Source organism: Ammospiza caudacuta, chromosome 18, assembly GCF_027887145.1.
Source record: "Ammospiza caudacuta isolate bAmmCau1 chromosome 18, bAmmCau1.pri, whole genome shotgun sequence".
In the NCBI taxonomy this organism is placed as follows: domain Eukaryota; kingdom Metazoa; phylum Chordata; class Aves; order Passeriformes; family Passerellidae; genus Ammospiza; species Ammospiza caudacuta.
The window spans coordinates 12,827,392-12,881,150 of record NC_080610.1 but is presented as its reverse complement, the minus strand read 5'-3'; the positions used below and the strand labels follow the sequence as shown (position 1 = coordinate 12,881,150).

Genomic DNA, 53,759 nt, shown 5'->3' with positions numbered 1-53,759 from the left:
CCAGCTCTAAATCATGTCAAGATGGGGAGGAAGAAGGACTGAGTATAGCAAAGGAGCTGGTGGCATTTACAGCTTGTGTCAAGCTTTGTATAATGTAAATTGTGTATAAATATGGGGTTTTTTTGTCAAATAAATAGATGCAATTAGAAGCATTAAGAAACTGAAGACAAAAAATTGCCAAGTCAAGGCTTCTTCTTTCCCCCCTCCCTCAGTCTGAAACCTTATGTGCAAAATCTATTTATTTCAAGCGAGGAAATGTGTACAGTCTAATAGACACCCTAAAATGTATTTAAGCAAATTAGCAACTGGATTTTTTCAGTTTAATATTTGTTTTGTTTTTATGAGTTTCCTCAGTTGCCACTGTAGGATTTGTCCAAGTGCAAACACATCAAGAAGGACACTCTAAAACAATGGGGCAGTTTTGAAGCAAAGTGGAACACCCAGCTCCCAATTCTTGCAGTTTTCTGGTTTTAATTCCCAGCGTGGAAATCAAGGGCCTCCTTTAAAAGTAGGCAGGTCAAATTGTTTGCAATAAATTTAATTTTTTTTTCTTAAGTTCCTTTAAAAAAACAACTCTGCTTTGAAGATTTAGAATTTCTGCTTTTTCTTTGGTTAAGCAAATTTATAAATTTAGGGATGTTTTGTGCATATAGAATCTGTCACCAGTATGTATCTTGTTTTGAAGAAAGTGTTTTTGTTGTGGATGTGTCATGCTGTATATATTTGTTCATATTTTTGTGAATTGAATACTATGTACCATTGTATTATAGTAACTTTTATAAAGCAAACCATAAATATACTGACTTTTCTTACAGAAAAATTATGTTGTGCTTAATATGTTACCTGGGAGCTATGAGAGCTCAAGGAGGCAGATGCAGAACAAGAACAGTGTGAAGAACTGATTTTCAGCAAAGTTTACTGAAAATATTAATTCTGGTGAGCAGGAAATGAATTTAAGCAGCATTGTATTACATGAAAGAAATATGTGAGTGATTCTAGTCTGTACATTTTGTCTCAGTATTAACAATGTTGAGAGCCTTGGAGAGCTGAAGCAGAACTCTCCTGACAGTGAACCAGGAGTCCCAGACCTGTCCAACTCTGCAGGTGAGGGATCCCTGCTCCTCCTTCTCCCCTGGATTGCTCTGATTTCATATCCTTTATTTATTTATTTATTTTTAACTTTATGGAGGCAAAAGCCCTTAACCACCAAGTGAGGGGTCAGTGGTGTGTGAGGTTGTTGTGGCCAGAGGCTCTTTGCTTTCTTTCTTTTAAAATCAGTTTATTCAAATTGCCAGGAGTTGGACTTGGGTGATTCATGTGGGTCCCTTGCAGGATATTCTGTGATTGTTTGAAATCTGGATTAGCTCTGCTCCCTGGGACCCAGGGAAGGGGCAGCTGGGGAGTTTGGCACATGTACCCCCAACAGTGGGGGGCTGCTGCTGGGGGGTCAGGATGGCCTCTCTGAGCTTTTATTCACAAATAAACACCTGGAGCAGGGCCAAGGGGAATGGCTGATGGAGGAGGAGGTGGAAGAGAAAGGACAGAGGCTGGAGGAGACCTCAGCTCAGCTCCTGCATTGCTCAGGTGAGCACAGGGCAGGGCTGCAGCACAGCCACTCCTGGGGGGCTCAGCCTGGGCTGAGGGCTGGGGCTGCTTGGGGTCTGAGAGCTCCCCTGCTGGGAAAAAGGGAACAGGGGGCTGTGGAGGGGCTGTGCAGCACCCCAGGGTGTCCTGCAGCCCCTGGGAACACAGGCACTGCCCAGGCACTCAGGCCAGGTCAGAAAAGGGATTTATTGCTTTGGGGAGGAATTCCCCGTGCAAAGGACAACTCCAGAGCAACACCCAGAGGGGACTTTGCACATGCAGTCAGGATCTGAGCCAAGGAACTGCTGCCAGTGCCAGCAATTACTGCTGGAAACATGGGAGAAACCCCAACCCATCATCAATGCAGGAATTTACAGGTATTAGAGCAAGACTCTGTTGCCTTGGGAAGGCTGAAATATGTAAATACAATTAATTCTCATTCCAGAGTGTTGGAGCTACCCTAAAACCATGTTTATTCTCAGCAATTTCAAATTGAAGATTGAGTCTAAAAGCAATTAAACCAAAATCTTACAAAAGGAGATGTGCAGAGAGGAAAACGCCTCCGTGCTGTCGCAGCTTCCCGTGTAGCTAAAATTAAAACTTTGGGTAGACTGAATTTGAGCACTCCCAGTTGTTTCTTCTGTCTTCCTCTGTAGCTGCATGTCTTTGGCACATGCCTTAAAGCTGCCCTTTTGTTAAGAATTCCATGGTTTGGATCAGATTAAGCTGCTTTTTGAGAGTGTGTTTGCTATTTCCCACACCCCATCTCCCAGGAGGTCACAGAAGGGCAGTGCCAGGGCTGGGCTGGGAGAGCTGTTGGGTCCTTTTGCATTGTCCAGCTTGGCAGTGGCTTCCCTGGCTTTGTGGCACTCCAGTCTGGGCTATTTACCAAAACGCGGGGTGTTTCCCAGTTCATTTGGGATGCAGCTCCTTGGGGATGAGGGTGGCACTTGCTGCCATCCCCTACATCCTCCTGCTCTCCCCATTGGGCTCCAGCACAGTCAGGTTTCCTCTGGCATCCTGATCCATTTCAATGGCCTCAAACAGAGACTTGAAGTTGCCAGCACCGAAGCCCTGCAGGGGTGGCACCATTAGGGACCAGGGCTGGGTGGCCCTGAGGGCTCCTGGCCAGGACCAGAGGGACAAACTCAAACCAACCTGGTGGTTGTGCCTCTGGATCACCTCCAGAAACACCGTGGGTCTGTCTTGGACTGGTTTGGTGAAGATCTGCAGCAAGTAGCCTTTTTCATCAAAATCCACCAGGATTTTCAGCTCCTGGAGAAAAGAAATGAGGGGACAGCTCAAAGACCCACAGAGGAGCGGGTGGGGCTCTCTGTGTCACTCACATCCCTGCAGGGACTGTGGGGAGCTGCTCCAGCCCTGGGCAGGCCTTTCCCCCCTGACTCACCGCCAGCTTGTCAATGTTCTCCTTCACTTTGATTTTGGCAGTTTTGAGCCTCTCCCGCAGCACCTGGTAGTAGCTGGAGGGCACATCCATGAACTGCATGCCCCTCTGCTTCAGGTTGGTGATCTGCAAGGCAGGGGAGACCCAGCAGGGCTCAGCTTGGGAGAGGTTTGTGCCAGGAGCATTTCCTGGCATGGGCAGTGTCAGGAGATGCTTTCCCATGGCATTGGCCAACCTCAGGCAGGAGAACCTGTCTCATCATTTCACTCTGGCACCACGAATGGGCAGGCCCAAGGTGTCCTCCCCAGGCACTGAGAGAGCTGTGCAAGATCATTTGTCCTGCTCTGGCCTGATGCCTTGGTCTGGAGAGGAGCCCAAGCCTGGGTGCTCAACCCAGACCTGCCCCAGCTGAAGGTGGGTGATGGGCTGTGGGGCTCAGCCTGGGCTGGCTGTGTCCCACCAGGCACCCTGCAAGGACAAAGGTGCCACCAAGGACCCTACAGACCCCAACTGCTTTAAGCTGGAGGGACAGGCAGCTCACAGGTGCAGCAGGTCCCTTTGACCCCTGGGCAGTTAAGGCTGGTTGTAAAACAACCACAGCACAAAGGCCATGAGCTCTGTGTCCTTGTGCCCTGACAGGGTCATGGTGCACCCTGTGATGAGCAGCACCATGCCCAGAGCCAGGGCAGGGAGGTCCCAGGGCAGGGGTGGGTCCCAGGGCAGGGGGGTCCCAGGGCAGGGGGTTTGAGGGCAGGGAGGTCCCAGGGCAGGGATCCCAGGGCAGGCAGGTCCCAAGGCTGCACTCACCGCTGAGATGATGTCGGGGGTGTTCAGTGCGATGTGCTGAACTCCAGCCCCTCCGTAGTAATCAATGTATTCCTACAGGGAAAAGATGTCACCATGGCAGTGACAGCACAGCTACAGCTGTGAAGGGATGGTGTGGGCTTAAAAATGTGCAGGCAAGATCAGCCCAGGGGCACCACACGATGACAGACACTGTTGATGAGATGGGGTAAACGGGCTCTGCCCAGCAGCTCCCCTGGGGTTTGTCAGGCCCAAGCAGAGCCAGGATTCCTTTCTAGCAGGCACTTCAGCACAGCAGCTCTGCTCTGGCTCCACATCACTGACCCTTGGTCCCTGTTCCTTGACCAAGATTCCCCTGGGAGTGGAGGCAGCCACACGGATCAACCACCAGCATCCACCCACCTGAATCTGGGATTTCTTCTTGCCAGGGGCTGGCTCATTGATGGGCATCTTGATGGTCTCCTCGTAGTTGGTGACCACGATGGAGCGCAGGGCGCTGAACTCGGTGTGCAGCTGCTTGTCATCCACTGACCAGAAGCGGTGGAAGAGCAGGTTCTTCTGGTACCTGCCCAGGTCACCAGGGCACAGTCAAGGCCTTGCTCCATCCCCACAGAAATGGAGCTGTGCTCTGGCTTCATCAGCCCTGGCAGGAGTGGTGAGACCAGCAGAGCTGTGCTGCTGCTCCATCCCACCCCCACCAGCTCTGCCCACCCTTACCAGTCTGCCACTGGGACCATCTGGAGGTCAGGCTGGTTCCCCACAACGTGATCAACAAAGCTGAGCTTGCCACTTGGTCTGTGGGGGGAGACAAGGGGGGTCTCAGCCAGGCTCAGGGGTACCCCACAGCTCAGGGGGCTCCAGGGCAAGGCAGTGGGGACCTGTCCAGCTCCTCGGTGGGATATCCCACCAGAACACAAAGGCAGAGCCAGGCAGGAGCCTCTGGAAAGTACTCACAGCTTGGGCAGCAGGGGGTCCTTGAAGAGGGGTGGGTGGTACCCAGGGAGGAACAGGCCCTTGTAGTTGAGCTTTTCTATCAAGGTGTGGGTGGTGTCACCGTACTGTGAGGGGGCAAAGTGGTTGTGTTGTGGCTTTGTTTCTGCAGGGGCCTCCCAGGTGCAGGCAGCTCCATGGCCCTGCCCTGCCACTCACCGTCTGGATCACTGCGAATTTCACCTTCCCAAATTTGTCCTGCTCCACCCACGGCTCCTTCACCACCACAGCACCACGCTCCTTGGCTTTCTGGGCAGAAGGAGAGAGATCCTGTCCTGCCACAGCTCCCCCAGGCCAGGGGGAGACATCCCCAGGCCCTCCTGCCTCCCCTCACCGTTTTGGGGGGCTGTGTGGGAGGGGACAGAGGGCCTGCCCACCTGCACGATGAAGTCACAGTCCTCCACTTCAAAGGCCACGTCCTTCACGCCGTCCCCGTGCTTCACCAGGTGCTCCCCCATCTCTGCCCGGAGCAGGAACAGGCACAGGCATGAGCAGAGCTGCTTTGTTCATTTCCCACTGCATCCCCCCCAGTGACACCTACCCTCATTCCCTGGGTTCAGAGCGGAGGAGAAAACAAACACGATCTGCCGAGGAAGAGGAGCAGAGGTGAGGATGGAGCCACAGGTGATGGTGTTCATGGTGGGTCTGACACCACCTCACCTTTCCCTGCCCTGGCAGTGGCACCTCTGTCAGGGGCTCCCTTACCTTGTCCTGCTTGATGACATGTGACACCACCTCCCTGCTGCCGGTCTCCAGCCCGCGGTAGGCCAGCTCCTCGAAGCCCAGCTTGTTGCAGTAGTAGGATGCAGCCTGTGGGCAGGGAAGAGTCCCTCTGGGTGAAGCTGTGGTGCTGGTGGCCCACAGGCCATGGAGAACAGCCACCAAGGCAGGTGCAAGTCACACTTGTGTGTGTGAGAACAGGCAGCAGCTTCTCTGCCTCCTCCAGCAGCCCGGGGGGAACAGGCAGAGGCAAGAAAGGGCCAGGATTGAGGAAAAAGCCCAAACTCAGTGGGAAGTGCTGCCTCCAAAACTTTCTGTGAGGGCTGCCATGGAGCAGGAGACATTTCTGGGTGTCCCTGTTCTGTGAGGTTGCGTGAAAAGCAGCTCAGGTGTGAAGCACAGGGGTGGGGGATGGAGACCAGGGCAAGGTTTGGAGATCAGCTGCCACGAGCCCACGCAGCTCTGCAGGCTGGTGGCCACAGCTGGCCCTGGCTATGTGCCCTGGTCCATGTCCCATGTCCCATGTCCCAGCCCCAGGAGCCGCCCCTCACCTTGCGCAAGGGCCATCAAGGCCACCAAGGCCACGGGTGCCAGGCCAGGGCTGGGCTTTGGGACACGGCACATCCCCGGCCCAGGGGCTGCCGGGAGGAACCAACACCCCCCGGGCAGCCAATGCCGGCAGAGCCCGGCCTGTCCCGGCCTGGGAGGTGTCCCCTGGCTCAGCTGTCCCCTGGCACTGCTGTCCCCTGGCACTGCTGTCCCCTTACACGTGTGCCTGGCAGCTGCAGCCTCTCACCTGCTTGGCATTGCCGACCCAGAAGGTGATGGAGTGGAAGTGGATGAAGCGACCTCGTTGGGGCTGAAAGGAAAGGAAAATGGAGCTGAAAGCTGCTGCTGCTGCATTTCCTGCAGCACTGCTCGGCTCTGGAGCAGGGGGAAGCAGCAGCTGGGACCTTGAAAATGCATCTGCTGCAAAAGCATCTGAATTAACTGGTGGAACAGCCCCCAGATGGTGATTTTCCAAAGTGCTTTACAGTCAAGTCCCGCTGCAGGATCCTGCACTGCAGGCTGGAAGGTATAAAGCACTGATTCACTTTTGCCCACAGCCACAGTCCCAGTTCTCCCAGTGCTCCCCACAAGTGGCCATCCCAGCGAGCTGCCCACCTGCAAACCTCACTGTGTTGAAGATTAATTATTCCACAAAAGCTCTTACACAACCACCAGCACCAGGACAGATCCCCTTTGCTCCGTTCCCCACCACTGCCTAAGCTGGCACAGGACACCCTGCACTGGAAACACTTTAACAGTGAAAAAGGAGGCAAAAAATGCAGCATTTGGAAATAAATGTTGCATGGAATGAGGATTCAGCTTAAGGCTTGACTTGACTGGTAAATATCCATCTCTTTGTCACTCTCCTCCCAAACCAGAAATTTCAATGATTAATACTAATTTACAACGAGGATCTTGTGTGGCCCAGAGCAGTTTTACTTCTAATTTCAACAGGTAATCTAGGAATTGACACAATCTGCAGGAACACGACCGATGTTTCACACCAGGCAGAAGGGCAGGACAGGGACACAACTCTTACCTTTTCTCCCTTGTCTGTGTAGGACGTCTGAAAGAGAATGAGAAAAGAGGGACATTAGTGGGACAGGCAGGTACAGCAACCCCCAGGGAGCTGAATCCAAAAGTCAGGCTGTGAGAGCAGCTCTGCTGTGCCACGTCCAGCACAGTCACTGGAAAATCCGAACTCAAGCAGAGCTTAAATCTCCAAAAGTGTCCCGTGCATGGAGCCCCCGACGTCTGAATTAATTCCCATCTGCTGCCCTCACCATTTTTGTGACCTGGCGATGCGATGGAAGCAAAGAGAGCTTCAGAACGGGGCGCTTTCAATATAACGGGACGGGGAGGCTCCTCCTCGGCCCCACCTTCTCCCAGCACCAACCCAGGGAAGCTTTGGGCCGGGAGCTGCCCAGAGCGGGGCGGTGGGTGGCTGTCACCGGGGCCGTGTCACGGCTCCTGCAGCCCTGCGGGGGCACCGAGTGCAGCACGTGAGGCTCTGCGGAGGGTGGGGACCCTGCTGACCCCGCAGCCAAACCCCTGCCCCGCGTGTGTCACCGGGCACCGGGGGTGACGCAATTCGGGCAGCACATCCCCCGGCCCGCCCGCTGCCCCTGGGGACATTCACCCTCCCTGGGGACATGTCATGGGCAGCGCTGAGCCGGGACAGCCTGCAGAGCCCGGCTGGTGTCCGGGCACGGGGCCACCTTCGGCCCCGGCGAGCCCAGCGCTGCAGGGACCCCAAAATGTGGGACAGCAGGAGGAGGGGACAAGAGATGGCCCTGCCGGGGAGGCATCAGTGCACAAACTCCACCTGGCTGGGAGTGGTGGGAAGTCGCAGCCACCAGCAAGGCCGGAGGGGATGAGCACGGGGGGATTGGGTGGTGCCAGCGGCACGGAGGACAGGGGTGGGGGTCTCACTGTGACAGGGCTGTCCCCTGTCACACTGCCCGGGACATGGATGCCACACTCGGCAAATGCTCTGGGCCACAGACTGGAGAGGGGCCAGCAGCAGGGACAGGGACATAACATCGTGCACCTGGCTGTGTCACCATGTCACCATCAAAGCTGCTTAACTCACTGGTGGTGACACTGCTGTGCCACCACGTGTCACCATCAGAGCCGCCCCAGAGCAGCGTGACCCAGTGACGGTGACACCGCTGTGCCCCCCCATGCCAGCGGCACAGCGGTGTGCCGCAGAGGCAGTGACGCGGCTGTGCCACCCCGTTATTGCTATCACTGTGTTCCCGCCGTGTCCCCGCTGTGTCACCCCCGTGTCACCGCTCTGTCCCCGCCTGTCATCGCCTCACGGGCCCCGCTGGCCCCGCCCCCGGCCCCGCCCCGCGCCCGTCCCGGCTCCCGTCCGGCCGCGGCCATGGCGGATCCCGGCGGGGGCCGCCCGGTCACCGTCAGCGATGTGCAGCAGCTGGTGCGGCGCAAGGACGAGATTGAAGCCCAGATCAAGGCGTGCTACGAGCTCCTGGAGGGGGTCAGTGCCCGGGCAGGGCCGGGCCGGGCCGGGGGGCGCCGTGCGGGCCCGCGGGCTCGGCCCCCTCCCAACCGCCGCCTCTCCCCTCACAGCAAAAGGGCGTCGGGATGCACGAGCCGCTGGTGGACGCCGAGGGCTTCCCCCGCTCGGACATCGACCTGTACCAAGTGCGCACCGCCCGGCACAACATCATCTGTGAGCGGGGAACGGGGAACGGGGAACGGAACCGGGCGGGGGGGCCCTTCCCGGGACCGGGCCGCGCCCCATCCCGCGGGATGAGCCAGCGAAACCGGGATGTGCGGGGCAAACGCGGCCTCTGCCCGGGAACGGGCACCGCGGAACCGCGGAGCTCTCTGGAACCCCCATGGCGCTCGTAGTAATTCCTCAGAACCCAGGCCCGGGGCTGTTCTGAGCCTGTTCCCCAGGTTCTGCTCAGCGCTCGGAGCTGCCGCCTGGGCTGAGTCAGTAAAATGCTTTTGAACACGTGTTGCTGCAGCAGCACTGAAATTCTGCCACTGCTGCAGAGCCATTTGGGATCTGTGAAACACAACAAAGCTTTTCTGAGCTGTTTGTAGAATAAAATTTGGATAGGAAGCAGCTTCATATTTATTTCATCGCAGACGTTCCCAGTGCCCAACCTCAGGGCAGGTGACTTAATGGAAAGAAGACTTAAGCTGCTTACTGAGTGCTAAGGGATCACGGGCCTCGCAGCCCTTCGGCCTTTGCATGTTTACCAAAATTTGTAGGGTGGTTTTCTCTGTGTCTTTTACTGATAAACATCTGCTGGGCTGGCACCAGGCCCCAGCAGATAGAGCAGAGGCTCTTGCTGAGATCAGAGACAGCCAGGGCACTGCTCTGTGTGACTGCAGGGGGAACAGCTGAGAGCCCTTTGGGGGAAGCCTCTCCCACTCCCTGTGTGCTCATGGTGTCACCCACAGGTTTGCAGAATGATCACAAGGCCGTGATGAAGCAGGTGGAGGAAGCTCTGCACAAGCTGCACGCCCGGGAGAAGGAGAAACACGCCAGGGATGAGGCAGAGGCCTTGGCTGAGGCCATGAGCCAGAGCCAGAGCCTGCCCCAGGCCTTTGCCAAAGTGAACTCCGTGAGCCCCGGCTCTCCCGCCAGTGTCTCGGTACGTGGGGCACAGCTCATGGGGAAGGGTTTGACTGGAGCCAGACAGCTCATGGCTCCCTCTGCCTCTTGTTAATCAGTGGGAATAAGCTGGGGCCTTGATTAGGGTGTCAGCCCCTTCTTTTTATCATGTTGGGATGTCCTGTGAAGGGGCTGGTCACTGTACAGGGATGAGATGGATGTTCATTCTCTGAGCTGTGTCCTGGCACCACAGCTCTTTCCACACCTCACTGACCATTCCAGCCTCAGTATTTTTCCTCCCATGAAACAGAACAGAGGCATGAACACTCACCTCTCCCTGTGGCTGTAGTGATGTTCACTTGCCTGAGTATGAGGGGTGTTGTAGCACATATCTCTCCCTGTGGCTCGGTGAAGGGTGATGCTCCTGTGATATTACTGTCTTTGGAGAATGCAGATGCTCATCTCTCTTCTATTTCTGTCCAGGGACTTCAAGTTGATGATGAGATTGTGGAGTTTGGATCTGTCAATGCAAACAACTTCCAGAACCTGCAGAACATTGCCACGGTGGTACAGCACAGTGAGGGGGTGAGCTCATTCATGCTGTGGCCGCATTCTCTTGCCTGTCTCTGTTAGCCACAGCTCTTTCTATGGAACTTGGATCTCTGGAATCATAATTTCCCTGTCAAAAACAGTGTCAGATTCAGTCTGTGCAGTTGTAGCCTTGCTCTCTCACAGCACTGAGCTATTTGCTCATCAATGGAAGAGCTGAGAGGTGAGAGTATTGTTTGTTCTCCCTGGGGACTCTCTGCAGCAGCATTGCTGTGCCACCCTCGTGGCCTGGCCAGAGAAGCTGCCACAGCCATTAAGTGCTTGGTGGTGGAAGTGAGGGATCTCCTGGAGATGACTTCACACAAAACACTCCCTTCTTTCAGTTATGGCCACAGGAGGGGGAGTGGGCACTGCTGCAGAACAGTTCCTTGGGCTTAATGTTCTTTGTGTGCTTCAGGAAAAGAAGGGAGTTGACTTTGTGATAGAAAAGTGAAACATTTTGGTTATTTTTCTATTTTTTCCTCTCTTTCAGAGACCCCTGAGTGTGACAGTGATCCGTGGGGGCAGAAGGGTGCACGTGGGGCTGACTCCAAAGCGCTGGGCTGGGAAGGGCCTCCTGGGGTGAGCTACTGTTTCACTTGGGAGAGAAGAAAGGATTTCACCAGCTCAGGGCACATTTCCTGAGCAGGGCCAGCCCTGGCTGTGTCACTGCCCACTGTGACAGACCTCACAGGTGGGCACCAGGGAGCTGGAGGCTGCTGGTGCTGCACGGGGATACAGGGAGTGGAGTTCCGTCAAACATGAGCACAGGCAGGAAGGTCTCAGTGGCTGGTTTGTCTGGGAAGCCAGTGGAGGAGGGTTGTGGTGGGTCTGAGCCATCCCATGCCAGGTCTTCTGTGCCTGTCTGAGAAATGAAAATTTAATATTTCCTCCTACCCTCTTCTTTTTCAGCTGCAATATCATTCCTTTACAAAGATGACCATGGCTGGGAGAACAATAAAGCTGAAGCTTGTTCCTGCTTTCTGGACTCTGATCTGGTTTGAAAATGTGGTGTTGCTGTGACCTCTGGTGCATGGAGGGTTCTGGCAGACTTCTGCAGTTCAGAATTGCACTGGTTGTCAGGAGGAACCTGCAGAGCTGCAAGATGTGGCTTCTCATCTCCTCCACCTTGTCTCAATTTAGAATAAGGCTCTAGAGAGACCCAAATCGCACTTGATACATGCTCCAAAGAGCTTGAAATGCTCTTTTTTGGTGATAACAGAGCATTCCTTTTTTCTCCCCTTTTAAACTCCTCACTGAATATCATGTAATATATGCTAAAAAGTCCTAGAGCACTTTTTGATGCCTGTCACAGTAGATGACAGACAAGAGATATGCAAGTTTGATACTTCATCTTCCCATGTTGCCACAACTTTTAAAGACAGTGAACATACTGAAAGGATTTTTGGAATGCCCAGTTATTTAACACAATGAGGTGAAGAATAGGGGTTATAATTCTACTTTTGGAACTTCTAGTACTTTATGTAGTCATGATAAGAACACTCCTAGCTTTTCTCTCTATTTTCTTTTAATTTTTAAAAAATTTGTTTATTTGCAGGAGTTGATTTTGGGGTGTTTTCCTGGTTCCAGCCAGGACAGGGTTTACTTTTTTGTGCCTCCCATTCTCCTCTCCATCCTGCTGCAGGAGCAGTGGGTGGCACAGGGTCTGGGGTGTTTTCAGTGGGAACAGTAAATTGGGGAACACCATTCCTAAACTACCACAGGTGCATAAAAACTGTTGGAAGGGATTCTGGGAATGACTGGATTGTTTAAAGCGTATTTCCAGCTGAACTTTCAAAATAGTCTCCCAAAACAATAAAACTGAGTATTGCCTCTCTCTGTTCTCATAGAAGTCATTATTTGGGGCAGCCTCTCCGGGTCAGGGAGATAATGGGAGCTGATAACAAATCTCCTTTCCGCTCCCAGCAGGGTGTGAGGCTCTTTCTGGGCAGAAGGAAAAACAAATTAACTTTTGAAATTGTTATTATTTGAGCTTAACAGCAAGGCTGAGGTAAACAGCTGGGAGCGTTTGGAGCTGATTATCTGCAGGGATGAAGTGAGAGCCTGGAGTGAGCCCTGGGAGTGGCTGCCCTGTGCGAGTGCCTGGGGACTGTGAGGGACTGGCAGGGCTTGGGGGATGATTTTTCTCACTTTGACTCTGCTTGTCCTGCTCAGGGAAGCCACTGAAGCAGAGCTGCCTGCAACTCCTTGTGGGGGGCATCGGGTAAAGATCCCCCATCCCATTCCTCAGGCAGGGTGAGGGTCCGGTCCTGAATGGCTCCGGCGATGCCAAGAGGGGCTTTGTGACAGCCACGAGCGGGATTTGGGCTTGGGCAGGGTGAAGGGCTGAATGTTCCCTCCAGCGCTGCCTCTTCCTGGCAGCCGGTGAGGATGAGGAGGGTTACCCCCTCTCTCCCCCCATTTCCCGATGCAGCCGGTGAGGATGAGGAGGGTTTCCCCCCCGTTTCCCGGTGCAGCCGGTGAGGATGAGGTGGTTCCCCCTCGTTTCCAGGTGCAGCCGGTGAGGATGAGGAGGTTCCCCCCCGTTTCCCGGTGCAGCCGGTGAGGATGAGGAGGTTCCCCCCCGTTTCCCGGTGCAGCCGGTGAGGATGAGGAGGTTCCCCCCCGTTTCCCGGTGCAGCCGGTGAGGATGAGGAGGTTCCCCCCCGTTTCCCGGTGCAGCCGGTGGCGCAGCCGGTGCTGCCGGTGCAGCCGTTGCCTGGGAACGGCGGTCGCAGAGGCGGAGACGCGGGGATCGCGGTGTCGGTGAGCGGGGGGTCCTCGGGAGGGTCTCCGGAGGGTCCCTCGGGACATCGGGAGGTACCGAAGCCTGGAGGGGTCTCGGGAACGGCTCCGTGCGAGCGCGGTGAGAGCCGGCGGCCGCTCCCGAGCTCCCGTCCCGCCTGCCGAGGCCCGGGGAGGTTTTCCCAGGGCCTCTTTCCCCTCCCGTAAAAGTTTTCTGTGCACAAGGGTTCGGTGTTAGCTCAAATCCAGAGCCGTGAAGCCGGAGATGAAGCAGCTGCCGCCCAGGAGCAGCTCTGTGCTCACAGGACTGTGATAAAACCCATACGAAAGGGAAATTTCCGTGCCCGGGCAGCCGAGGGAGGGAGCCTGAGCTCAGCTGCAATAATCGCTGGACTGGGCTGGTTCGTGCCCGGTGTGGGAGCTGAGAAGGGGCTCTGGGACCCATTCCCAGTTTCCCCTTTTCTCCTGCTGTGCCCAATTCCAGGTTGTTGTGGAGCCAAATCTGGGAGAGTGTGTGTGTGGAAGTATTTCAGAGCATCTCCACACCCCAGCTCCCTGGGAGGAGGGTGAAGCTGTGGATGGATGGTCCGTGTGGAGTTACACTGGAGTAACCCACTGAGGGAGGAGCAGCAGTGAGCCCAGAGAGATGTCCCGGGATGTGCAGCCTGATGAGGTGAGGGCAGCACCATGGAAAGTCCTGTTTGAGACAGGGTCTGGGGTAGATCCCACGGGAAACAGAGCCCTTGGGATCTGAGACATGCTGGGGTTCATTCCCGGTAGCCACAGGGCAGTCACCATACAGCACTCACCAAAACCTGTCCTCCTTTTCAAGGCTGCCCTTGCTGCTGCCAGGGAGAAGAAAAAAGCATCAGAGGGAAATGAAGAGTCACCATTCTGTCCCCGGTCATCTCCTTTAGGTATGGGGATCTCAGACACCCTGCCCAGCACCCGGGCTGGGAGCCAGGGCACCCTGGGGAAGGCACTGCTGGGACATCATGCCTGGAGGGTGCTGGAGTCCCTGACCCACCCCAGCACTGTCTGAGTGCCAGGCAGCCATGTGCAGCCCTCTCTCAGGCTACAGGGAGAAGCACACCCGGCACAAAGGCTCTGCCAGCATGGTGTGGGCAGCCACGCCGGGGATGCTGTTCCGGAAGAACAGGGACAGCAGCTTCTACCCCCTTGTGAGTACAACGGGCACAGTGCCACCAGGGTGCTCCCCATGGCACCCAGCACTCCTGCCCTGCTCTCCTCCATCACCCCACAGACCCCGTGTGCCTTTTTTGTCCTGGCTGCTGAGAGCAAGGAGCTGTCTCTTCCCTGCAGGACCTGTCCTGGGTGTTTGGCTACAACAGCAGCCTGGCTGTGCACAGCCTGATGGACGGGGAGCACCGGGTGCTCCTGTATGTCTCCTCCCACACAGTGGTCATCCACGACATCCTGCAGAACAGGCAGTCCCACCTGCAGGTCTGGCACAGCCGAGCATCTCCCTCCTCCTCCCTCCATCTCTCTGGTGCCCTGTGCTCAAGGGTCACCTATAGCCAAACCCAGGAGCAGCCCATACAAAAGGTAGGAACAGAACAGCCCCAGGTTTGCAGCCTCCAAGGCATTTTGCTGCTTTCCTCCCCCAGGGCCACACGAATGTCATCTCCTGCCTGTGTGTGAGTGAAGACAAACGCTGGGTTGCGACTGCAGACCAAGGGCCAGATGCAATGATCATCGTGTGGGACTCCTACTCTGGGTAAGCTCCCAGGAACCTCCTCTTTTGGAAACCCCCTGTGCCCAGTAAATCACTCAGGACTGACTCCAGTCTCAGCTGAGAGTAAAATGGGAGAACAGAGGGACAGACTAAAAAGCAGCAAAGGAACCAAAACCAAACCAAGTCCTTCATTGTCCTTGTATCACCCACACCCATGGGACACTGAGATGGGGCTGAGCTCCCCCAGACCGAGTACATCACATCTCCATGCTGTAGGATCTTCAAAGATCCCTGGTGAGTTGTTCCCCAGTGCTTGGGAGGAAGGGATGGAGGGGACACTGAGCCCCAGCCCGTGGCAGCACCAGTGTTTGCAGCCTCCCTCCATCTCACACAGAGCAGGGTGGGTGGGCTGTGCCACAGGCTTTGCCAAGGGACTGCCTGGCACCCCCAGTGCTGCCAGGAGCACCCAGGGGATCTCTGCTCCACAGGGTTCCTGTGCGCACCATCTTCCAGAGCCACGCGGAGGACGGGCTCTGTGCCATCGCCATTTCCCAGGATGCCAAGTATTTGGTGACCATTAGTGCTGCTGCTGTGCAGGTAAGACAATATCTCCTCTTTCACAGCTTTGCAGGATAGAGAGCTGGGAGTTGTTTGCAGTGCAGCACAGGGGAGGTGGGGATTCACATGGGGAGAATGGGTTTGCAGTGATGCTTTGTTTTTGCTGAGCCATTAGAAGACAGACCTGGATTTCATTAAAGTGAATGCTGCAGAGTTGAGAAAATGGATCTTAATTTGGGATAAAAGCTTCTGACTTCATCACTTTCATCTAAGCCATTTCTAGCATTATTTCCTGAAATTAAGCTTTCTGCTGCCAGGCTGGGCTGGGTTTTAGCCTGCTCCAGTCTTTTAGGCCACACCATCCCCTGCAGTGGGGAATGGGATTCACCTGGCTCCCCAAACCTCCACAGAGCCATGGGAGCATTCCTTGGATTCTTCTCCCCTTCTCTTTCAGAAAGTTTCTGTTTGGAGATGGACTTGGCTCACAGGGGAACCCACGTGCAGCACAGAACTGGACCCTGAGTTTGGCTATCAGGTGAGTGACCATACCAAGGGGGGCAGAGCTGGGCTGGGCAGCCCCATCCTCACCTGGTACCCCTGGTACCCCCATGGGAGGCCGGATCACACCTCTGGGGCACCTTGATCCAGCAGAGCATCCCAAGGGCTCACCCCTGTTCCTCTAATGCCTGACAGGCAAGGGGTGTCTTTTGATTTCAGTTCAGTGCAGCTGGTGAGGTGGTTATGGATAAAAGCAGTTTTGGATGGAAGAATAAGCAGAAAGCATTGCTCAGCTTGGTGCTAATGCAATTCTTTGAATTTCAGGATTATGTCATTTTTAACCCTCAAAATCCCCATGAGTTTGTCAGCAACAGCAAAAGCCAGGTGATATTTTACCTGTGGGTAAGTAGGGACATGGGAAGTCATGTTTCTGGTGCTACAAAGGAGGTGGCAGGGGGGCTCAGGGGCTGTCTGTCTGTCCACAACTGGGTTCACTCTGCAGATCTGTCCCTTCCCAGCTCCCTGCCCTTGCCAGATCCCAAAGTGGTCTGGACAGATATCACACTCCCTCCACTCCCACACTGGTCAGGCCCAGCTGTGGCAGGGATGCTCTTCACTCTCCCACTCCTGCTTTCCCATGGGCCTTGTGCCATTCAGCAGCTTTTGGAAAGAAGCACAGGTGGATTGAGAGGATGTTTTGTGCTCTCTGGAAGACCTTGGAGCCTTTGCTGCTTTGGTCACCACAGTGTAGGGCCAGTGCCCAGGTGGTGGGGAGGGCCACGCTGGCACTGCAGGGCTTGGTTCCAAAATCCCTGTCCTGGATGTTTTCTCTGCTTTCCCCAGGATGATTCTGGTCTGCAGTATGGGGCACCATTCCTGATCAACCAGGTGAGCACAGCAGGGAGGGACACAGCATGTCACCCTCTTGGCTTTCCTGCTGGCAGCAGCACTGTCCCTCCCCATCCCCTTACACAAAACCAGTGGCCATGGCCCCAGCCTGTCCCCCTCAGACAGGGACAAGCCAGGTTTGCCCAAACTGAGCTCAAGCAGGGCTTGAGGAGGGCAGATCCAGCTCTGGGATGAAAGCACAGCCTGGCTGCTGTCTCCACAGACGTTCAAGTGCGTGGTGGGACAGTTCAGCCAGTCAGTTTTCCACTTTAACAACACCCAAGCTCTGACAGGCACGTCGGCCGGGAAGTTGGTGGTGTGGGACATGCACGAGCCCCGCACCCTCCCCGAGGAGCGGCTGCCCAAACCCCACGGAGTGACGGCCACCAAGGTGGTGACAATGCAGGAGGAGAGCCTTACCGTGCTCCAGGTGTTGGACAGGTAACGGGGCAGCCCTTTTCAGTAGCTGTAGGCACAGTCCAGTCCTCAGGCAGCTCAGCTGTAGGAGTGGCAGAGATAATGTTGCAGTTTTAATCACTTGGCAGCGTGGTCACTCGTGCAGGAAAGTGCTGCTGGTTTATGAGTAATTTTCCAGCAATGGATTTGTCTGGGGGTGGAAATGAGGTTGTAAAGTCGTGGTGATGCGATGCCAGCTCCCCTGGGATAGCTCAGACAGTGGCTCAGCCTCCTGGCTGCTACCGGCAGAGGGAGCAGACAGCCACCAAACGCCGCCACAGCCTTGGGGACACGGCAGGGTCACCGCTGGTTTCTGCACAACCCTGGCTTTCTCCTGCACATCTGTGCAGGGCTCTGCCCGTGTGCTTGTGCAGGGAAATGGGGAAGAGATTTGCTTCCACCCAAGGATGCTGCCCAATAAATATTTGGGAGTTGTCAGTCAGTGTGTTGGTTAATAACTCTCCCTTCCCTGCAGCTATATAGTCACAGGAGATGTGAACGGGCAGGTTAAATTCTACGATGGGCAGCTGCGGCTCCTCACCATCTACAGCCACGACAAAGTGGGTCCCATCCAGTCCATCTCCTTCTCCACAATCCTTCGGGATGTTCCCGGTGCCCTCCCAAGCAGCAGGCAGCCCTTTCTCACCAGGTGAGTGTCTCTTTACCAACCCAGGTCTCCTGTGTTTGCCTTGCAGCTGAAAGCTGGGGAGGTGCTCAGTGAGAGCTGCTCCATGAGCCTCTGCCTGGTCTGGAGCAGGACTCAGCCCTGTGCCCAGGCTCCTGGGCAGGACAGGGAGGGAGGGAGTGTGGCTGGGCTCCAGCACACCCCAGACTGAGCTCCAGGTGATGCCTTGGTGCACACACAGCATTGTGCAGGCACAGTGATGATCAGCTTCTCTGTCACGTACCCAGCACACCAGGCAGTGCTAATGCTGAGCCTCCAGCTCTCACTGGGCCCCTTAATCCCCCCTTAAACCTTTCCCAGGCATGGCTGGATCCAGTTGGATTTTCTCATGGCTTGGCAAGCTAATCGGGGCCATGGCACCGGCACAGGGCTGTACCACCCTGACTGGTCACCAGCCCCTCTCTGTTCCTCTGCGTGACACAGTTGTGCCTGAGGATTTACAGAGAGCCTGCAGGCCAGATGAAGCTGCTGTGTGGCTCCATCCAGCCTGCAAACCACATGTCTGTCACTGCTGTTAGGGCTTTCCTGGCGATGTCTGTTCTTAGCCACGCGTGTTTTCCAAAGAGCCACGTGGGACAGATTCTTCTCCAGCCTGGAGCAGAGTCCTGGGGGAAGGTTTGGTCTCCCAAAGGGAGAGGGAAGGCCTGAGCTCATCCCAGAGGCTGCTGGGATTAGCAATGGCTGGAGAGCCCAGCTCAGGCACCCAAGGGGTGCAGAGTCCCTCAGTGCCTGGGCCAGATGTGCACAAACTGGTGGCAGTGATGGAACAGCTGGCAAAGAGGCTGTGCTTCCCCATGTGTCTGTCTGTGCAGACTCAACCTGGAGAAGGCTCCAAGGAGACCTTGTAACACCTTCCAGTGCCTCAAGGGCTCCAAAACAGCCATAGAGAGACACTACACAAGGGTAGGGAGTGACAGAACAAGGGGAAAATGGCTAAAATTGACAGGGGGCAAGATTAGATGGGATATAGGAAGAAATTCCTCACTGTGAGGGTGGTGATGTCCTGGCACAGGTTGTTCTGGCACAGAAAAGCAGTGGATGCCTCATGCCTGGAATTGTTCAAGGCCAGACTGGATGGGGCTTGGAGTAACCTGGTCTAGTGGAAGGTGTCAAAACAAGATGATCTTTAAGGTCCTTTCCTACTCAAACCACTCTGGGATTTCTGTGAGATCCTCTCTTGTCCCTTTTACTGGCTCCAGAGTCTCAATCAGGCAGACTGAAGCTGTACATATTTGTGCTGTAAAATGAATAATTATCCTGCTGTCTGCTTCACACATCACCAGTCACACAGTGAAACTGGTGGCCAAGTGGCCAAGTGAGCAGACAAAGGGCTGAAACTGCCCTGTGGCCTTGGCCATGGCAGCATGGTCAACGTGGAGCCACTGACAGTGGTGGCATGGGGACACGTGGAAAGGCCATTCAGAGTATCTCCAATTGCTCACTTGTCCATCTCACACACCAGTGACTTGCAAAGGCAGGAGCTCCCCAGATGTTATTCATCTTCTGGCTTGCCTAGCCAAGTAGAAAATGGAACTGGCTCCAGTGTTTTCCCCTGGCCATTTCCCAGGTCATGAATACAAAGTGTCACTTGCCTTCCAGGTCAAGGAGCGTTTGCATACTGTGTATCACAAAATATAAGTGATTGTCCAACTAACTTGCCAAAAAGAGACTGATGTGTAATATAGCTTGCAGGGACATGAGCCAGTTACTCTGATTCATCGAATTCTGTTTCTCTCACGCTAAACAGGAACTTTATCCTTTCAACCTCTGATGCAACCATGTTCCATGTTGCAACAGACAGCACAAACTTTGGAAGAATCATGACAGAGGCGAAGAAAGCTGTGAATGCCATTGCCTGCCACCCTCAGGAGCCGCTGGTGGCTGTGGGGAGTCACTGTGGGCTGCTCAAGGTGTGGGACTACAAGCAGACCCAGTACCTCGTCAGCAGGATATTCACTGAGGCTGGAATCCAGTGCTTATCCTATGATCCTGAAGGTATCCCAGCCCTGTGAGCTGACCAAGTGCCAAGCACTGGCCTTCCTGGAAGGCGTGATGGTGTGCGAGAGGTTTCTGGTCTGCTTGTGCTTTCCAGGTCATTTGCTGGCCGCTGGTTTTACTGATGGAAGGCTTTACATCCTTGATGCAATTTCCCTTCAGTCCATCTGCGACGAATTCCAGTGCTCGCAAGGTCCCGTGACTCACATCGGCTTCTCTCACGATTCCAAGTACCTCGCAACAGCTGTACGCTTGTTTTTTCCGCTCGGTGATTTACACGCGCTGCTGGCGGGGCAGCTTTGGGAGGGACTGGGAATTGCCGTCCGTCCTGCAGGCACAGAGCAGCAGGGCAGAGGGTTGTTCCTCCCCTGGGGCTTCCTGACTCCAAAATGCTTTTCCTGGTTTGAAGAGTCATTCTGTAAAAACGTCACCAGTCACAGCGGCTCCGCAGACCGCCCAGTCCCTAAATTTAGTGACAAGGCTTAGCTCTGCATCCATCTGAAGAAGGAGCTGGAGCAGGAATTTCCTCCTGGCTGATGCTCTGCTCCCTCAGTCCCAGGTCTTGCTGTAGGAGTATTGAGGCAGCATTGAAGCAGTTTGGCTCAGAGTTTGTAGCAACTGATGATGATCCGTACAAAGAAAAAGATTTCCCTCTTTGACCTTTGTGCTGTTGTTGCAGGATGAGACTTATTCAGTGACTGTTTACAAGAGAGTCCTGCAGAATGAGAGCAGATGCTGGGAGCACCTGGCAGGGCTGGTGTCCCACTACAAACCCATCCGGGGCATCCTCTTCGGGGTCCACCCAGACAGCCACAAGCCCAGGCTCCTGAGCCTCGGGGAGGACCGGCAACTGGTGGGTTGAACCAAAACTTTAAAGGACAGTGAAGATTTCTGGTTAAGGGGTGGGGCTTGACAAGGCCATCAAAGGACACTCCATGTTTGGTTCCATGGCTCCCAACCTTCTCCCCACCAGCTCCATTGCTATGGGTTGTTTCTCAGCCTGGTCTTGCTGCTGAGGCTCTCCCATTGCATCCAGGAGATGCAAATGCACAAAGTCAAGGGTGCAGGGAGACCACAGGGGAGTTGCTATGTTTCCTTGTCTTCCCTCCAGGTTGAATATGACCTGAACAGCAGCATCAAGGACCACTTGGTGGTCACACACAGGGACAGGCTGGAGCAGGCTGCAGTGCCCCTGTGCTTGACCTGGTTCCCACAGCTCAGCACTGAGTCCTTTTTCCTCACTGCCAACAACTGCTACAAAATGAAGCTCTACAACTCAACAACCAAAGTGTGCAGGTAGAGGATTGATTCAGGGCTGCCATTGCCTGGGAGCCTTCTCCTGACCCTGTGTTCTCCTTGGTCTAATGACCACCATACTCCCACCCATGAGCATGTGATTTCCCATCTGTGACACAGATCCTGGGATGGCTCTAGAGCCCTCAGGTCACTCCATTCTTATGCCCACTCTGCCGATCACTAATGTGTCATTTAGCATGGTTATAGCTGCAGGTGAATCTTGGTCTGCTCACTATGTTAAACCTGAGATGTAGCAGTTAGACATCAGATAAAGAGATTGGAGTCCACATGAGCAAAGACCAATAATCCCTGAGTACTAAATAAATTTCTGAGCCCCAGTGTCCCTTCTAGCCAGGGACCCTGTCCTATCCTGTTCTCTCAGCCAGTAGGACAAAGCCTCTGCACACCTCCCTTATCTACCCAACCTTCCACACAACAGCTGTTCCGAGGGGAAAAATGTTTTGGGTGGCCTAGAGTGGATAAATACATTGTTTGCCTTTAGAAAGACCCTTTTGGGACCAACCTATGGCTCCCCCTTGGAGAAGATACAAATCCTCCCTAGGACAAGCTCTGCAGACCCCCGGCAACACTACCTGGTGTACATTACAAAGGACAAGGTATGGAGCCCCACCTGCCCAGCTGTACAAGAGCCCCCCCCTTGCAGAGCTGGTGGGCCTTGGGAATTTCCTTGAAGATGAAACCACCATGTGCAGGCTGCTCCTGCCTGAGAGCTGAGCAAGCTCCTGGGGAGGAGGATGTGGCACTGCCCCAGTGGGACCCCCAGGCCTCCCAGACTCCCTCTTGCCTTACAGGTGGGTTTGCAGATGCTGCCTGTTGATGGCAACCCCCACAAGTCCTCGGCCTTCATTTGCCACCCGGACGGTGCCGCTGACTTTGCCGTCTCCCACGACGGCCGCTACGTCTTCACAGCCGGGGGCAGGGAGCGCACGTTCATGAAATGGAAGGTCAACCTACAGTGAGTTATGGAAGGGAAAAGGAACCTTGTTACTGCCTTCCACAGCTGCTTGGCCAATCCATTGGGCCCCAAGCTATGTGGGGTGGCAGCTGAAACAGGAGGGATGGGATGTATTTTTAGGGGTTTTGCTCCCCTCTCTGTGATGTAGGAGGGATTAAGCCAGCAAACCTCACGGGGCTGGCCATAGTGCCTGGACAACACTCCAGTCTGGGAAATGGTGCCCAAATGGTAAGGAGTTGGGCAGAGGATTTTGTGATGCTTGTGAGGGCCTGGTCAGTGTGATGGGAGATTGTCAGGGTTAGGCACGGAGCAGAGGAGCAGCACTGGCTGCAGGAGGAGCACACAGGGCAGCTGCTGATGCAAAAGTGTCTGCTCTCCAAATGGAATAGGAATTTGCTGGGAAATCCCCCCTGTGTTTGAAGAATGGATTTAGGACAAGCCATCATAATACTATAAAGCTTTGCTTACATGAATAAATGGCCTGCAATAAATGGGGTGGTTGAAGAGTGGAGGCTGCTTTAACAAAGAAGGATCTCCAGGCTCTGGCCCAGACCATCAGTGATGAATCCTGCCAGGTTTCTTACACCATCCTCTGCAGGCTTCCCTCTGCCAGACCCCTTGGGCAGTGGTGCCAGATGTACTCCCACATGAAAGGAGGGTAATACAGCAAAGGCAGGATAGATATTTTGGTTTCTTGGCATGTCAAGGACCAAAGCTGCTCAATGCAATACAAGTTTGGGGCACAGGCTCTCCCCTCATGGCTGCAGGGGCCCAATAGATATATTTGTACATAGAAATGGAGCAAGGCAGCTGTGAGTGGCATGAAAGCTGCCAGGTCACCATGGAACCACTTCACACTTCAGGGACTGGGAAGGGAGCTTAGTCCATGGCAGAGTTAGGATAGTGTGGATAGACATGGTCTCCCTCAATCTGTGCTATTTTGTTGTTTTGGTTTTTTTTTTTTCAAATTCTGCACAACACCCTCCTAGCACAGAGCACTGTGTCTCCTGGTTTCTGGGAAATAACTCCATGGGATCTGGCTTTTAGCCCTTGTTCCTATGATTGCCATTAGGTGTGCACCTGGGAAACACCACTGCTCTTCACCTTCCTAGGACCAAGGCTTTGTGGTTACGACACATGCTGGTCCTGCAAGGAACACATTTTGCAGGTACCATTTGCTCTGAGTAAGGCCCAAGGAGTGCCAAGCCAGCTCACCTTCATGTGCAGAACAAAGGAAACTTGGATGGGAAAGCAATGGGTTTATTTATTTTCTTTTCCACTTTGTGTGGCTTAAACAGTCGGGGGTCAGGATAAGCGACATTTTAAGGAAGGCAATAGAATATAAATGATCCTACTTTATAATGGTTGGCCAGAGTCCAGGCAACATTGAATTTCTCTGTAATTTGTTTTTGGAGCAAAGTTTTTGATGAACTAATTATCATTTTATTGCTGCTTCTGGCATCTTGTGAATCTCCGCTGTGTTTAATACCCAAATAACTTAATTATGAAAAAAGCATGAAGCTTGCAAGAACCCCCAGTGGAAGCAGCACTACAGAGGTGTGTGTGAAAGCTGCAGCCTGGCTGCCGGGCGTGGGGCATTGTGTGGCAGTGCTATGCCATGATTGCACTTCCAGGCTTGGTTTCTTTTTACATCTGCACAAGCCAAAGGGATTCTTTAGGCTCCAACTGCCTATGAAATTGAAACAAAGAGGTGGCTACTCAGGCGCTTTCAGTTTAATGCAAACTGCACCTGCGACTCCACGGCGGAGGAAGTCGGGTAATGGATTGCCCTGAGTTGCTGGGGAAAAATGTGTTGGATCAAGGAACAGGGAGTTGTGTGGTTTATTGCAAACACCAAGCCCCAGCCTTCTCTGCATGTTCAAAATGCTGATCTAGCTAATTCATCTCCCTCAATGTCTCTATAAGGAAGCAGAAAAGCCAAATGCCAGACACCAAGTTCAAGTCCATGGAAAAGCTCCTGGCTCCCAGCCCTGTACTCATTCCACTAAACAAGAGAACCATTCAGTAACAATTAATTCCCACACTGTGCTATTGTATGTAAAACCTGGGTATGAAATATGCTGTAGAAGTGCAGCTGATGATAAAATAGCACAAGGTTCAAGGCAGTGCTTTTCTTTCCTGAATTCTGAGGCCCAGGGATTTTATTTATTGAAAGTGTCTGTGAACAATGCCTAGAAAGGAACCATGAAAGCTCTCCTCACATGAACCCTTCCTGTACCTTCTTTCCTTCCCTTCTGCCAGTGCCTTGGATGCTGCTGCTTTCCTGGGTGGGGAGGACCTGATCCCATTCTACAACCTCCTGGATGGTGGCAGAGAAGGCAAATTCTTCAGGGTAATTATCTCACTGTGAACGCTGTCTGGCCACATCTGGTTGGACTTTAATTTACACGGGCCTGACATTTCTTTATGTTTTGTCCAGCTAGCCTTTAACAGCAATCTCATTGATATGGCTGTTAGAAAACCCTAAAAGGAGCCTTATCTTCCGTGCCTGTTGGTAACTGAAATTTGCTGTGTTTGTTTGAATCCCTGGCAGGACATGGAGGACTATTTTTACTACGTACAGCTGTGCAGCCAAGGTATCAAAACACTGGAGACCAGACAGGTGTCAACACATATTCCTTTGGAGGAAATTCCTTCTGTAATGAGAGCAATAGGATTTTATCCATCAGAGGAAGAGGTTGGTCAGCTGTTTTTATTGTTGTTATTAAAAGAAGAAAGAGCAAGACTGATTGCAATTCCCAAGTGTTCTAAGGGCCAGATTCTGATTATTGCCATGCTGAATGGCTATGGGATATATTTGCTGGCTGTCAATGTATTTTTATCTGGTCTGCATCAATATAGTAGTGCTCAGAGTCTGGCAGAAAATTCCTAAAAAAGTTTCCTTGCTAGCAAGTTGGGTAACTGCAGAAAAAGGCTGAGCAAACCTGGAGCTTGACAGCTCAGAGCTGCTCAACAAAGCAACCTCAGGGTCAAAATGTTACAGCAGAGAGAACTGATTTAATAAGGGTGCTGCTTCTTGCCCTTTGTGTGGTGTTTCTCCAAGGCAGTTGGTACTGTACACAAACCTCATTTGTAATGTGTAACCTGGCATGACTGAATCTGAAGCAAGGGGATTTGAATAACGGCCCCTGAGCACCAGCTCCAGCCTCAGCGCAGGAGAGGCTGCCCCAGGGGAGGAGGTGCATCACTGAGCTCCCTCAGCTCCCTCAGCCTTTCTACAGGGGAGACTGTGTTCATCTCTCCCCTGGCACAGCAACCCACAGGCTGCTGAGGCGCTGCTGGGAGTCTGTGCCACCCCATCTGCCCAGGGATGCTCTGCCAGGAGAGCCACCAGATGGGAGGCAGGACTGCAGCCACAGCCACCACCAAACTGACTCACTTGGGAGCCCCCACAACCAGCAAGTGTTGGTCTGTCCTGCCCTGGTGTCAAGTTGAAGTGTTATCTCTTCATACTGTGTTAGATCTTTTCCTTGGGTTATTAAATTTTTGCCTCTTGGGGACACAGAGAACATATTCCCTTGGGAAATGTCTCTGGAACAATAACTGATAATGCCCCACACTTCCCCAAATTAAAATATAAACAGCATTTCAGGCATGGAAACAGAGGTGCTGAGCTGTTGTGAAACCAGGCAACCTACAATCAGTAATAAATCCAGAGAGAAGGTTTGCCTCTCTCTAGAGTGTTTTAATAAAAGAAAAGCAGGAGGGAGAAAAGGTATCTTGGGCTGACTAGCAAAGCTTTTGGGAATTGGTGTTTTTCTTTTGTAGTTCAGTGGGGTTGATATAAAACCTAATCCCAGATCAGCCAGAGCCAAGTGAAAATGACTGTTCTTGCTTAGCGTGACATTCGCTACAGGAAAAATGTAAGGCTGAGATTTCCCTCTTGCCTGGGCTTCATTCAGTGGAAAAACTTGTGACACAAGGACAAAGGCCCAAGGCTGAATGCAAAGTCCTCCCTGGGGAGGTCTTGCCTCAGCTTCCCTTCCCGGGGAGAGCAGGCCTGGTACGTGTTGGCACGGGGAACTCTGCTGGTGTCTCTCTGCTGCCCGTGTGTCTCTGAAGGGGCTGCAGGGACAATGAAGGCATGGAGCAGATGCTGCCTTTTGGACACACATCTGCACAGCTGCCAACTGGGCTGACTCACAGCAGCAGACTTCAGGAAAACCACTGGTATCCAGCACAGCTGGTGCTGGCCTGTTTGTCTGAGAGGAGTGTGAGGGATCCAGCAGTGCAGGGTGTCAGCCCCACTGAGCACATTTTGGGTTTGGCTTCTGCAGCGCCTGAACTGCCCCAGACATAGGGAAGAGCAGGGGAAGATGAGATTTCTTATGAGTCAGGATAAGATTTCTGATCCTGCCTCTGTTGGGACCCTCGTGTGTGTGCTCCCAGAGCAAGGATGGAAGATGGTGTGTTGGCTGGTTTGTGGTTTGCCTGCCCACTGTCCCAGAGTGGAGCACAGCTGTGCCCAAGGTGCAGTAACAGCTGCAGGGTCACCGAGTGCCTGTCACGAGAGAGGAAATTCAAAATGACTGTGTGTGTAACCCCTATATTTACTTGTTATTGTCATGTCAGCAGGTGTGTGACTGTTGGCCATGCCCATCCTCAGCTGCTGAGTGCAGCTTCCCCCTGGGATGGGGTCATGGCACCCAAGAACCAACACATGAACGGTTTGGGGACATTGGCATCCACGGGATCAGAAACTGGCCCAATGCTCTTCAAAATAAAACATGTAACAACCTGCCTTGTCTTGATCTTTAGATTGAAGAAATGATAAATGAAGTAAAATTCAGCAAGTATGCAGATACTGGAGAAGAAGTGACAAAAATCAATTTAGATGATTTTATCAAACTTTATATAAATCATCGACCTGCACTCGGCTTGTCAATGAAAACCATACAACGAGCATTTGAGGTTCTTGGTTATGATAACAAGGAGGGAGACAAAGTTATTGACAGAGGAGACTTCCTGTCACTGCTTCAGTGCAGAGGTGAGTTATTTTGTTTCTAATATCAGTTTTATGCTTGCTAGTTCTGCCTGCAATTTCAGAACTTTCTCCCTGCAGCAAGAAATCATTCTGGAATGAGAACCTGGTAACCAGGGCAGGCGTGAGGAGCCACCTGCCTTAGGATTTTAAATTGAATAATCACATGTCCTGTCCCAGCTGTGCTTCTTTTACTGCTCTGGAAATCTCTACTGGCCTGAGGTACCTCAGCTGTTAAATGATAAGTATGGATCTTGGCAAAATGTATCCTTCTCCCAGTGTGCCCTTATCTGAATTGCTGTTCTCTTTTCCAGTCACCAGGCTCTGGAAAAGTAGTATAAAACTGATAAAAGGGAGACCAGAAAGGAGGGATGAAATTGGTCCTGGGCTGTACCCGTGTGAAAGACTGCAAAGATGGGATGATTTGGCTGAGCTGAATCAGGGAGAACACCATAAATGTGGGTGTTAATGTGCTTCTGGCCAGTGCCACAGAGTGCTAATAACAAACTTTTATTATCTTTCTTCTGGTATAAAAGTGTGGCTGAGCATTAAAACAGGTAAAGAGAAATGCTGGTTTACTCAGTACATCACTTGGCAAGGCTCCTTGCCACAAAGATCCTCAGAAACCAGGGATTCAACCAATGTGAGAAAGGTTAGCTATTTATACAGATGGTGTGAACATCCATAAATAGGTACATCAGATAGAACAGTTTCATAGCAGATCTATAACCTCATGCTCCAGGGACTGGGAACAAGTGCTGTGTCCATGTTATTTCAAGACACTAAATCAAGACTTTTCTCCACCTTTCTCTTCCTCTGCATGAAAATGGCTACATGGACTGTGGTCTGTGCCAGGAATTCTCCAGTGGGAATAGAAGCTCAAGCCCCTGCTACTGCAGCATTGCTCATAGACCTGTCTGCATCAGAATTTCTCCTTTGATTGACATTTTCCCCAAAATGTTATAGGGAAGAACAATTTTCCTTGGGATCCATTTTCCTGCATTGGGACCATGTGTTCCAGCTGGCAGTGTATATGTCCATATCTCAGAGAAGCCAGATCCTCTTTTGAACTCTCCTGTTTAGTTTGAGTTGCTTTTTTTATGCTCTTGACCCCATAACCCACAGGCTGCTGGTGCTCTGTTTGTACAGGGGAGCAGATGACAGAGGATGAGCTGACTGAGTGTCTGATCACCCTGCTGGGCAAGAGACCCAGGAAAGAAGGATCTGAGCTGGACACCCACCCTCCCACAGGTACAGCATTAGCATTCCACACAGCACAGAAGCAGGACTGTTTCAATTCCCAAATGGAATAATTTAAATTTCAAACCCATTTACCCTGTTAGGCTGAGAGCTGTCAAAACTGCTCAGATGGGATTGCAAAAATAGTCACAGAGCTACAGACTGTCCTTCATCCACACAGCAATTGCATGGGTGTATCTAAAAATAAATGGACAATGAACTATAACTGGGGCCTGACAAGATTACATTGCTGTTTATCTGCTGGCTGGAACTGAAATTAGAAACACACAGGGAAATCCCAGGGCTGGTTTCACCCAGGCCACAGTGCCCATTGTAGCAGAGCTGTTGGTAACAACCACATTTGTCTGCAATTTATGTCCCAGTCCACACCAGCCTGGAACAGCAAATTATAGCACTGATTTGAGCCAAGTGGCTGAGTTTAATTGCCCATTGTAATTGGAACTGCATTTTTGTACAATTCATGTCCCAGTCCCCACCAGTTTGGAACAGAATCTGTTTAGGGTCACTGGCAATGGGGCCCATGCAGCAAAGGTGCTGCTCCCAAAGGGAATTTTGAAATCCCTGGATCTCTCAGGATCCTAAATCACATCAAATCGACCGAGTGTTAAAGTTGTCCCATGACTCCTCTGAGGCAGGGACCTGCTGCCAGGTGAGACACACAGATTTAATCCCTGATATAAACACATAAAGTATCAAGCTAGTAAACCATCACATTGTCGTGATCCCTTCGTATATCTTTAAAAACATTTCATTCACTTATTCCTGCTTCTAAATTTTACGGGAAAGCAATTGTGACATTTTTTCTGTGTGTCTTGTGTTGTTGCTACTGCTCTCCAGGTGCAGCAGCTTTGACTGAAGAAGACATTCCAGCAGAAATTACAGCAGAGGTATTTGTTGCAGACATTCTCGGCTTACCTATTGCTGAACCAGAAAAAAAAGAACAGAAGGAAAAAGAAGAATCTTTGACCTACAAAGGCCCAGAATCATAGCTACCACTAGACTTTCTGTTTGTTCCTACTTTCCAGGATCCTCTCCTCAAATATCTGCAAAATTTATGGCTTGTGTTTATTGCAAAGTAAAGGTGATATAGTTGCATTTTAGTCAAACTCTAGAATAAGTCCCCAGTTTGGCATATGCCACAAACCTGTAATTTCACACCTATATAGGGAAACACTGAATGGCTGGAAAGAATGAGGCAGGTGGCCACTCCATCCTTGGCTGGAGCCTTCCCAGAAGTCATTTCAGGTGGGTTTATGCCAGATGCAGTCTATTTTCATTACGTTAAGACAGTATTCATTTGTGAAACCTGACAGCAAAAGAGCAATATAGGAGTATTGTATTGATTAAATACATTGATAAATGCTTTGACAGGTTAGAATGGATTTGTAGTTATAAATCCAATGGACCTCGGTAAAGAAATAAGTGCTGTGGTATACATTAAAACCGCGCTTCTCTTTTGGCCTTTAAACTGACTTTTTCTTTCTGAAAGTAGTAATTCCAATTAGCAGTGTAATACCAATGGGAGGCATCGCTCTGTGTGTGTGTAAACAGCATAATGAGACTGATACAAGTTGCTGTAGAAAGATCAGTGAAGTGCTGTTGAACAGCTTCCTTCTTTACATCATCCTCGGCATCAATTTGAATAATAATGTAGGCCCTTAAGAAGCGTTCCTTTCAGAAGCAATGTTTTTTAAACAGAGATCGCTGTTGTGTACTCAGAGCATCTGTGATTGTGCAATTAGCACGAACATCAAGGTGTGCATTAGGGAGAAGTTAATGAAGGAGTCCAGCAGTACCACGCCAGAGCTCACAGGTCTGTGACAAATTTCCTGCAGAGCATCACCTCCCATGTAACTCATTTAGCCTTTATGTTCATGTACTTCTATGGATCTCTGTCAGAGCTGAGCCTCCACTGCTCAAAAGCAGCCCAGTTCCGTGGATATTACTGGAATTATTTAAAGCAGCTGAGAAACTTTATAACCACTGGGGAGAAAACCCATAATTGCTAATTATGGATTTATGCTTTGTGTGAAACAGGGGACTTCATTACCCATTCCTGGGTTCAAGGTCTGTCACAGCAACTGGTGCAAAGTTGGGATGGGTGTCTGTCACTGTCCTGTACAAAAACAGGTATTATCTCTATGTAAAGTGTTTGAAGGTTTTTAAAAGCCCTAGATTTGAGGACTGAATTCTGCTTTGTGGTAAAATGTAAAACTGTGCTCTCGATGCTTCTATACTGCATTGGTTTTTCACAGAATCACGAGAATGAATTTGGTTGGAGGTCTCTGGGATCATCGAGTCCAGATGATCCCAGAGCGTGACCGGTGACCACCCTGCCAAGTAAACCACAGCACCAAGTGCCACATCCACTCTTTCCCTAAGGGTGAAGGCAGCTCTTCATGACCCTTTAGAATGAGGCGAGCTGAAATGGGACAAACTTTTTAGTTCTGGGGTAACTTACGGCCTGAGCTCGGTGGAAGTGGGGAAAGAACGTTGCCTTGTGAGGAAAACCAGCGACGGGAGCCGCGCGCGCGGGGCCGGCGGCCGCCTCCGGATTCTCCCCCGCGCGGGCTCCTTCCCGCCCGGCACCTCCTCCGCAGGTCCCGCCGGGGGCGGCTCGCTGTCCCCGCGGCTCCGCGGTGTCCCCTCAGCCCCGACAGCCGCGCGGGGGTCAGACCCGCTCCCCTCCCTCACGGCCCGGCCGCTCTTCCCGCCACCCGCCGTCCCCTCACGGCGCCCGCCCCTCCCCTCCCCGCCGGCCCCGCGCGTGCGCGGAGCGCGGGCCCCGCCGGGCGGGCGGGCGGAGCCGAGCGGAGCCGCCGAGCGCAGCCGTGCCGAGCCCCGCGCAGCCCCGGCATTGTGCGGGCGGGCGCCCCGACACACGGACCGAGCCGCCGGCCGCGCCGAGCGCCGCGTTCCCCGCCGAGCCCGCCGCCCCCCAGCAGCATGTCGGGCCGGTCGGTGCGGGCCGAGACCCGGAGCCGGGCGAAGGATGATATCAAGCGGGTGATGGCGGCCATCGAGAAAGTGCGCAAATGGTGAGCGGGCCGCGCCGCGCCGGGACCCCGCGCCCGCGTCCCCCCGCGCCCCGCGCCGGCCCCGCGCGGGTCCGGGGCTCGCCGGCGGCCGCGGGGGGCGGGGAGCCGGCGGCACCCAGCAGCCATTTCGCTCCGGCGAGTCACATGAAGGCGGCGGCGGCGTGTGAGGGCGAGAGGCGGCTCCATTGTGCGGCCGAGCCCCCTCCCCGCCGCCCCCCGCCGCTCCCCGCGGACCCCGGCCCGCCGCCCCTCGCCGCGGGTCCCGGGCCGGGCGCCTCGGGCATGGGCGGGCGGCAGGGTCGGGCCGGGCGCCTCCCGCCGCCGGCCCCTACAAAGGGCCCGTGGAGCGGGCCCGGGGAGGCTCCGCCGCCCGCTCTTCTGGGTGGAAATAGTGCTCGGGGAAGTGTTCTGGAAAAAAAGAAAACATGTTAAGAATACCCCTGTGAAGCTCCCGAGAGTTTATTTTCTGTCGTTGCCTGTTTGTGTGTTGATTTCACCTCCGGAGTTCCCGGGGTTTGCGCGTAAAAGCGCAGCGAACCCGAGCGCGATCGTCTCCCACCGACGCTCCGGGAGAGAGCGCGAACTGCCCCTGGAACCTCTCGTAAATCATAAAATTAAAGGTTATACCCCGTGTGAAATAAGTCCCTTTTGTTAGGCCTTCAACGCGTTTTGGCATTTCCCTGCTTTTGTCTTTTTTTCCTTGCTTTTGTTAGAAAAACCCTCACGACGTGTTTAAACAATACAGTACGGCGGTCGCCGCCGTGCTGTGCATGGTCGGTCCGGGATTTGGGATGGCATAAAGCGCGGTGCCGGTGTGACTCAAGAGTGAATCTTTCTTCCAGCAAGTTGGCTGAGACTGTTCAGCAGTCTCTGTGCACGTATCTTAAAATACTTTTCTTTAAACATTTGGAATCCACGGGGAAATCCTTTGCGTTATTGTTACTGTTCATCACTCAGCTGGTTTGCAGCTTTGAAATCAAGGGGACACTTCTATTGTCCTCCTCGGCTAACGCTTTGTTTTCGTTAAAAAAAAACGCAAAACACAGAGTTGAACGTGTTCGTATGAGGGTGAAATGGATTGTTAAGTTTTAAATGGCCTTGAGCACACGAAGGGTGTTGGGTTGGGGTGAGCCGGACAAAGGATCGGGCCGGGTGTCCGGGAGCGCCGGGCACGGGATGGGCATTGCGGAGACCCCAGGCTTTGTGTGGGAGCCGGGGCAGCCCCAGCCCCGCAGCTCGGGTGCTTTCAGGAACTCTCTTTACTCGGGTGTTGTTTGTAAGTGCAGTTTGCTGACTGCCGGGCCGGCTTTGGAAGGTCAGAACAATGTGCAGCGCTGTGACAGGACTTTTGTTCCAGCCGGAGCGTGCTTGGATGTGTGGGACTGTTCTGGCTGTAGGTATTTCATTCATGAGCGCAGCACGCTCCCTTTGAATCCTGATTTGTGGAATTCAGAGAGGAGTAGAAACAGAAGCTTGGCCATTCAACAAAATACCTATTTTTTTTTTTTTCTTGGCAAGGACTCTCTGCCATCATGCCAGTTGCTATGGCTCTTTCTGTAAAACAGAAATCTTATGGTATAAATAGATTTCTCTACATTTTAACCTTCACGATAGGCAACTTGGCTATAGAGGGCTCCTGTATAGTCATGCAGTGTTTCTGTTGATTATTGTCAGAAGTATTGATACAACTTTTTGTGGAAGTATTTACATAAAGCAATTTTCTTATTTTTAAAGGAATCGTAATTTGAAGGTGAATCTCATGGTTACCCCCCTCCACCTGCAGTCAAATACAGTGGGAAATTAGCTAGAGAGAGTCTGTGTTTTGTGGTTTCAGTGTTTTGAGAAGACTTGGCTTGTTCAATTGAACTTTCCACACTGGCAATTCCTGCATCTTCAGAAGAGCCACATCGGCAATTTCCAAGTGTGCAGTTGCATTTGCATAATAGGAGCAATTTGTTGCCATCCACAGCTCTTCTGTGGAAATGCAGCCACTGAAAATTAAAATACCTTGTGTCCAGCATTTCCTAGAACAGAGTTTTGTGAGACTTGTGTGCTCGGAGCAGTGTGTGCCAGGGATGGGCAGGGGAGCTCCTCTGAGCAGACGGTGGCTTTATCCAAGGCATTATCCACCTGGGCAGGTGTGCAGCACCTTGCTGTGCCTGCTGCTCCCAAATCCCTGTGCTGCCACGTCTGTGAATGTGCCTGCTGGAAGGCAGCTTCCATCAGGGCAGACTCTGTTCCTCAGGAAATCAGTGTTCCTGGACAGCCAGCACTTGGATGCAGATCCCCTATTTTCCTGTCGGTTCACGGAGCGCGTGGCACTTCTGGTTATTGCTGGAACTTCGTAGTAAACAGTGAAGTTGTTACGTTTTTATCTTGAGATTACTGTAACCTTATCTCCTTTGTTTAAGCCATGCTCATGAATGAGCATCTGTTTTGGAAAACACGCAGCACGTGGCTTACAGAATACATGGTTGCCTTGTGTTTGTGTGGCACAAATGTTAAATTTCCACAGTAAGAGAACAGTTCTACCTTTCTTTAACAGTACTTTCTGTCAGTCTATTTTAAAAAATCCTCTGAGATTATTTTGTCTCGATAAATGGTACAGGATTTTTTTTGTCTTTAAAGGTTGATGGGTACATGTAGATTCCAAGTGGGCTCTCAAGAAGAGAGGGGCAAAAACTATTGTGCCCTCAACAGCACTAGAAAAATACTGAAGGCACTCTTGGTTTGTGTCAAAGTCTGATTTGTTAAATGAAGGAAAATGCATCTACTGAGAGACAAGGAGTGAGCAGGAGGAAAGCATAAGTGGTAGGATGTCTTGGGAGGGAATGAAATAATTTGCATGGGTACAGAGCACTGCTGGACTTTGGGGCAGCTGTGCAGACATGTAAGCATGGAGGTCTGGAATACCTGGTGGGGATAGGTAACCCTGGCTTTAGAGAATGCACCCGGAATCAGAAATCCCACTGTGCTGCCTTCCCTTTGAATTGCAGCATTTCTCAGGAGTCCTTTGACCTTTTTCTGATCCATCAAAGCCCTGATCTGACAGGTGATAACACCTCAGGAAGAAGAGGTGAACCTGGACAACAGGTGAAAGTACCTGGAGAAAGCTGAGGGGAAAAGTCCCCACAGGTTGTTTTACCTGGGCCATTGGCTGGGATCCTGGGCTGTGGCTATTTAGGATTTCTGGGCTGTGCTGCTGTAGCTTTTCTGTTCACTGTCTCCATTCAGACTTGCTAAAATGCTTTTGTGTGGTGTGTAATGCTCTGAGATTGAGTTTCTGCAGGTTTTGCTGCTCATGCCTCCTTCTTCAAATAGGCTTTTGCTCTGAAAAGGAGTCATGACACAGAACTCCCTAACAAGATGTCTTTGGAAAAAGGCTGTTTGCTACTCCCAGATCCCCTCCCTGCTTTAGCCTGTCTGTGGTGGGTTTTGTCCTAGGACTGTAGTTCAAGCAGTGGCAGTTGAAGTAAAAATATCCAGTGTATGTGCAGGAATGCATTGAGTTCTGTAGTGGCCCAAACACACTGTTACCATGCTTGAATTATGATCTCTTTCTTTTTCCTTGCTTGAATTATTTCTCTTGACTTCAGTGGGAGCTGAAGGTGGAGTTTTGGCGCGTGTGAGCCGTGGTTCTCTCTGCTGTGAGCAAGGTGCTTGTGGCCACCAAGCAGGGCTTGCTTTAAGCCATGTGCACATTGCAGGGGACTCCCCAAATGTGCTGTACTTAGATAACCCCAGAGAAAAGGTGTCTGTGACCACATGTCCTTGTCCAGTCTCTCTGCATGGCATTTGATTGGATTTGCAGCCTGTTCAGTAAACACCATGTGTGTCTGGGGCTCCTTCACGTTAGTCACTAGACAAACATCTACTCAGCAGTAGGCGTGCTCGGAAAAGCAAGCCCACGCTTCACAAAATCAGTTTTTGTGCATCTGACAGCACTTTTTGTGTATAATAATGGCATATTCTTTCCCATCCCCTTTCTCTTTTGCTTGATCCCACAGGGAGGTCATAATTCTGTGATTTTCACCAAACTCTGTTGCAATGCAAGTGAGTGTGATGTGATAAATTCAGCATTATGACGTCACTTCGTGATCACCAGCAGAAGATGGGGTATGTGGGAGCAAATCCGTGTGTAAATGCAGCTCACTGTGATGAATGGTAGTCGTGGGAAAAGGCCAGACAAGTGGGAAAGCCTTTCCTTGAGTGATATATTGGCAGCAAAGGCTTTCTGTGTCTCTGCCATCAAATGTTTCTGGCACTCACTGCTGCTGCAGAAGCTGCCTTGACACTTTCTGTATAAGTGTAATATACACTGTTGTGTTTGCTCACCCATATATTACTTTTACACGTGGAATCTGATGTTCATCTGTGGAGCTTTAGTGTTATTAAACAAAGTATAAATATATTTGGGAGTCTTGGGTTATTTAGCATGGGGAATTGGGTATATAATGATGTAAGTTCTGAGATATTAGTATGCCTCAGGCTTAAGCACTGAAGAAGTGTTGATACTAATGGTTACCCTTTGTACCCTTGGCTGTCCTTTAAATGCTGTGCAGATATAGTTTAGAATTTAAAAATGTCTTTACAAAATTTCAGAAAAATGTAAGGGTTTGTTTCTGTTGCACTGATTAGTTTCTGAATTTACTGTAACTAAAAGTATCGAAGATACTTCTCAGTGTGGAAGATTAAAAGAAAAAATATTATTGTATATATTTAATTTTCTGTTGTTACTCCTGAGTCATTCATGGAGAAACAGGAGAGCTTTGAAAACAAGCAAAATGGGTTTTTCTGTAAAACTGTGGAGTTTATCAGCTAGACATGGACAAGTAAAGTTGATAATTGCCACATTTTCAGCCTGATAAAGTGTCAGGCTGATGGTGTTCCATTAGCCATCTTTTCCAATCCAACAGTCAGCACAGAGACCAACCTACAGAGAATAACAGGGATGGTGCAATTACAGATATTGCTCAGTCATCACTTATCAAAGGTGGAATTGAGTGATGGGAGTGGAATTCTGGTCAGGACCTCGGGGTGGGTGGGTGCAGCAGACAGGAAAACAGGTGAAGAAACTATTTAAGGTTTCACAACAGAATGAGCACAAGAGTTCATGAGTTCCTCATTCCTATTCCAGCACTGGGCCAGTGAGGATCCTCTATGATTTGTGCAGTATTTCCCAAACTCTCTACCCTGGGCAGCAGCAGTAAATTGTCAGTTCTCACTGAGTGAAAATCCCTGATCAGCAGCTTGGGATGGTGTCTCTGCACAAAAGAATAAAAAGTGACTGTTCAGGGTAGAAGTGGGTTTGGGGTTTTTGTTTGCTTGTTTGGATTTTGGGTTTTGTTTTGAAATGGTAAGGCAGTAAGTATTACAGATAATATTCTAAGCTTAATTTGCAATAAATGTCATAAATCTTGAAATGATTTTACCCTGTTGATCTTGAATGTCTGAAAGTCATTGCGTTTCTTTGTTAACAAATTTGTGTTTGTGCTGCCAATGCTTTTATTAAGTTTCAGGGGAGGTTGTCTTCTTTTTTTTCTTATTAATACTTTCGTGGTCTTAAACTGTCAATACTGTAAATACTTACACAAGTAAAAATATTTGCATAATAGCACTGTGATGTTGGGTTTTCTTTTTAGCCATAGGTTTGCAGGACTGGGATGTTGGTGTACTTCCATCACAAAATATTCTTATTCCCGTTGTTGTCTGAATTACTGTGTATTGAAATCAGTTAAAAAATCCCTAGAGCTGAGGGTTATCAAAACTTAAAGTGGTAAGAAGCTCAGAAGAGTTAAAATGTCAGGGCTAACTTTAATACTAGAAGGAAAAAGTTACTAATATAGGTTTCCTCCTGTGTTCTACAGTCTGTCCAGTGAAGATGCTGTGTGAGGCTGCTTTGAGATGCTAACAGGTATCTTGAACTTTTGGTTTTCCAGTGCAGCATCTCTAAGTAATATTTTGCTGTAGGAAAAGACTAAAATCTTGATTTTTAAAAAAAAGCATTTATTCACCTCTCCCCACACCCAAAACAAAACCCCAGTTGGTTTTATTTCCATAATTTCAAAGGTTTTCTTAAGTAGAAATAAATCTAGCTTGCCTTGTATCCTTAAAAAACCCCAAATTATATCATGATCATCTCTTCACAATTAAGTATGCTCTCATTATTGACATGCCCTCATCTCCACTGTCATTTTTATCGCATGTAGACCTCCAAATTAGAGTGAAATTGGATTTTGACATACTTTAGCCACCTAGTGTACCCAAATGGCTGTGTCTAAACACATTGGGGGAGCTCTGCTCTGTGAAGAGCAGTAGGAAAGAAATGAATTTGAAATAGTTTTGGACTTTAATTAAAATGTCATTATGGACAGAGCCAAAATATATCAAATAGACATATACAGTTTAGCTTTGCTTTTGTTCTTAATTAAACGAGAAAATGCCTCTTCTAAAGGAAAAATATAAGATTGGCTTTGGTAGCTGAAACAAATAGTGAGGAGGATGTTTGTGACATTTGTACAGTGGGGCTGCTTTTGATTCTGGAGGCCCTTTCTAAAAATGGAGCTATCACATATATGTAAATATATATATTTGGAGTGATATCCAGCTTCTCCCATCCTGCAAAGAACATTTTTAATTTTTTTAATCTATAACTGGATCCCAAATCTATTATTTAAATGTTTATGGGGAAAAAAAAAAAGCCTGAGATCTCATGCCAAATTAATTTCAGATGTTCCTGAATATTTAATGGAATCGGTCTTTGTTGTTAACTTTTAATGGATCCATTTGCAGAGCTGCATTGCAAACCCAGGAACCAGCAGTGGTAATCTGTGACCTGAAAACTGATCCCAGAAACGTGATGAAATTTCTCTGGCATTGTGGACCTTCTGTAAAGCCCTGATGTGCAGAGCTCAAGGAGTGCATCCCTCAGCCCAGCATCCCTGTCCAGCCCAGCCCTGGGAGCCCCGAGGCAGAGCCACCCTGCAGCCACATTTCCTTCCCCTTTTGTCACCCCTGGGGCTGGCAGGGTGTGCACAGAGCAGCCCAGGCTGTGCCTTCCCCCCTCTGCTTTTCCCCAGAGCTGGGCTCTCATTCTGCACCACGGCACTGATGGCTCCCTGTGAGGCTCTGGAATGGCAGAGCTGTCTGTCTGTCAGGGGTGTGGAGTGAGCATTAAATTGCCAGCAGCAAATTTCTGCCCCCCAAATAAACCTCAGATGGTCAAAATGCATCTAGATTTCTAATCCCATTAAACAGCTTCATGATAATTAAAATACACTGGTCTATCTAAACCCTCTTCTGCTGTCTAGAAACTTAAGTGAAAACTGTAGGCATTAAATCTGCATTTTCAATTGCTGTTCTTCTTAACTTTATCTTTAATCCAGATCTTATTACTGCTACTGCAGTTACTCACCCAGTCAAGTAAGAGCCCTGAGAAATCTGGAGGTTAGCAGTGCTCTAGCAAGTTGTGAAATGCAAAGAACAATTTGCACAATGCAGTGCTAAAGACGATGTAATAGAGATCATCCTACTTAATAGCCTGTTTAAATTCTTGACAACTTACAATAGGAGATCACTCTCTTCTGAATCTGAAGTGTAACTCCTCCTGCATTGTAATTTTGTAGGGAGAAGAAGTGGGTGACAGTTGGCGACACATCCCTAAGGATTTACAAATGGGTACCAGTAACAGAGCCTAAAGTGGATGATGTAAGTATCCTGCAGTATCTTGCCTTTTCCAGATGTAGATGCTCCTGTTTAGGCAAAGTCAAAAGAAATGCTCTTTGATTTTCACTGAGCCTTTAAGCTGAGACTGGTGTGGGTCTTGCAGGCTCCAGGGGGATGTTGGTCTCTACAGCAAGTGATGTGCATGGGTGAGTGTGTGGCACTGGAGTCAGCTGGGATCAGTTCTCAGATAACTTAAACATGCAGCTGAAACTCAGTTTGAAACCTTTAGTTTGAAACCCTTCTCTGACTAACTGGGAGGCAGGGAGGGAGAGTTATGGCATGGATTATTTTTCCCCCCTTTGTGCCTGGTGATTTAAAGAAAGCAGCTGGTTTGGAACAGGGCAGAGTACATATTCTATGTGTGCATCAATGCTGTTCTGCTCAAAACCAGGTGGAAAACATTTGACATGAGTGTAGGAATATCCTGTGGAGCTGGGATCACTTCTATTAGCATGTCCAGCCAAGGAATACAGCAGCAATGCTTCTGTTGTCCTGTGTGTTTTCTCTTGATAAATGTTCTGTCTGTGCATCCTGTTTATGTTGTGTGGTGTAAAAAGAAGGGTAAAAATCAAAGTTGATAGGACTTACAAATTGGTTTTTAAAATGATTGCTACTCTCATCATATAAATTGTAATATTGAGATAGAGAGAACACTAACCCAGGATAACACAGTAAATTAATGACACAACAGAAAACACATCCTAACTTTGGTACTCTTTCCTTGGGCTGTCATGTGCTTTTACTTTACCTGAAATATGAGTGAAGACCTATTTGGAAGAAAACTTCTGTATTAATAGATGTGTAAAATGGTGGTGTTTCAGACAAGACACTGTCATGACCTTGTCTTACTCAGACTCCAAATTTAAGACCAATTTTTTTTTATTAGGATTGCTTTAAATGAGTTTGTTTCTTTCTGTGCTTTGGTTGTCCCACAGATTTCAGGGACTGTCAGAGTTGTGGTAAACCTCAGGGGTTCTTCCAGTGCTTGGGCAGCATCTCTCTGAAGTTCCCCCTTGGGAATTGGGAAACCTGTCCATTCTTTCTGGTTGTCTAATGTTTGGTCTTGATTTTATTATTTATAGTATATAGTGGGGGGAAATTGTGCTGTCTGTGTGAGAGGGAGTGCAGGGTTTAGGATATTTAGGATCAGGGCTTCTGGCACTTTTCCTGCTGTTCAGCTGTGCCTGCAGGATGGGTGCTGGGGGACTTGGAAACAGAATTTCTAAGTGAGCTTCTGGAGGAATTTTCAAGGTCACTGCTACCCAAAGTCAGGTTCTCTATTATGAAGAATGAGTTTATATAATGTTTCCATGTGCAGAGTTTAATTGTGTTTTCTAAGCCATCATCTCTAGGTTGAGGCTCCAGATTTGCAGAAATTGGGACACTTGTTAAGGACCAGTTACACTGGTGTCCTACGGTCATGTTCTTTTTATTTCAAGTAGAGCCTGTTGTGCAGCTGCAGGTGTTTCAGGCTTGGTGTTGGCAAGGTTTCTGTCCTGCTGCTCTGAAAGTTCTCACAAATCATACAAGCATGTATATTTTATATAAATATAATTTATTTACATAAATTATCCCTACCTGGTATATAAGTACTAGGTAGGGATAATTTTGTCTATTAAATTTTGTTGTGGACATCTTTTTATCTCTAATTTCATCCATTCTGAAGGACCAGACAGTATATTTGCTTTTCACTAAAATAGGAGAGTGGTGCCTTCCCTTATTTCAAGTGGAAGTTGTCTTTGATTTTGGTGAACAGAAATTAAATTACTTCCCCCCCCGTCACATACTGCTCCTTAGACACTTGGACATTTCTCTGCACTTCAGTTAGCTTGGCTCTTCCTCCTCCTGCTTGTGGAAGGCTGTTCTGGGACCTCACCACTCTGATGGTTAAACCTCTTTAAAAAACACCTGTCAGCTTAAATGGCTCACAGTCACACTCAGTGTTTCTTTTGTGGCAAAAATATCCTTTTTACCTTTAAAAAGCAACAAAACCAAACCTGAGAGAGATCATGACCCCTCTGACCTTTCATTTTGCAGAGGTAAAGAATTCCATGTGCTCTCACCTCTGTTTCATGCATCAGCAAGTAAAATCTGGCTTCTCTAAGTAAAAATGCAGTTTAGAAATAAGCTTAATAATTAAAATAGAGAGAAAAGTCCCTCCAGATGTCACTTGTTGAATTTCTTCTGCAGTCTTAGACAGTGTTTGATTGTGGTTCAGTTCCTTCCCTCGTTGGAGGACAGTATCTGTCCAAAAGGGTGGGCTCAGAGCATTCTTCCTGGAGTCAGGCTCTGAATTGTCTCCTCAGCAGGCAGGATCTCCACAAGCAGTGCAGCTGCTTCTTTTTCCTGTGAGTCTGATTACATCACCTCCTAATTGCAAATGCTGCATCCCTGAGCAGCACAGATTCCCAGGGATGGATGCCATGGTCCCTGGGCTGGCACAGATTCCCAGGGATGGATGCCATGGTCCCTGGGCTGGCACAGATTCCCTGTCATGGATGCCATGGTCCCTGGGCAGCACAGATTCCCAGGGATGGATGCCATGGTCCCTGGGCAGGCACAGATTCCCAGGGATGGATGCCATGGTCCCTGGGCAGGCACAGATTCCCAGGGATGGATGCCATGGTTCCTGGGCTGGCACAGATTCCCAGGGATGGATGCCATGGTCCCTGGGCAGCACAGATTCCCAGGGATGGATGCCATGGTCCCTGGGCAGCACAGATTCCCAGGGATGGATGCCATGGTCCCTGGGCAGCACAGATTCCCAGGGATGGATGCCATGGTCCCTTCTTTGTTTGCATGTGGGAGCAGGTTGGGACCCACAGCTCATGCAGGGCTTGTGCTCTGTGCTTTGGGTCAATCTCATTTTTCTTAATCCATCTTTCAGTTTTTTTTAAATGAAGAAACAGCATTAGTTGTGGAGGAGGAGGAGGTTTTAGTTGGGGTTGTGAGCTGTTCTTACAGAGGTGCTCAGTGGGGAGGGTTTTACACAGCAGTGTGGATTTCTCTGCATGGCCATGGTCTCATGTGTGTGTGGTGCCTTTTGTTTTTCAGAAAAATAAGAATAAGAAAAAGGGCAAAGATGAAAAGTGTGGCTCTGAAGTGACCACTCCAGAGAACAGCTCCTCCCCAGGGATGATGGACATGCATGGTGAGTGGGAGAAGGTCACACCCAGTTCCCCTCTTACACTGCTGGGAAAGTGTAAACCAAGAGCCTCAGATCCTCCACTGCTCTGATGGATGGACTTGAATCAAAATGGAAAACACCATCAGATACTCAGTTGGTACCTTGGATCAAAATGGAAAACACCATCAGATACTCACTTGGTACCTTGGACTTCTCTTCTGTGGATGTACTTACAGTTGTTTATATATGGGATATGAGTGTAAGGGAAAAAACTTGTTAGTGGAGTTAAATGTGAAAATAAAATTAGAAATATCTACCACTCTAAGCACTGCACTCAGGTGCAGTAATACCTCAACAGTTTGCTGCTTGAAGAACCAAAAATTCCCCAAAGGCTTAGTGGGACCTACTCTAATTTAGGCAGGTTTTGTACTTATTAACTCTCTTACTGATTAAGGTCAAGAGAATTCTGCAAGAGCCAAGAAAGCAAGCTCTGGTTCTGTGCTGCCTTCCTTCTGCTGCAGCTTGAAGAAATTAACTGCTCAAGAAAACATTTTTTGTTTGCCAGTTAGGCACTATGAGGTCAATTTTATTTCACTTTAATTTTTAAAAAATGCTACTTTTGAGTGTTAGCCTGATGTTTATTACAGAGCAGCTTGCACAGCTCAGCTCTGCTTCAGCTTTTTACCTTCTGGGTGTTTGGGTAACAATTATGGCTGAGAATGCAGCACTGTTAGAGCTGATAAGAGAGGATCACTTTTTAGTGGGGTGTAAATTTTTAATTTCAGTTTTATTTGCATTTGTGCTGCCTCATGGTTGCTTTTTGCAGTGCTGACAGCAAGTGAGGTCTTGCAGTTAAAGGATGAGCAGGGGTTTTGCAGGTCTGGATTAATTTTTCATCTATTTCAAACCTTTTAACTTTTGCCTTGGTCAGATAATTTAATTTTTTAAAGTCTTGATTCTCCCATCCATGAGGTGAATGTACTACTTGATTTTTTTATCACTTATCACCTGTGTTTTTAACTGTACAATTTCACATTGTACAATTTTGTAATAAATTTAATCTGAATTGACTTCAGGCTGCTCTGGAGAGAGGTGATCCCAGCAGCAGCTCTGTGTTCCTGAAGTCCTTTGGATGTAATGGTTGTAGAGATGCAGAGGGAGGTGGATTGACTTGTATTCTACTAATTTAATTCATAATATTTTGCAGGGTGAGTTTTCTTTAGGGAGCAGGAACTTCCCTCTTGGTTATCCAGGGATGTTAGTCTGGTTTAAAGGAAGTTGGACCCCAGTGCTATGTGTAAAATAATAGCTGAGTACTTAAACCACTGTCACAGGCAGAATATTTCCTGTTCACTACAGATCTGTGCTGCAGAGAATTACTGGGATCCAAGCCTTTGAGGGCTAGAGAATATTCTGGACAATTATAAAAACTGTTGATATTGGGATTGGATGTTACATTGCACCTTGAAGGGGTTTTGGGTTGGTTTATTTTTGACCTTCAGGAGTCAATTAAAAAATATCTGCTTATCTGAACATTGGAGTGTTGGGTATTTGGAAATGTGCAGCATGAACTTGCTCAGCCCTGTGTTATGTGAGACTGCCACTTTGGTTGATCTGCTTTACTCATATTACAAAATTCTGGGGTCTTTTGCATCAGATCTGAGTAAAACACTCTTTGGTTTAAGATATAAAATTAGAATTAGATTTCTAGTAGCTGCTTGGAAACTCTGTAGGCTGGTGTGGAAAGAAGTTGGGTGTGTAGTGTGAGTCTAAATGATTGAACTTGATCCCTAATGAGCTAAATTATATCATGTGTTATCAGGGAATAATGTGGAAGCATTCAGGTGTGCTTTGTATCCTGTCAGATCAAACTGGGTTGGTTTCCACTCTTCTGTTCACAGATGACAATAGCAACCAGAGTTCAATAGCTGATGCTTCTCCAATCAAACAGGAAAACAGCAGCAATTCCAGCCCAGCCCCAGAGCAGAACTTGGCAACACAAGCCGACGGCACTGAAGTCAAGTCTGACGAAACTCAGGCAGAGGCAAAGGAGCAGCCTGGTTCAGAAGGTGAGCTGGGAGGGCCATTTGAAAGCCAAACAAAAAAAGTTATCCTTTAGTGTGTTATTTATTTGCTTATCCGCTTTAAGAACTGGAAAATAATAATTTGAAAGAGATGGTTTCTGAATTTTCGGCATTTATGTGAAAATGGGCCATAATTTCTCTGACCTGCTGGTGATCTTTCATACAACTGGAAAGGTCACACTGACATTCAGGGGTCTTTTCAGGGAGAAACAAACAAAATACTGGTTTATTGTTCTCAAATCTCAGTCTTGAAAGAATAAATAATTTAAAATCATCTTTGAAATGGCTGCTACCATGTAATCACACAAGTCCTGGAAGGTATTAGTTTGTGTGGATCTCTGGAAGTTGATGCCCTAGTGTGACAGTAAAATAGAGGTGAGATACTTTGAAATTACTTTTTACATTTTGTAAACTATAATGCAAGCTTTCTTTTCTCTTAATCCTGCTTGCTACTTATTCAGAAGTTAGCTCTGAGTTCTGTCCTAATTTTCTGAAAGCATTACAAGATTCTATTGCAGTTGTGGACAGATTAAAAATACATGTGGGTTAAGGGATTGTTCTGACCCTCACTCTTTAAATGGTATTTTGGGTAATTGAAACATGCTCTGTATTTATATTCTTGGGAAGATAACTTTCTTTGTCCTATTATAACAGATAAAAGATGTCCTTAACACCATTCTAATGATTTGGTTGCAGAATTCTTCCCATACCAAAGCAATTAAATTATGCTCTCCTGATTTAGTTCTTCAATCAGTAGCTCGACTGACCAATTTAAATTTAGAAGTTTTATCTTGGTAATGCCAGAGTGCTCAAATATGTTAAGTGTTGTCATTTTTAACTGGGGTTAAAATTTGACAACAGAACTATCACCAAATTGGAATAAATCAGAGCAAATACCTCCACTTGCATATTTGGCCACAGTAAAGAGTAAGGATTTACTCCTTGGTTTAATATTATCTGAACCTGCTTATGTGAAGCTGTTGCATAGCATGCAAGTTCCCCTGGTTAAATTTAGGTTTAGGGAAAATCAAACCAAGTCCTCTGGATTGAGAGCCAGGTATTGTAAAATGAAAGGGAGACACAAAAGCAAAAAATTCCTGTTATTAATGCAGGTGTTTTCAGTTGGTTAAATGCTGTGTTAAACAATTTATTAAACATTTATCTACCTTGTTGTGATCAGTCAGAGCCCTGCAGTTGGGACATTATTCAGCTGGACAGGGTTAATGACCTTGCCTGTCTCATGTTACTCCACTGAAATGAGGGAGGTTCCTCTAAGACACTTTGTGTGGTCAGAAATGCTTAATGAGGAATGAAATAAAACAGGTGGATTAAAGCATTCTGCTGTGTGAACAAGTCCTGCAGGCACTGGAATAGTTTGAGGCTTGGTGGTTTCAGGAAGGGATCCCCTTGGCCAAAGGGCAGCAGCAGGCTGAGTGTTCCATCAGGAGCAGCTGGAAAAGAGCAGCAGTGATGGGCTGGGGCTGGATTTGTCACAGGGAGATGGGAACATGGCCAAGTGCTCCTCAGCTCAGTGGGGGCTGAGACATACACAGCAAAAATCAAAACTCAGATTTCTTTGGACCCTTGGGACTTGTTTCTGTATCAGCATGAAGATGCTTTTGTGGTGAGACACGGACAGGAAAAGGATTCTGCCCAAGTTCACTGAATGTGATCTTTGAGATGCTCATGATGAGCATCACTTTGTCTGGAATTCAGAAATGCTTGTGATGCTTCTTATACAGTACACAAAAATATCCATTACTCACTGGTTATGGCATCTTCATTAACCAAAACTGTCCAAAAATTTTGTTTGATCTTGCATTTCTCTTAATATGGAATAAATTCATAAAATCTTTGGGTCAGGAATCTAGAAACACATTTTACATGCCCCTGTCCCCTATTTAAAGAAATGTGTGCTTTAACCTTGAATCTTCTGTAAGTCTTGTTTTGAGAGAGGGAAGGATTTTAAAAACAAACAAACAACAAAAAACCCCCGAAACAAACCAAAACCCAGTGAAAGCTGGAAGCAAGTAACAGCTGTAATAGGTTTGAGGAATTCTTCACACCTGTCCACCAGAATTTAAAAAAAAAAAAAAAAAAAAGGATTTAAAATATATGGCTGAATTTTGATTCAGGTAACTTTATTCTCTCTGCTTAGCCACAGTTTTTAGATCCATTATTTGTAAGACTTCAGCCTTTTGCTTCTGGTTTGAAGGAGTTCCCTTGCAGTCCAGACTGGTTTGCTGAGGGCTCAGACCTCATTTTTGAGGCTGTGCAGGAGCTTGGCTCCCTCTAGGGTCTGATCCCAGGGTCTGTGCTCCAGCAGCAGGAAGGAAAAACTCAGGCAGCAGCTGGGTTGTGATCCTGGAGTTTGAGCTTAATTCATCATATTCATACACTTATTTGTGTATTTTTATTAGTGGTTACAGTGTGGGTGAAATGGTTGTGCTGGGGATGTTGCTGATGGGAAGACATCCTGCAAAGCTCCTGCTGAAAGCTTTCATTTGTTTGCCTAAAATTATTTCTTGCCATTTCAGATACCTCTGATGAACAGAATTCACAGTCTTCAATGGAAAATTCCATGAATAGTTCAGAGAAAGCAGAAATTCAGTCCTCTGGAGAAAATGATTTAATTACAGAGGCATCTAAAAACTCTCAGGTAACTTTAAATGCAATAGTCCAGTTGCATGGATCTTGGAAAAGTTTATTTTTAGTTAAAAGCAAATATAAGGAGGACAGCTGTGTATTTCCATTAATTTGCAAAGTGAGGACCTTTAGTAAAGCAGCTGTAGAGTATTAAATGTGCCTGTACCTGGTTTTGTGGTCCAGGTGACTGGCTGCTTGAATCTCACAGAATTGGAACAGTAAAACCAGATTGGTCTGATGGATTTCTTGGTTTCTTAAACCAGACCATGTTTTTAAGTGAATATTAACATTTTGCATTAATAAATTGCTTGGAACAAACCTACTGGACCCTTTGAGGACCATTCAGAAGTAGAACACCTTCTATAAAGGTAAATGTTTATGGCAGTTAGGAGAGTTAATTTGTGGATGTTTGGGTGTTTGTTTACTCACTGAAACACTGAAAAATTCTGGGTGGGTGGGAGGAAGAAATGATCCTTGCAGCTGTGCCCTTCTGAGGGCAGGACAAGTGCAGATCCTCAGGCAGAGCCCTGCTCCTCCTGCTTTTCCTGTGGGTGCTCAGTTTCACTGCAGCCTCCATCGAGGCTGTTCCTTGGAATATTCACTGTGGGGCTTAGCCTGGAAATAGGATTTTGCTCCTTGTAGATGACAAGTGCAAAGCTGCTGAGGTAAGATGTGAGTAGAGGAGTGATTTCAGGCAGCACTGGGACATGTTGTGGCATCCAGGGATGCTTTGTCTGGGACACATCACACGCTGGGGAATTGTTTGTTTGATGTTTGTGGTGCCTGAACTTCAGTGCAATGATAACGTGGCTGTTTTTCTTTTCCCCCTCATTAAGGACTCTGAAGGAGTGCCACCTTCTAAAAAGATGAAAGTAGAGGCTTCCCAACAAAATGTTGAAGAGATTTAGACTATAGATTTTTCTGGTCAGTTTTTATGTAAGGTACATCAATGGGCTTAATTATAGAACAACCTTACTTAAGCATCTTCTCTTGGATGAGGACAGAACTCCTAACTTTTCAAGTTACCAAGCAAAAATCCAAGAAAGCCTAACAAAGGTTTAACTTCTCAGACACTGAAAACTTTTTCCTGTGAAACAAACATTGAGAACTTTTAAGTTACTGTCTCTGAATTGGTTGGAGTAAACAACTCAGGAGGGGTCTACGCACTGTTTCTAAAGTCAAAATTACAATTATGTTGCTGCTGTATTTTTTTTTTCATTTCTCTATTTAACATTGTAAGATATTTAAGGATGGTACAGGTCAGGTATTAGCTTTCATGTGAAGTTCATTGTTCTGGCGTGATGTCTGCTTTTGTTTTGTGCCTTGTGTTCTGAAAACAGTGCTAACTTTTAAAAGTTGTTTTGCAGCTGTCTCCTTTGCAAAGTGGCCTATGTTTGCATAATGCCATGTAGTAAGGCTTTTTTTTTTCTTTTTTTGTTTGGGTATTTTGTTTCATTTTTAAGTTTTAAATCCCTGGTGCTTAAATTTTTAAACAACTACAAATCAGGAAGCCATTTTCACTCTTGGAGTCCAAGGAGAAAAAGGAGCTTGATATTTTATTTTAGCAGCTATAGTGGAGATCTTTTATTGAATGCATGGCATTCGCAACTGTAAATTTGGTCTTCTAAATACTTAACTTCATCAGAAGTTAACATGATATGTTTACCATTTATAGTCCAGATCTGAATAGATATTCTAACACAGGCACTTAAAATACTTAGTATTAGGTCCAGATCTCTGTACTGGGTACAACTTGCTTTACAGGAAAGTTCCACTATGTACATAAATAGGATCAAAGGGATTGATGCACAGTGAGTTTATTTTCAATTGGTCTTTTTTGATATCATGTTTTCACTGAACTGGATTTCATTGTACTGTTTCATTATGAGATGTTTACTTCTATGTTCCAGGAAAATACTGTATTGTGGGGGGGGGGGTTCCTTATTCTCTTTCAGCAAGTCTTGTAAATAAGCCTTGTTGTTTCCATAGTCCAGTTCCTAACTGCAGTTAGGAATGTTCCTTCTCTTCCAATTAACGTTGAAGTGTGCTTATGCTAACTGAACTAATGGAAAGGCACAAGGTAGGTGCAGCTCCCCTCAAATTCCTGGCAAGCAGAAGTGTGGAACCATCTGCATCAGGTCACGAGGGTCTGGTCTTCCAGTGGTATTTGTACTTCCAGGGAATAAGCCCTGATCTCCCACTTCCATGCACACACATCCATCCACGTGTCCATCCGTGCTGCTGGCTCGGGCCCTTGCTCTGTCTTCTCCTGCTGTGGGAGATGGAATTTGCAATTTCAAATAAGATCTCACAGCTCTGGAAATGGTTGAGCGTAGTTTGTAAGCTGAAAAACTGTAAATACTTTTTTAGATGAAAAAAAAAAAAAAATAAAAAAGAAGTTGCTTCCAGTTGATAAGGTTTTTTCATAAATTAGGTTTGTGAAGCTTATATAGGTCTGAATTCTCCAACAGTGAAAATGGCTTGCACTTAGACTACTGCATTACGTTTGCAATTACCACTTTATTAGGAAAAATAATGAGGAACTGGGGGGAGGGAAAAGGGGAGGGAGGAGTGGGGAGCCAATACTGACCTTCCATAAGATGTTTGTAGGATTGAACCCCAAATAACCTATGACACTCAACTTTTCCTTTATGTTGAAATAAAACATTTTGGATTTTAACTGAATAAAATTTGATTGCAAATCATTCATGAAAACAGCGTGCTCCCTAATAAGATTTTGGGATTTCTGGTCTGATCATGAAGTCCATTAACATTCTGAAAATAAGGAAATGAGGAGCCAAAACCTGAATTTGCACAATATATGCAATGAAACGGTAGAATTCTCTCTTGAATTGTGTGTATGCCTAAAATGTGGATAACTGGTCCATGATGATTGATTTGTATGTATATTACATTCAGATTTAAGTGATATTTTGTGAGAAGTTCTATTGATATATTAAATGGGCAAATCTAGAAGGATTCAAACTTTTAAATATTTTTGATTTACTAACTTTTCATTATTCTTAATGCTAAAACAAAACAAATTGATGCCACCTTGGACAAGTAGTCGTGTTTACTAATCCCTCTCTTCAGGTGCATCGCAGCAAGTTTTTAATTTTCATTTTGTAGACGTATCCAAGGGAGTAAATAGACTTTTCATTTAGGAACTAATTCCTGTACTTTAGGAAGAAATAAAATATATAAATAGCACTAAAAATACCTCAAATTTTTCATTAGATAGAAACATTTATTGGCATTATTGACATCAACCAGGTTTAATTATAAACTTCCTTTTCTCTCCTGTGGCTTCTGCTCAGAACTGTTCATTGTTCTGTGGCTAACGAGACAAGGCATCATAACCATCTTCCTAGAGGCTTTATTTCTGAGGTAGAAATCCTTTATTTACAGCTTCTACAGAATGCATTCAGATCTTTTATTTTAACCAGAGATTCTTGTGACAACAGACAACTGAACAAGCAGATAGATTTGGGTTCCTTAGACCTGTTATTGTCAGTCTCTGAGGGAAGAGACTTTGACATTATCTGGTATGAAGAAATCCAAAATAGTGTATAAGACTGTTATTAGTCTTTTTTTGAAGTGCCTGATAACATTTATGGGCCAATGGATGTGATTGAACACATTTTAATGCCAGAAAGTACAGATGGGACCAAACCAGAACATGGAATTCAGATCCACTGAGGTTTGAAACCAGATCTAAATCCAGCTTTTTTTTGGCTTGGACCTATCTCTACCCAAAACTTGTTTTATGAACTCACTGTAAAAGGGTTTATTGAAAGCATTGAGAGGTGGAGCAGGAGGAGAGATGTAATTTTTTTCAAGATGACTGAAAGTTCTCATACAGCTGATGTTTTAGAAATAGTGCAAATATCAAGAAGTGCTTCCTTGCTACAATGCTGAATGTTGGAGCTTCAGTTACAAATAAATAAATAAAAAAAATAACAAAAAATATGTATAAAAGAAAAGAAACTAGAAGCAAGCAAGTAATTTAGCTGAGTTTGTGGAACACGTGGGAAGGCCTTCCGGATAATCGATTTACTCAGCCAAACATTTTATAGCAGAACTATTCCTTGGAATTTTTATGCTTGGGAAAGTAGTTGTTAAACATTCCAAAAAGTGCTGGCACTTACAAAACAACAACAAAAAATAAAATCAACAAGGCAGTATAAAATATCGGTTTTGGGTGGCTATCTTCATACATAAGCATTGTCATGTTTTGGAATGTTCTTTATCTCTAAGGGCCTGTTAGAAGGTGTAAAGAATTTTGTTTTCTTCAATACCTAATCGTTTTCCATCTTATGATTTGTGTGTGTGTGTTGTACAGCAGTATAATTTTTCACTTATTTATTCCATCGGTAGTTATGGTTTGTACAATGTACAATGGTTTCATTTCAAAATAAAATAAAAAATCACAACATGAACGCTGTGTGAATAATTTTTATCAAGAAACCTAATCTCACTTAGGTTCCTTTTGGTTTTTTATTTTTTTAATTTGCAATAAATTTCTGTTTTTATAAATGGTATTTTTAAATGTGCATTCTCTGGTGTTGTCTTGTTTGGTAATGTATAAAATGATCCACCTTTGAGAAGTCCAAAGGTGTCTTGATAATTGTGTGGTGGGGCAGGGGCAGGTGGTGGTTGTAAAAACAACAGATATGACCAGTGTAATTACAGCAATCTGCAGAATAATTTGGTAGTTTAAGATAATTCATTTACCAAATTCCTCGTTTGGTGCTCGGTTAAAATGTTGTGGTACCTTAAATTGGAGGGGGAAGGGAAGGCAGAGTGTGAAACGTGCTTCAGTTTGGAAACAAGCTCGAGTTCAATGATTGCAAGGGTAAAACTCCTGAGGAGTTTTGGAAAGATTCTTTACATTCAAGATGGATATAAAGTGTCCAGCTTATTTTTAGTGTTCGGTGTGCTCTGTCCCAAGGTGGCCTGCAGTTCCACAGGCAGCTGGACTGCCCTGCTGGCTGGTGAGCCCCAGCCTGCTCCCACCTTGGCTCTCTCACATTTACTGGGGTGCTCCTAACATCCTTAGCAGCCCCTTTAAACTCACTAGCCTGGGAAAGAAACTGCTTTAGTTTGGTTTCTTTCCTTCTCCAGATTAGTGAATTAAACCAGGAGACACGAATCAAGGAGTTCCATACGGGGTGGAACTGGAGAGAGAGGACAGGACAAGTAGGAGCAAGGCTGTAACTCAAGATGGGTCCCAGGAGGAAAGGCCTCTGAACAGGTAAGGCTGGTGCCAGGGAGAGAGCAGTGGCAGCCTGGAGCAGGGCAGGGCTGGAAGTTTTCCCTGTGGTTTCCTGGGAAGTTGTCCCTGTGGTTTGGGAGCAGGATGGGCACGGACTCCTGCCCTCAGCCCCAGCCCAGGCTGTGAGTAAGATCCCTTGAGCTCTTCCCCTCATCAGTATGGAAATGCTTATCTTCCTGTCTGTAGATTTGGGAGGATAATCTCACCACTAAGTGGTGTGGAATACACTGTGGGCATTGAACAGCTTGGGTGTCTCTGTTCACAGTGTGTACTGCAGTTGAATTCCTCCTGTGCTAAAAGCCTTTTTCAAGGAATTGGTGTTGTTCCTTGATGGAACATCAGCAGAAGCTGGTGGCCTGTGAAAAACAGAAAGAAAAGGCATACTCAAAAGATGCTGTGGCCTCTGTTTCCCTGTGCCTCCTGGAGTTCCCTGCTGTGGAGCAGGAGAGGATCCCTGACAGTCTTGAACTGTAACTGATCACTTAAATGCTCATTTAAAAGGGCAAACCCAGAGGTCTGTCTCCAAAATTCAGTGGATTTATTTTAAGGAATGCCCCTTTCCTTGCTTCTGGCAGAAAAGACCTGAAACTTGTGTTGTAGCTTAAACCTGCTGCCCTTTCTTTAAATGATGGTGTACTTTGAACTCTTCCTAGAAAATTGCACTGCAACCTAACGATTTTATTTTAACAAGTCACCTGTCTTTTCCTGCAGGAGGAAACACTGGCTTGCTTAGAATTTAGTGAGGTCAGTGTACAGGCTGTTGTTATGGAAATACTTTATACAGTGCTGCTAATGATGTGATTTTTTTAGCTCAGGATTAGTTCTTAACAAACTACATGGAAGACTTTTAATAGGTATCATTAAACTGTGAGTGTTGTTTTGAAATGTTTTAAATTTTTTTGTACTTAAAATATTCTCAGAATGTCTTGCTGGGACACTTTTTTTCTAAAGCAAATTTTAATATAAGATAGCAATAACCTGATTTGAAGCTAAATATGACTGGCCTTTTCTTCAGAATTTGAGTCAAGTTTGATGCTGACTAAGGGCTGAATGCTAGGTTTGGTTTTTAAAGACAGCTCCCACATGATGTGGTCATTCCTTACTGTTGCTTTCCTGTGTGGGGAAGTGTTTGACCTACCACTCCTTCCCTAAACACAGGGATCAGTCTTGATTCCACGCTAATGGGGAATGTCAGATCATTGCATGGGCGTAATTGGGATATTGCAGGGATATTGCAGGGATGCCTCTTCTTGCCCAAGACTTCTCTCAATCTCTTAAGTCTCTCTTGATCTTATTTCTGGTTTAACACACCAGAAAAAGTAGCATGTGGCTGTTGAATATTTGGAAGCTTTTTCCCTCCTGAGGGTGGCTATGTAGAAGAGCCATTTCCATTTTAAGTGTGAGGTCCTATAACTGAAATGATATATGCAATTTAGTATAAATGCTTTGGAATGTGTGTCCTAGGATCCAGCTGCTCCTCTGGTCATGGAAGTTTACACTGCAGGGCAAATTTGGGATCTTTTCTCTTGACTTTGTGTACACATAGTGTACACAATGTGTACATTGTGCTGTAGGAT

At 48.1% G+C, this 53,759-nt stretch overlaps 4 protein-coding genes across 6 annotated transcripts; 3 read left to right on the top strand and 1 right to left on the bottom strand.

Annotated features, from left to right (window-relative positions):
* Positions 1–2,033: 2,033 nt before the first annotated feature.
* HPD (4-hydroxyphenylpyruvate dioxygenase) lies at positions 2,034–7,381 on the bottom strand. Its single transcript, XM_058816699.1, has 14 exons — positions 7,336–7,381; positions 7,092–7,118; positions 6,300–6,362; positions 5,489–5,593; positions 5,325–5,367; positions 5,161–5,243; positions 4,943–5,032; positions 4,748–4,851; positions 4,511–4,588; positions 4,196–4,358; positions 3,797–3,868; positions 2,993–3,115; positions 2,743–2,859; positions 2,034–2,658 (listed from the first exon to the last, which is right to left on the bottom strand). Exons 1-14 carry the CDS (start codon positions 7,336–7,338, stop codon positions 2,548–2,550), a joined length of 1,182 nt encoding a protein of 393 aa, XP_058672682.1. The 5' UTR covers positions 7,339–7,381; the 3' UTR covers positions 2,034–2,547.
* Positions 7,382–8,397: 1,016 nt separating this feature from the next.
* Positions 8,398–12,067, top strand: PSMD9 (proteasome 26S subunit, non-ATPase 9). The gene is made up of 6 exons (XM_058816668.1): positions 8,398–8,552; positions 8,645–8,747; positions 9,491–9,684; positions 10,128–10,229; positions 10,726–10,814; positions 11,145–12,067. The coding sequence occupies exons 1-6, from the start codon at positions 8,439–8,441 to the stop codon at positions 11,170–11,172; spliced, it is 630 nt and encodes a 209-aa protein (XP_058672651.1). The 5' UTR covers positions 8,398–8,438; the 3' UTR covers positions 11,173–12,067.
* A 796-nt stretch (positions 12,068–12,863) lies between these two features.
* Positions 12,864–29,708, top strand: CFAP251 (cilia and flagella associated protein 251). Of its 2 annotated transcripts, XM_058816720.1 has the most exons (21): positions 12,864–13,650; positions 13,810–13,894; positions 14,052–14,158; positions 14,301–14,715; positions 15,162–15,270; positions 15,686–15,766; positions 16,054–16,131; positions 16,573–16,617; positions 16,841–17,058; positions 17,549–17,722; positions 19,506–19,753; positions 19,851–19,999; positions 20,433–20,606; positions 20,865–21,049; positions 21,552–21,666; positions 21,862–22,025; positions 24,288–24,378; positions 24,580–24,723; positions 26,805–27,033; positions 28,177–28,278; positions 29,125–29,708. In XM_058816720.1, the coding sequence occupies exons 4-21, from the start codon at positions 14,687–14,689 to the stop codon at positions 29,274–29,276; spliced, it is 2,487 nt and encodes an 828-aa protein (XP_058672703.1). In that variant the 5' UTR covers positions 12,864–13,650; positions 13,810–13,894; positions 14,052–14,158; positions 14,301–14,686; the 3' UTR covers positions 29,277–29,708. The 2 variants fall into 2 exon arrangements, with proteins under 2 accessions (XP_058672703.1, XP_058672704.1); XM_058816721.1 differs by lacking the exons at positions 12,864–13,650; positions 13,810–13,894; positions 14,052–14,158; positions 14,301–14,715; positions 15,162–15,270 and having other exon boundaries at positions 15,712–15,766; positions 16,054–16,113; positions 16,902–17,058.
* A 1,398-nt stretch (positions 29,709–31,106) lies between these two features.
* On the top strand, positions 31,107–51,327 carry BCL7A (BAF chromatin remodeling complex subunit BCL7A). Of its 2 annotated transcripts, XM_058816596.1 has the most exons (7): positions 31,200–31,325; positions 35,333–35,441; positions 38,951–39,032; positions 42,105–42,201; positions 44,079–44,246; positions 46,799–46,920; positions 47,744–51,327. In XM_058816596.1, the coding sequence occupies exons 2-7, from the start codon at positions 35,407–35,409 to the stop codon at positions 47,813–47,815; spliced, it is 576 nt and encodes a 191-aa protein (XP_058672579.1). In that variant the 5' UTR covers positions 31,200–31,325; positions 35,333–35,406; the 3' UTR covers positions 47,816–51,327. The 2 variants fall into 2 exon arrangements, with proteins under 2 accessions (XP_058672578.1, XP_058672579.1); XM_058816595.1 differs by lacking the exon at positions 35,333–35,441 and having other exon boundaries at positions 31,107–31,325.
* The last annotated feature ends 2,432 nt before the right edge of the window (positions 51,328–53,759 follow it).

Coding starts and splice junctions, on each gene's coding strand:
- PSMD9 (XM_058816668.1), top strand. CDS start 8,439: ATGGCGGATCCCGGCGGGGGCCGCCCGGTCACCGTCAGCGATGTGCAG. Junction 8,553..8,644: donor GCTACGAGCTCCTGGAGGGG/GTCAGTGCCCGG, acceptor CTCCCCTCACAG/CAAAAGGGCGTCGGGATGCA. Junction 8,748..9,490: donor CGCCCGGCACAACATCATCT/GTGAGCGGGGAA, acceptor TGTCACCCACAG/GTTTGCAGAATGATCACAAG.
- BCL7A (XM_058816595.1), top strand. CDS start 31,234: ATGTCGGGCCGGTCGGTGCGGGCCGAGACCCGGAGCCGGGCGAAGGAT. Junction 44,247..46,798: donor GGAGCAGCCTGGTTCAGAAG/GTGAGCTGGGAG, acceptor TTGCCATTTCAG/ATACCTCTGATGAACAGAAT. Junction 46,921..47,743: donor AGGCATCTAAAAACTCTCAG/GTAACTTTAAAT, acceptor CCCCTCATTAAG/GACTCTGAAGGAGTGCCACC.
- HPD (XM_058816699.1), bottom strand. Junction 5,594..6,299: donor GGGTCGGCAATGCCAAGCAG/GTGAGAGGCTGC, acceptor CCCTGCCCACAG/GCTGCATCCTACTACTGCAA. Junction 3,116..3,796: donor CCCCCGACATCATCTCAGCG/GTGAGTGCAGCC, acceptor CCTGCCTTGCAG/ATCACCAACCTGAAGCAGAG.
- CFAP251 (XM_058816720.1), top strand. CDS start 14,687: ATGATCATCGTGTGGGACTCCTACTCTGG. Junction 16,132..16,572: donor AGGTGATATTTTACCTGTGG/GTAAGTAGGGAC, acceptor TGCTTTCCCCAG/GATGATTCTGGTCTGCAGTA. Junction 16,618..16,840: donor CACCATTCCTGATCAACCAG/GTGAGCACAGCA, acceptor CTGTCTCCACAG/ACGTTCAAGTGCGTGGTGGG.